A 72,089-nucleotide genomic window follows, 5' to 3' on the forward strand; every position below is an offset into this window, starting at 1 on the left:
CTGGCCATAGGCAAGTGTTGTTACTTGATAACGGGATCACATCATTAGGAGAATCATGTGACGACCCAAACTAATAGACGTAGCATGTTGATCGTGTCATTTTGTTGCTACTGTTTTCTGCGTGTCAAGTATTTGTTCCTATGACCATGAGATCATATAACTCACTGGCACCGGAGGAATGCTTTGTGTGTATCAAACGTGGCAACGTAACTGGGTGACTATAAAGATGCTCTACAGGTATCTCCAAAGGTGTTAGTTGAGTTAGTATGGATCGAGACTGGGATTTGTCACTCCGTGTGACGGAGAGGTATCTCGGGGCCCACTCGGTAATACAACATCACACACAAGCCTTGCAAGCAATGTGACTTAGTGTAAGTTGCGGGATCTTGTATTACAGAACGAGTAAAGAGACTTGCCGGTAAACGAGATTGAAATAGGTATGTGGATACTGACGATCGAATCTCGGGCAAGTAACATACCGAAGGACAAAGGGAATGACATACGGGATTATATGAATCCTTGGCACTGAGGTTCAAACGATAAGATCTTCGTAGAATATGTAGAATCCAATATGGGCATCCAGGTCCCGCTATTGGATATTGACCGAGGAGTCTCTCGGGTCATGTCTACATAGTTCTCGAACCCGCAGGGTTTGCACACTTAAGGTTCGATGTTGTTTTATGTGTATTTGAGTTATATGGTTGGTTACTGAATGTTGTTCGGAGTCCCGGATGAGATCACGGACATAACCAGGGTTTCCGGAATGGTCCGGAAACGAAGATTGATATATAGGATGACCTCATTTGATTACCGGAAGGTTTTCGGAGTTACCGGGAATGACGAATGGGTTCCGGGTGTTCACCGGGGGGGGCAACCCACCCCGGGGAAGACAATAGGCCTTGGGGGTGGCGCACCAGCCCTTAGTGGACTGGTGGGACAGCCCAAAAAGGCCCTATGCGCCATAGGAAGAAAATCAAAGAGAAAAAAAAGGAGGAGGTGGGAAAGGGAAGAAGGACTCCACCTTCCAAACCAAGTTGGATTCGGTTTGGAAGGGGAGACCTTCCCCCCTTTGGCTCGGCCGACCCCCTTGGGGCTCCTTGAGCCCCAAGGCAAGCCCCCCCTCTCCCACCTATATATACGGAGGTTTTAGGGCTGATTTGAGACAACTTTTGCCACGGCAGCCCGACCACATATCTCCACGGTTTTACCTCTAGATCGCGTTTCTGCGGAGCTCGGGTGGAGCCCTGCTGAGATAAGATCACCACCAACCTCCGGAGCGCTGTCATGCTGCCGGAGAACTCATCTACCTCTCCGTCTCTCTTGCTGGATCAAGAAGGCCGAGATCATCGTCGAGCTGTACGTGTGCTGAACGCGGAGGTGCCATCCGTTCGGCACTAGATCATGGGACTGATCGCGGGACGGTTCGCGGGGCGGATCGAGGGACGTGAGGACGTTCCACTACATCAAACGCGTTCACTAACGCTTCTGCTGTACGGTCTACAAGGGTACGTAGATCACACATCCCCTCTCGTAGATGGACATCACCATGATAGGTCTTCGTGCGCGTAGGAAATTTTTTGTTTCCCATGCGACGTTCCCCAACAGTGGCATCATGAGCTAGGTTCATGCGTAGATGTCTTATCGAGTAGAACACAAAAGTTTTTGTGGGCGGTGATGTGCGTTTTGCTTCCCTCCTTAGTCTTTTCTTGATTCCGCGGTATTGTTGGATCGAAGCGGCTCGGACCGACATTACTCGTACGCTTACGAGAGACTGGTTTCATCGCTACGAGTAACTCCGTTGCTCAAAGATGACTGGTGGGTGTCAGTTTCTCCAACTTTAGTTGAATCAAAATTGACCGAGGAGGTCCTTGGATGAGGTTAAATAGCAATTCATATATCTCCGTTGTGGTGTTTACGTAAGTAAGATGCGATCCTACTAGATACCCATGGTCACCACGTAAAACATGCAACAACAAAATTAGAGGACGTCTAACTTGTTTTTGCAGGGTATGCTTGTGATGTGATATGGCCAACGATGTGATGTGATATATTGGATGTATGAGATGATCATGTTGTAATAGTTAATATCGACTTGCACGTCGATGGTATGGCAACCGGCAGGAGCCATAGGGTTGTCTTTAAACTAACGTTTGTGCTTGCGGATGCGTTTACTATATTGCTAGGACGTAGCTTTAGTAGTAATAGCATGAGTAGCACGACAACCCCGATGGCAACACGTTGATGGAGATCATGATGATGGAGATCATGGTGTGACGCCGGTGATAAGAAGATCGTGCCAGTGCTTTGGTGATGGAGATCAAGAAGCGCATGATGATGGCCATATCATGTCACTTATGAATTGCATGTGATGTTAATCCTTTTTGCACCTTATCTTGCTTAGAACGACGGTAGCATTATGAGGTGATCTCTCACTAAAATTTCAAGACGAAATTGTGTTCTCCCGGACTGTGCACCGTTGCGACAGTTCTTCGTTTCGAGACACCACGTGATGATCGGGTGTGATAGACTCAACGTTCACATACAACGGGTGCAAAACAGTTGCACACGCAGAACACTCGGGTTAAGCTTGACGAGCCTAGCATGTGCAGACATGGCCTCGGAACACATGAGACCGAAAGGCCGAGCATGAATTGTATAGTTGATATGATTAGCATAGAGATGCTTACCACTGAAACTATTCTCGACTCACGTGATGATCGGACTTGAGATAGTGGATTTGGATCATGTACCACTCAAATGACTAGAGAGATATACTTTTTGAGTGGGAGTTCTTAAGTAATATGATTAATTGAACTAATTGTCATGAACATAGTCTAATGGTCTTTGCGAATTACGATGTAGCTTGCGCTATAGCTCTACTGTCTTTATATGTTCCTAGAGAAAATTTAGTTGAAAGTTGATAGTAGCAAATTTGAAGAGGATTGTCCTCGTTGCTGCGCAGAAGGCTTATGTCCTTAATGCACCACTCGGTGTGCTGCACCTCGAGCCTCATCTGTGGATGCTGTGAACATCCGACATACACGTTTCTGATGACTACACGATAGTTCAGTGCAAAATACTTAATGGCTTAGAAACAAGGCACCGAAGACGTTTTGAAACGTCACGGAACATAAGTGATGTTCTAAAGAGATGAAATTGTGATTTCATGCTCGTGCCCTTGTTGAGAGGTACGAGACCTCCGACAAGATTCTTTGTCCACAAAGTAAAGGAGAAAAGCTCAATCGTTGAGCGTGTGCTCAAATTGTGTGAGTACGACAATCACTTGAATCAAGTGGGAGTTAATCTTCCAGATGAGATAGTGATGGTTCTCCAAAGTCACTGCCACCAAGCTGTGAGAGCTTCGTGATGAACTATAACATATCAAGGATAGATACAATGATCCTTGAGCGATTCGCGATGTTTGACACTGCGAAAGTAGAAATCAAGAAGGAGCATCAATAGTTGATGGTTTGTAAAACCACTAAGTTTCAAGAAAGGCAAGGGCTAGAAGGGATACTTCGTGAAACGGCAAACAGTTGCTGCACTAATGAAGAGACCCAAGATTAAACCCAAACCCGAGACTAGGTGCTTCTGTAATGAGGGGAATAGTCACTAAGGCGGAGCAACTCTAGATACTTGGTAGATAAGAAGGCTGGCAAAAGTCGAAAGAAGTATATTTGATATACATGATGTTGATGTGTACTTTACTAGTACTCCTAGTAGCATGAGGGTATTGGATACCGGTTCGGTTGCTAAGTGATTAGTAACACGAAATGAAAGCTACGGAATAAATGGAGACTAGCTAAAGGCGAGGTGACGATACGTGTTGGAAGTGTTTCCAAGGTTGATATGATCAAACGTCGCACGCTCCCTCTACCATCGGGATTGGTGTTAAACCTAAATAATTGTTATTTGGTGCTTGCGTTAAGCATGAACATGATTGGATCGTGTTTGTTGCAGTACAATTATTCATTTAAATAGAATAATGGTTACTCTATTTTCTTGAATAATCACCTTCAATGGTTTATTGAATCTCGATCGTAGTGTTACACATGTTCATGATATTGGTGCCAAAAGATACGAGGTAATGATGATAGTACCACTTACTTGTGGCACTGCCGCTTGAGTCATGTTGGTATAAATTGCATGAAGAGGCTCCATGCTGATGGATCTTTATACTCACTTGATTTTGAATCACTAGTGACATGTAAATCATACCACATGAGCAAGGCCTTGTTTTCATTGAGATGAAATAAGATAGTAACTTGTTGGAAGTGATACATTTTGATGTATGCAGTCCAATGGGTGCTGAGGCACGCAGTGGATATCATTATGTTCTTGCTTCAATGATGATTTGAGTAGATACTAGAGTATTTGCTTAATGAATCACAAGTCTGAAATATTGAAAAGTTCAATTCTGTTTCGGAGTGAAGTTCGTCGTAACAAGAGGATAAACTGTCTACGATATGATCATAGAAATGAATGTCTGAGTTACGAGTTTTGGTACGCAGTTAAGACAATGTGGAAATTGTTTCGCAGTTCATGCCACCTAGAACATCATAGTGTGATGATGTGTCTGAACGTCATAGCCACACACTATTTGGTATGGTGCATGCTATGATGTCTCTTATCGAATTACAACTATCGTTAATGGGTTAAGCATTAGAGACAACCGCATTCACTTTAAATAGGGCACCACGTATTTCCGTTGAGATGACACAGTATAGACTGAGGTTTAGAGAAATCTAAACTGTCATTTCTTGAAAGTTTGGGGTTTCGACACTTATGTGAAAAAGATTCAGTCTGATAAGCTCAAACCCAAAGCGGATAAATGCATCTTCATAGGATATCCAAAACAGTTGGGTACATCTCCTATCTCAGATCCGAAAGCAAAGTGTTTGTTTCTAGAAACGGATCCTTTCTCGAGGAAAGGTTTCTCTCGAAAGAATTGAGTGGGAGGGTGGTAGAACTTGATGAGGTTATTGAACCATCACTTCGACCAGTGTGTAGCAGGGCGCAGGAAGTTGTTCCTGTGGCGCCTACACCAATTGAAGTGAAAGCTGATGATGGTGATCATCGAGCATCGGATCAAGTTACTACAAGCCTCGTAGGTTGACAAGGTCGCGTACTACTGCAGAGTGGTACGGTAACCCTGTCTTGGAAGTCATGTTGTTGAGCAACAGTGAACCTACGAGTTATGGAGAAAGCAATGGTGGGCCTGGATTCCGACAAATGGCTGGAGGCCATGAAATCCGAGAGAGGATCCATGTATGAAAACAAAGTGTAGACTTTGGAAGAACTACTTGATGGTCGTAGGACTATTGAGTAAAGATGGATCTTTAAAAGGAAGACAGACGACGATGGTGATAAGTCACTATTAAAAGCTCGACTTGTCGCAAAGATGTTTCCGACAATATCAAACAGTTGACTATGATGAGACTTTCTCACTCGTAGCGATGCTAAAAGTCTGTTAGAATTATGTTAGTAGTTGATGCATTCTTTATGAAATATTGCATGTAGGATGTCAAAACATTGTTTCCTCGACGGTTTCCTTGAGCAAACATTGTATGAGATACAACCATGAGGTTTTGTCGATCCTAAAGATACTAGCAAGTATGCAAGCCCCAGCGATCCTTAAATGGACTAGTGCAAGCATCTCGGAGTTGGAATATACACTTTGATGAGATGATCAAAGATTTTGGGTTTGTACAAGGTTTATGAGAAACTTGTATTTCCAAAGAAGTGAGTGGGAGCACTATAGAATTTCTGATAAGTATATGTGGTTGACATATTGTGGATTAGAAGTAATGTAGAATTTATGTAAAGCATACAAGGTTGTTTGAAAGGAGTTTTCAAAGGAATACCTGGATTGCTCTACTTGAACGTTGAGCATCAAAGATCTATGGAGATAGATCGAAAGCGCTTAATAGAAGTTTCAACAAGATGCATGCCTTGACAAGTTTTTGAAGGAGTTCAAAATAGATCAACAAAGAAGGAGTTCTTGGTTGCGTTGTAAGGTGTGAATTTGAGTAAGACTTAGAACCCGACCCCGGCAGAATAAAGAGAATAGACGAAGGTCATCTTCTATGCCTTGGCCGTAGAATCTGAAGTATGCCATGCTGGGTACCGCACCTGATGTGTGCCTTGACTCAAAGTCTATTGAGAGGTACAGAGAGTGATCCATGATTAATCACTAGCAGCGGTCAAAATTTATCCTTAGTAACTGATGGACTAAGGAATTTTTCTCGATTATGGAGGTGGTTAAAGAGTTCGTCGTAAAGGGTTACGTCGATGTAAGCTTTGACACTAATCCGAATAACTATGGGTAGTGAAACGGATTCGTATAGTAGAGTAGATATTTGGAGTATTTCCGAATAGCACATAGTAGCAGCATCTATAAGATGACATAAAGATTTGTAAAGAACACACGGATCTGAAAATTTCAGAACCGTTGACTAAAACCTCTCTCATGAGCAAGACGTGATCAGACCCCATAACTATATGGGTGTTGGATTCGTTGGAATCACATGGTGATGTGAACTAGATTATTGACTCTAGTGCAAGTGGGAGACTGTTGGAAATATGCCCTAGAGGCAATAATAAATTAGTTATTATTATATTTCTTTGTTCATGATAATCGTTTATTATCCATGCTATAATTGTATTGATTGGAAACACAATACTTGTGTGGATACATAGACAAAACACTGTCCCTAGTAAGCCTCTAGTTGACTAGCTCGTTGATCAAAGATGGCCAAGGTTTCCTGGCCACAGGCAAGTGTTGTTACTTGATAACGGGATCACATCATTAGGAGAATCATGTGACGGACTAGACCCAAACTAATAGACGTAGCATGTTGATCGTGTCATTTTGTTGCTACTGTCTTCTGCGTGTCAAGTATTTGTTCCTATGACCATGAGATCATATAACTCACTGACACCGGAGGAATGCTTTGTGTGTATCAAACGTGGCAACGTAACTGGGTGACTATAAAGATGCTCTACAGGTATCTCCGAAGGTGTTAGTTGAGTTAGTATGGATCGAGACTGGGATTTGTCACTCCGTGTGACGGAGAGGTATCTCGGGGCCCACTCGGTAATACAACATCACACACAAGCCTTGCAAGCAATGTGACTTAGTGTAAGTTGCGGGATCTTGTATTACAGAACGAGTAAAGAGACTTGCCGGTAAACGAGATTGAAATAGGTATGTGGATACTGACGATCGAATCTCGGGCAAGTAACATACCGAAGGACAAAGGGAATGACATACGGGATTATATGAATCCTTGGCACTGAGGTTCAAACGATAAGATCTTCGTAGAATATGTAGAATCCAATATGGGCATCCAGGTCCCGCTATTGGATATTGACCGAGGAGTCTCTCGGGTCATGTCTACATAGTTCTCGAACCCGCAGGGTCTGCACACTTAAGGTTCGACGTTGTTTTATGCGTATTTGAGTTATATGGTTGGTTATCGAATGTTGTTCGGAGTCCCGGATGAGATCACGGACGTCACGAGGGTTTCCGGAATGGTCCGGAAACGAAGATTGATATATAGGACGACCTCATTTGATTACCGGAAGGTTTTCGGAGTTACCGGGAATGTACCGGGAATGACGAATGGGTTCCGGGTGTTCACCGGGGGGGGGGGGGCAACCTACCCCGGGGAAGCCCATAGGCCTTGGGGGTGGCGCACCAGCCCTTAGTGGGCTGGTGGGACAGCCCAAGAAGGCCCTATGCGCCATAGGAAGAAAATCAAAGAGAAAAAAAGGAGGAGGTGGGAAAGGGAAGAAGAACTCCACCTTCCAAACCAAGTTGGATTCGGTTTGGAAGGGGAGACCTTCCCCCCTTTGGCTCGGCCGACCCCCTTGGGGCTCCTTGAGCCCCAAGGCAAGGCCCCCCCTCTCCCACCTATATATACGGAGGTTTTAGGGCTGATTTGAGACAACTTTTGCCACGGCAGCCCGACCACATATTTCCACGGTTTTACCTCTAGATCGCGTTTCTGCAGAGCTCGGGCGGAGCCCTGCTGAGATAAGATCACCACCAACCTCCGGAGCACCGTCACGCTGCCGGAGAACTCATCTACCTCTCCGTCTCTCTTGCTGGATCAAGAAGGCCGAGATCATCGTCGAGCTGTACGTGTGCTGAAGCGGAGGTGCCGTCCGTTCGGCACTAGATCGTGGGACTGATCGCGGGACGGTTCGCGGGGCGGATCGAGGGACGTGAGGACGTTCCACTACATCAACCGCGTTCACTAACGCTTCTGCTGTACGGTCTACAAGGGTACGTAGATCACACATCCCCTCTCGTAGATGGACATCACCATGATAGGTCTTCGTGCGCGTAGGAAATTTTTTGTTTCCCATGCGACGTTCCCCAACACTAGACACCCATACCAGATTTAGAGTGATGGATTTGATAGTAGAGACTATCTGGAGAACTGTTGTGGATTAGAAGAGATACTATGGATATGCACCTTTGCATTTAGATGCTCATCAATTTCAAGCTAGGGAAGCATGCATATCTACCTGATCGTCCACATCTACCTCTTCAGCCTGAATTTGAAGATAATGAGGTTGTGATGGATGACAATGATCCCAACTCAGCTGCAGCAAGAATGACAACAGAGGCAGCAGAAGCCGAGGCTGCTAGAAATAGGCCACCTCCAGTTCCACAGCTCAGAACTCAAGCTGAGCAAATGGCATTTCTAGTGAGAACTGTCCAAGGCATGGAGAAGAACATCCAAGAGATCATGCAAAATCAGAAGAGTCTTGAGAGAGTTGTGGAGACAAAATTCCACAACATGGATGTGAAGGTAACTGAGTTGACCACCATTGTCAGACAACTTCAACATGAAGTTGACTCGGTAGAGATTCCACGCTCAGAAGATGAAGATGATGATGATGACGAGGATGAGTCTCCTCCTCCCACGGTCAGTTGTTGTTCCAGCTCAGGAGACACGCGAGACATCTTCAGCACAAGCTTCAGCACCTTCAGCACCAGCTCCAGCTCAAGCTCCTTCAGTATCAAATCCTCCAGCTCCAGGACATTCAGCAGAAGCCTTCGCAGATGTTGTTCTATCGACTGCATCATCAGCTGCCCAGAGAGACAAGTAGTTCTATATTTTTGAACTTTTTGGTAACTTGTTGTGGAAGGGGGAGAAATGTATAGATCATAGACTTCGTGTGAGAGAGAGAGCTTTTGACTTTATTTGCTCTCATTTGGTTTTGAAAACTTTGGTTGTTGCATGACTTTATCCTATCTGTGTGATTGATCATACGCTTTATCCTGTGTGATGCTACGATATCATCTCTTAGCTATCCTTGTGATGATCACTCACTTATCTTGTTCGTGTCATGTGCATTGCTATTATTTTTATGCACCACCAAGATGTATGTGACATGGAAGAGTAATCCATGATCCTAACCGATTGTGCATTTGCATTCAAACGCAAATATTAAATAATGCACAAATTTAGGGGGAGCTCTTGTTTTTCACATACTTCTCAAATCGTTGATCTAATCATTAATTATATCTTTTGTCGAAGCTTTGATCTATATGTTGTCATCAATTACCAAAAAGGGGGAGATTTAAAGCACAATTGCTCCCTAGGGTGGTTTTGATAATTGATCACAACATATGCATCACTGGACTAATGTGTTTTCCAAGTATATTTCAGAAAAGTTCAAAAGATGCTATGGCTTAAGGTTTATGTGGAGATACCCCTCGATGCAAGAAAGGAATAATATTGGCTCAAGCTTCAAGCTAGAAGACTCTTCCTTTTATATTTGTGAGAAATCACTTTTGAGTCCATAGGAAAGCCAATACTATTAAAAGGGGGTGAGGTAGTAAAATGAACTGATTGCTCAAATGCTCAAAGTTAGCCACCAAAACACTCAGTCATTTTTCCCACATATCCACTCTGTCAAGTTCCACATTCACAAATTCGGTGTCACCAACATTTCCACATCGGACCCACCAAGTTTGAACCTCATACAAAACCCTAGCCATTCCCACCAAATTGGTGCAACCGAAACTGCGTCGGTGCTACCGAGTTCAGTGTGACCAACATTCTGTTGCCAAGATACGAAAAATCGGAATTTCCGAGTTTGAGTATCGGTGCTACCAAGTTTGGCCATATAACCGCTAGTCACCTTTTCGGTGCCACCGAGTTGTACAGCTTCAGTGTCACCGAGTTTGCTCTTTTGTGTGTAACGGTTGGATTTTGGCTGCTGCCTATATATACCCCTTCACCCACCTCTCATTCGTGGGATTAGCACTCAGAACGCACACTTCATTTCCAGATCCATTTTAGAGAGCTTACCTTAGCTCATATGTGCATCCGTTACATGGAAATCCCTACTCCTCACATCATATCTATCATTTGGCTTTCTCTCGCCTATGGTTGTCCTCATTGATGTGAGCCTATCTTACCTTTTTGTCTTCCTTCCCCATCATTATTCTGTTTGCCATCCTAAGTGCCAACATATCTTGCTTACACTCACCCATTGCATGAGTGCTCAAAGTCGAAAGGGAGAGGATCATTTTGACTTGTGCCTGACTAGTGGTCTGGGGTGAGTCAAAATAAGATTCCAAAGGAGACCAAGTGTGAAATTATAGTAGATTGAGTTCTCAATTAAAAAATATTTTATGAACTCAACCCATCTCCCACTTTTTGCACGCAAACACCATTTCGAGACATTCGGGTCACGGATAGCGAGAGCTCTTGCACCTTTATTATCTTACTTTGCTAAACTCGATACTAAATATAGACTCTTGCTTGTTATTATCTTGTTTTCAGTCATGGTGACTTCAGCAAGCAGACAAGCACACAAGCGAACAGAAAGCAAGCGGAAGAAAAGGGCAAACGAAAAAGGAAAATATTTTTGTAAATTTTTGTTTTTCAGAAGTGGGGGAGAGGAAAACGAGAGGAAAAAGAGTAAATGCAAGAGATGAGTTTGCGACAGTTACTTGGATAAGCTTCACTTAGAACAGTCCCCGGTGCCAGAAATCGACACGTTGGAGGAAGACTATTCTTGACTTGATGCTCCCCAGCAACGGCGCCAGAAATTCTTCTTGCTACCTCTTGAGCTTGCGTTGGTTTTTCCCTTGAAGAGGAAAGGGTGATGCGGCACAGTAGCAGTAAGTATTTCCCTCAGTTTGAGAACCAAGGTATCAATCCAGTAGGAGTATCAAGCCAAGTCTCCAAAGTACCTGCGCAAAAACAGCAAACTTGCACCCAACGCTACAAAGGGGTCGTCAATCCCTTCACGATTGATTGCAAGTTGAGATCTGAAGGTGGAAAGTGCAACAAAGTAAAAGTGTAGGGATGAAAATATGATGTGAAGTAGACCCAGGGGCCATAGTGTTCACTAGAGGCTTCTCTCATGATAGCAAATATTACGGTGGGTGAATGAATTACTATCGAGCAATTGATAGAACCGCGCAAAGTCATGACGATATCTAAGGCAATGATCATACATATAGGCATCACGTCCGAGACAAGTAGACCGATACTTTCTGCATCTACTACTATTACTCCACACATCGACCGCTATCCAGCATCCATCTAGTGTATTAAGTTCATAACAAACAGAGTTACGCCTTAAGCAAGATGACATGATGTAGAGGGATAAATTCATGCAATAGATATAAACCCCATCTTTTTAGCCTTGATGGCAACAACATGATGCGTGCCTCGCTACCCCTTCTGTCACTGGGTGAGGTCACCGCACGGTATGATCCCAAAACCAAGCACTTCTCCCATTGAAAGAATTATAGATCAAGTTGGCCAAATGAAACCCACAACTCGAAGAGAATTACAAGGATATGAAATCATGCATATAAGAGATCAGAAGAAACTCAAATAAGATGCATAGATAATCTGATCATAAACCCACAATTCATCGGATCTTTACAAACACACCGCAAAAGAGGATTACATCGGATAGATCTCCATGAAGATCATGGAGAACTTTGTATTGAAGAACCAAGAGAGAGAAGAAGCCATCTAGCTACTAGCTATGGACCCGAAGGTCTATGGTGAACTACTCACACATCATCGGAGAGGCAATGGTGTTCATGAAGAAGCCCTTCGTGTACAATCCCCCCTCCGACAGGGCACCAGAACGTGCCCTAGATGGGATCTTGCGGAGAAAGAAGTTTGCGGCGGCGGAAAAGTATTTTCGTGGCTCTCTCCCGTGATTTCAGATTTTTCGGGGATTTATAGGCGGAAGAAGTAGGGCAAAGGAGCCACGAGGGGCCCACAAGCCTGCTAGGCGCCCCCCAGGCCGCGGCTAGGGGGCTTGTGGCCTCCCCCGACACCCTTTGCCTTCGTTCTCAAGCTCCGTGCGTATCTTCTGTTCCGGAAAAAAATCTTTTCGGAGGTTTTATTCCGTTTGGACTCCGTTTGATATTCTCCTGTGAAAAAGGTCAAAAACATGGAAAAAACAGGAACTGGCACTTGGCACTGAGTTAATAAGTTAGTCCCAAAAAAGATATAAAAATGCATACAAAGCATCCAAAGTTGACAAGATAATAGCATGGAACCATTAAAAATTATAGATACGTTGGAGATGTATCAAGCATCCCCAAGCTTAACTCCTGCTCGTCCTCGAGTAGGGAAGTGATAAAGACTGAAATTTTGATGTGGAATGCTACCTAGAATATTTGTCCTTTGTAACTTCCTTCATGTGACATGAATATTCAGATCCGTAAGATTCAAAACAATAGTTTGCTATTGACATGAAAACAAAAATACTTCAAGCAAACTAGCAAGGTAATCATGAACTTTCAAAATAACGAGGCCAAAGAAAGTTATCCCTACAAAATCATATAGTCTGGCTATGCTCCATCATCCCCACACAATGAATTTAAATCATGCACAACCCCGGTATTGGCCAAGTAATTGTTTTCGCACTCTTACTTTCTCAAACCTTTTCAACTCTCACGCAATACATGAGTGTGAGCCATGGATATAGCACTATCGGTGGAATAGAGTGTGGTGGAGGTTGTGAGGCAAAAATGAGGAGATGGTCACATAGACTAGGTGTATCAAAGGGCTATGGAGATGCCCATCAATCGATATCAATGTGAATGAGTAGGGATTACCATGGAACGAAGGCACTTAGAGCTATAAGTGTGTGAAAGCTCAAAAGGAGAACTAGTGGGTGTGCATCCAACTTGCTTGCTCACGAAGACCTAGGGCAATTTTGAGGAAGCCCATCATTGGAATATAAAAGCCAAGTTACATAATGAAGATTCCCACTAGTATATGGTGATGGCAAAACAAGAGACTCTCAATCATGAAGAACATGGTGCTATTATGAAGCACAAGTGTGGAAAAAGATAGTAGCATTGTCTCTTCTCTCTTTTTCTCTCTTTTTTTGTTTGGGCTCTTTGGCCTGTTTCCATATTATTTTTTTGTGGGCAACTTTGGCCTCTTTTTTTTATTTCCTCGCATGGGACAATGCTCTAATAATGATGATCATCACACTTTTATTTACTCACAGCTCAATGATTAGAACAATGATGACTCTTATAGGAAATGCCTCCGGCAGTGTACCGGGATGTGCAACGATCTAGCTTGGCATATGACGTTGAAACATCTCGCTAGCTATCTTACCATCATGCAATGGCAATATGTAAGTGACAGCACAAGTCATGAGACGGAACGGTGGGAGTTGCATGGCAATATATCTCAGAATGGCTATAAAAAGGCCATGATAGGTAGGTATGGTGGCTGTTTTGAGGAAGGTCTATGGTGGTTTTGTGTACCGGTGAAAGTTGCGTAGCACTAGAGAGGCTAGCAATGGTGGAAGGTGAAAGTGCATCTATACCATGGACTCACATTAGTCATGAAGAACTCACATACTTATTGCGAAAGTTTTTATTAGTAATCGAAACAAAGTGCTAAACACATACTCCTAGGGGAAGGGTTGGTAGGTGTTAACCATCACGCGATCCCGACCGCAACACAAAGGATGACAACCAATAATTCAATTATGCTCGGACTTCCTAACATAGCGGTTCACCATACATGCATGTTACGGGAATCACTAACTTCAACACAAGTATTTCTAGATTCACAACACCCTACTAACATAACTCTAATATTACCATATCCATGTCTCAAAACTAATTGAGAGGAATCAAACTTCTCTTTACTAATCAATGCACATGAATATGGAAGTTTTATTATATCCTCTTTGGATGCCTATCATCTTTAGGACTACTTTCATAGCACAAGCCAATTACCAAGTTACTCAGAGAGAGCACTCTCAAAAAGATATAAGTGAAGATTGAGAGTTCTTATTTCTCCAAAATATGACATTGCCGTGCTCTAAAAAGATCTAAGTGAAGCACTTAGAGCAAAGTTATCTAGCTCAAAAGATATAAGTGAAGCACATGTGAGCTAAATTGCCTAACTCAAAAGATATAAGCGAAGCTCAGTGAGTATTCTAGCAAATTCACGATAAGTGCATGTATCTCTCAAAAGGTGTGCAGCAAGGATGATTGTGACACAACAAAAAGAAAAGACTCCTATAATACATGACGCTCCAAGCAAAACACATATCATGTGGTGAATAAAAATATAGCTCCAAGTAATGTTACCGATGGATTGAAGACGAAAGAGGGGATGACTTCCAAGGGCATCCCCAAGCTTAGGCTTTTTGGTGTCCTTGTATTTGGCTTGGGATGCCTTGGGCATCCCCAAGCTTGAGCTCTTTCCACTCTTTATCCCATTGTCCATGAGAACATCACCCAAAACTTGAAAACTTCACAACACAAAACTTAAACAGAAACTCGTGATATCATGAGCACAAGAAAACAAACTACCACCTCTTTAGGTACTGTACCAAACTTGATTTATATTTATATTGGTGTTATATTACTGTATTCTCACTTTTACATGGGTAGTACCCCCGATACTATCCATAGTTTTATCAAAATAAGCAATCAACACAAAAAAACAGAATCTGTCAAAAACAGACCAGTCTGTAGCAATCTGTATACTTTGTATACTTCTGGTATCTCAAAAATTCTGAAAAATTACGAAATTTTTGGAAATTGGCATATCAACCAACATCAAAAAGAATCAACTCAAAAGCTCTTTCTGGATAAAAATTACAAATAATTTCGTGAGCGAAAAGTTTTTGTCTTTTTCAGTAAGATCAAACAACCATCACCAAAACTAGTCACAAAGGTTTTACTTGGCACAAACACAAAAAGAAACACAAAAAACACAATCATAACAGAATTATGATGGTGTGAACGCAAAAAAACAAAAAGCAAAAAGCAAAGATAAATTCATTGGGTTGCCTCCCAACAAGTGCTATTGTTTAACGCCCTTAGCTAGGCATAAGGCGATAGAATCACGTATCGTCGTCTTTGGTAGTCAAACCATAAGTAGCCCTCATCATGGATTCATAAGGCAATCTTATTTTATTTCTAGGAAAATGTTCCATGCCCTTCTTTAATGGAAATTGAAATCTAATATTCCCTTCCTTCATATCGATGACAACACCAATAGTCCTTAGGAGAAGTCTACCAAGAATGATAGGACACATCGGATTGCAATCAATATCAAGCACAATGAAATCCACGGGTACATAGTTCCTATTTGCAATAATAAGAACATCATTGATCCTTCCCATAGGTTTCTTAACAGTAGAATCCGCAAGATGCAAATTAAGAGAGCACTCATCAATCTCATTGAAGCCTAGAACATCACATAAAGACTTTGGAATCGCGGAAACACTAGCACCCAAATCACACAAGGCATTGCATTGATAGTTTTTGATCTTGATTTTGATAGTAGGTTCCCACTCATCATGAAGTTTTCTAGGGATAGAAACTTCCAACACAAGTTTCTCTTCAAGAGATTTCATCATAGCATCGACGATATGATTGGTAAAGGCCTTGTTTTGGCTATAATCGTGTGGAGAGTTTAGCATGGATTGCATCAAGGAAATACATTCAATCAAAGAGCAACTATCATAATTGAATTCCTTGAAATCCAAAGTAGTAGTTTCATTACTACTCAAAGTTTTGATATCCTCTACTCCACTTTCAATGCTTTTAGCATCAAGATAGATAGACTCCGAATCATTGGGGCGTTTTTCAACCAAAGTGGATTCATATCCAGCCCCATCATCATTAGTTTTGACACTAGAAAACAAGGATTCAATGGCAGTCACACTAAGCACTTTAAGATCTTCGTGATTCTCATCACGAGAACACGCCTTTTAAGCCATTCATATCTAGCACGAATTTGGGCGGTTCTTTCTTTACTTTCATTCATGGAAACACGCATAGCTTTCAAAGTTTCATCCATATTGATCTTGGGAGGAGCACATCTCACTTTCAAAGCATCAATATCAAGAGACATTCTATCAACGGTCCTAGCCAAGTCATCAATTTTGAGCAGTTTTTCTTCTATGGACGCATTGAAAATCTTTTGCAAGTTGATAAACTCTTTAATATTACTCTCTAAATCAGAGGGTAATTTATTTTAATTTCCATGAGCATTGTTGTAGAAATTGCCAAAGTTATTAGAGGGATTACTAGGGAAAGGCCTAGGAATATAGTTTCCTCTAAAAGCATTGTTGTTGCCAAAATTATTCGTACCAACAAAATTAACATCCAAGCTCTCATTGCTACTCTCAATCAAGGAAGACAAGGGCATATCATTAGGATCTAAAGGAGCACCTTTACTAGCAAACAATTTCATTAACTCATCCATCTTAGCACTCAAAGAGTTAATTTCTTCTATAGTGCACTTTTTTACTAGTAGGTGACCTTTCAGTGTGCCATTGAGAATAGTTTGTCATGATATTGTCTAAGAGTTTTGTGGCTTCTCCTAATGTGATTTCCATGAAAGTTCCACCGGAGGCGGAATCAAGGATATTTCTAGAAGCAAAATTCAAACCAGCATAGAAGATTTGTATAATCATCCAAAGACTCAAGCCATGAGCGGGACAATTTCTAATCATCAATTTCATTCTCTACCAAGATTGTGCAACATGTTCATGATCTAGTTGCTTAAAATTCATGATATCATTACGGATAGAGATAATCTTAGCCGGTGGAAAATACTTGGATATATAAGCATCTTTGCACTTGTTCCAAGAATCAATACTATTTTTGGGCAAAGATGAAAACCAAGTTTTTGCTCGATCTCGTAATGTGAATGGAAATGGCTTCAATTTAATCACATCATTTTCCAAATCTTTCTTCTTTTGCATATCGCATAACTCAATGAAGGTATTAAGATGGGATGCGACATCTTTGCTAGGAAGGCCAAAAAATTGCTCTTTCATAACAAGATTCAACAATGCAGCATTGATTTCATATGATTCCGCACTAGTGGCGGGAGCAATCGGAGTACTAATAAAATCATTATTATTATTCGAGAGGTCACAAAGTTTGGTGCCTTCAATCATGGTGACTTAAGCAAGCACACAAGCACACAAGCGAATGGAAAGCAAGCGAAAGAAAAGGGCAAACGAAAAATGCAAATATTTTTGTAAATTTTTGTTTTTCAGAAGTGGGGGAGAGGAAAACGAGAGGCAAACAGGTAAGTGCAAGAGATGAGTCTGCGATAGTTACTTGGATAAGCTTCACTTAGAACAGTCCCCGGTGCCAGAAATTGACACGTTGGAGGAAGACTATTCTTGACTTGATGCTCCCCGGCAACGGCGCCAGAAATTCTTCTTGCTACCTCTTGAGCTTGCGTTGTTTTTTCCCTTGAAGAGGAAAGGGTGATGCAGCATAGTAGCAGTAAGTATTTCCCTCAGTTTGAGAACCAAGGTATCAATCCAGTAGGAGTATCAAGCCAAGTCTCCAAAGTACCTGCGCAAAAACAGCAAACTTGCACCCAACGCTACAAAGGGGTTGTCAATACCTTCACGATTGATTGCAAGGTGAGATCTGAAGGTGGAAAGTGCAACAAAGTAAAAGGGTAGGGCTGAAAATATGATGTGAAGTAGACTCGAGGGCCATAGTGTTCACTAGAGGCTTCTCTCATGATAGCAAATATTACGGTGGGTGAACGAATTACTGTCGAGCAATTGATAGGACCGCGCAATGTCATGACGATATCTAAGGCAATGATCATACATATAGGCATCACGTCCGAGACAAGTAGACCAATACTTTCTGCATCTACTACTATTACTCCACACATCGACCGCTATCCAGCATGCATCTAGTGTATCGAGTTCATAACAAACAGAGTAACACCTTAAGCAAGATGACATGATGTAGAGGGATAAATTCATGCAATAGATATAAACCCCATCTTTTTACCCTTGATGGCAACAACATGATGCGTGCCTCGCTACCCCTTCTGTCACTGGGTGAGGTCACCGCACAGTATGAACCCAAAATCAAGCACTTCTCCCATTGCAAGAATTATAGATCAAGTTGGCCAAATGAAACCCACAACTCGAAGAGAATTACAAGGATATGAAATCATGCATATAAGAGATCAGAAGAAACTCAAATAAGATGCATAGATAATCTGATCATAAACCCACAATTCATCGGATCTTGACAAACACACCGCAAAAGAGGATTACATCGGATAGATCTCCATGAAGATCATGGAGAACTTTGTATTGAAGAACCAAGAGAGAGAAGAAGCCATCTAGCTACTAGCTATGGACCCGAAGGTCTATGGTGAACTACTCACACATCATCGGAGAGGCAATGGTGTTCATGAAGAAGCCCTTCGTGTACAATCCCCCCTCCGACAGGGCACCAGAACGTGCCCTAGATGGGATCTTGCGGAGAAAGAAGTTTGCGGCGGCGGAAAAGTATTTTCGTGGCTCTCTCCCGTGATTTCAGATTTTTCGGGGATTTATAGGCGGAAGAAGTAGGGCAAAGGAGCCACGAGGGGCCCACAAGCCTGCTAGGCGCCCCCCAGGCCGCGGCTAGGGGGATTGTGGCCTCCCCCGACACCCTTTGCCTTCGTTCTCAAGCTCCGTGCGTATCTTCTGTTCCGGAAAAAAATCTTTTCGGAGGTTTAATTTCGTTTGGAGTCCGTTTGATATTCTCCTCTGAAAAAGGTCAAAATGACGGAAAAAAATAGGAACTGGCACTTGGCACTGAGTTAATAAGTTAGTCCCAAAAAGATATAAAAATGCATACAAAGCATCCAAAGTTGACAAGATAATAGCATGGAACCATCCAAAATTATAGATACAATGGAGACGTATCACCCTACATGATCAATGCATCTATGTAATTCTCTTGCTATTGCTATGCTCGGTTTGTTGGGATCCAACGGATTATGAGATTATGCTTAGATTGTTATGAGTTATATATTTATTTATCCTTTTATATTATGGTCCTTAGTGATTCATGCATGTTCTCCGTTGCTATTTATTGCTTTGGCCGAGTAGTAGATTGTAACTCCAAGAGGGAGCGTTATGCATGATTGTGGGTTCATGCCCCTCGATGTATAACTTGAGTGACAGAAACATGAGACTAGGGGATGTGCTGTTGCCACCAGCGAGAAAACAACGGTGCTTGTGACCACGGTTGCAAGGATTGTTTACCTTACGCATAGTTCGTTAATGCAGTTGTCCGTTGCTTTGAGTTTACACTTTGGGTGGGGCTCGCAACTTAATACCAGCGAGATGTTGTGGATAGATATCTCAAGGTGGATGATTAGTAAGTAGATGATAATGAATAAACGGTCTACTTGTCTTGGCGTACTGCCCATTATATTGAACCTCTAACTATCAAGTAGCATAATTAGCATTGGGGTGCGTTCATAATTCTGTCAATTTCCCAACTGTGATTTGTTTACCAAAGCATAGTTTTTTATCATATTTTGGGAGAGAGACATCACTAGTGAACATCATCTGACTCCGGTCCATATCGCCATCATTGGTTACACCTCCATCATTTACCGTTTTCATTTACTTTTCCGTTGCTGTCACTATTAATTTCCGCTTGTGTTTTGATCCTTTGCAAACTACAAGGCTGGAGAGATTGACAACCTCTTTGTACTCGTTGGGAGCAAAGGTATTTGTTGTGTGTGCATGTCCATGTCTTCTGCTGACCAGGACAGGAGACACCTACTTGTTAATCCTAGGAGTCCTCCTGGTTCGATAAACCTTACAGTCTCCGTGTAAGGGAAAACTTGCTGCTAACTACATCTCAACCTTCCACTTGGGGTAACCAACGAGGTGCGAGAAGTATATACATCATCTCGTCATCAAGCAAAGTTTTCTCGCGCCATTGCCGGGGACTCCAGTCTTCAAGATAGGGGAGTTGCACACTATCTTTTACGTTTGCTTTTTAGTCTTGTTAGTTTTCTTTTTAGTTTTTGCCTTAAAGTCTTATACAAAAAACCACACAAAAATTAGTTACTTTGATTTTAGTTGTCAAGCATGTTAAGGTTTGATGCTTGGAAGGAATCTGAGGTCCTAGATTTCCATCAAAGGAATGGAGAAAATATGGAGGAAGCATGGGATAGAATTTCTGAAGCACACGAAAGAATTATGCCTTGGATTCCTATCAAAATTGTACGTAGAATTTTTTATCATGGTCTCTTTATATGGTGCAAACACTCTCTTGATATTATAGCTAAAGGAGATTTTTTAGAGTGTGATGAGGCAAGAGCTCTTGATATTATACATGGTCTATCTGATAATCTTGTTTATAATCATGGTTATGACACTATTATAGATAAACTTGCTACTATTGAAAGGAAAATAGATGCTCTAGACTTAAGAGAAAGAGAGAAACCCATGGTTGATAAGGAACATATCTTGAAAATAGATGATGACTGGGAACCTTTTGTTAGAATTAGCATCTCTAACCAAGACTTCCTTGCTTATTGTGATATTGGATCCATGGTTTCTACAATGCCAAAAGTTGTTTATGATTCTCTCTGGTTAGACATGGAATTTTTTCATCTTATCATGAACATTGTAATGGTGATATTTCTGAAATCCAAGGAATGGTAAAAGATGTCCAGGTTACATTCTCTTAAAAAGGAATGCAACGGTTGATTTCTTCATCATGGAGCCCAACAAAGGGAATATAGTGCTTGGAAGGGACTTCCTCCGAGCCATGAGAGGCTTCATTGATATAGGTAAAGGACACATACGCTTATGTGGGAAAGCGAAAGGTACGTACCCGTTCCCTAGGAAAAATAAGGATGAACTTGTTGAGGATCCGTTTGAAGGTTTTTATAATTCTGAGGACCTCGGAGAATCTTGATCCCCCTTCTTGCATTATGCCTAGCTCAAAGGCATAAAAGAAAGCGCTTGTTGGGAGGCAACCCAATTTATTTTTACTTTCAGTTTTAGCGGTCTTAATGTTTGTTACTACTGTAGCAACATTATTGTATCTTTACTTTTAATCTTTGTGCCAAGTTATAGCCTCCAATTGCAAGAAAGTTCAAATATTGTGACATGCTGTCCAGAAACAGATTCTGTCTGCTTGACGGAAAAATTCGCCAAAAATCACCAGATCATCTTTTTGGTCTGAATTGTTTTTACAGGATGCTCTATATAATTGCGTTTCTGGCATATGTTCTGAGTTTTTTGATTTGATTTGCATAAGTGCCCCGAATAAATTATTTACTACCTGCTGTTGTGTTTTTCATAGATTCTGCCATGTTTTGCGTTTTCATTGTTTTGCAAATCTTAAGCTTATTTTTATTTGCAAAAACCTTTTGGCAATCATGAGAAGCAGTAGCTTTTCATGAAAATATTTACTTCCAGCAGGTAATGAATTATTTTATTAAGGATACTAACCACTCTAATTAGCTTATGATGAGTTTCGTATGAAGGGAGTTTTCAAGTATGCGATGGGAGATGATGAAAGAGGATGCAAGAGTGTCAAGCGCTCAAGCTTGGGGATGCCCCCATGCACCCCAAGAAATATTCAAGAAGACTCAAGCGTCTAATCTTGGGTATGCCCCCGTGCATCCACGTCTCTATCAACAATCATCAGTTCGTCCATCTCCATGCTATATTGTTATCACTTCATATGTTATGTGTTATGCTTGAAGCGTCCCGCTATTTTATTTTTAGTTTGTTTTAGTTTTGATTTCTGTTCATAACAAGTAGGAACCTAGCCTACCTTGTTTTGGAGAGAAACACACTCCATTCCACTCTAGAACACAACATAGGTTTTCATGCTTATCTTTTTTGTGTGTTCTTCATCTTTCGTAGCTATTGTCATGCTTAGCCCTTAGTTTTCATGCTTATCTTTTTAAGAGATTTTATTTATGTTGCTTTTGGAACTCTCTTGAGTTATCATGCTTATCTTGTTTAGAGAGTTGGCTCGTTGCACCGAGTTGTGTGTCTTGCATGAGTAGGTAACTGAGGTTGCTATTTAAGTATAGTAGTAACTTGCAATACTTTTGAGGTATTGATTTGAGTAATGTTTGGACTATTGGTGCCAAGAGCTAGATCCTATTAGTGATAGGTGTCGTATTTTGGGAAATCCATGTGTTATTTAAAAACTAAAATTAGTTGAGAACTCTAGCTACTAAATTGATCGCTAACCTCTGGAGGGGTTGGAATATATAGAGTACCCTCACATTACCATGAGTCAAGGATGCGCATGGATAACCAAACCCCCAAACACTCCTCCTCAGGGTACTTGTCTCTTTGTGAATTTCCTAACTAGATAGAGAGTTACCGATAATAAGTGTATGATTTCTTCGGACTAATGTGAGTATTCGATTGTTGGCACTTCCACCATCCATATTTTGCTAGCCTCTTCGGTACCGTGCATAGCCCTTTCTCACATTGAGAGTTGGTGCAAACTCCACCGGTGCATCCAAACCCATGACATGATACGCTCTGTCATACATAAGCCTCATTATATCTTTCCTCAAAACAACCACCATACCTACCTATTAAGGCATATCCATAGCCTTTCCGAGATACATTGCCATGCAACATCCACTGTAACATCTTATAAATTTTGGAATGTTAATATAATTATTAGATTGATTGTTTGTTGGTTGCCTGAGTGATTGAAACTTGTGTGAAATTTGAGAACTTTTCAAAAACTTTTGAATGAGAGGGAATAAAATGACTTTCCCCTTCTCCGGTGAATTCAAATTCAATCTTTTAAAAGCAAAGAGAGAAGATGACATGACTTCTTCAACTATAAAGAATTTGAACGGAGATATTTGCATTGAATTCTTTTGCATTTCCATTCGTTTTCTTCGTGCAAGAAATGCCGGGAAATACATTCTAAAGAGCGGAGGAACATGATCCTCAAATACCCGGGCATTTTGAATGTTATTTGCACCCTAAAACTTAGAGGGGGCATTTGAAAATTATTTGCAAAAGAAAATAAACCTTTTAGGCAATTTTGTGAAAATAATTTTTTCTGAAGTTTTTATTTTTGCCGTGGAAAAATGCCCATCATCTATATTTTATTTTTCTGATAATTTTAGTATATAAAAACTCTTTATTCCGAATTGATTTGATTTCCTTTTTAATGTTTTAGTTTCCTAGTTTTGAAAATAGGAATAGAATCACTTTTATTAGGAAATAGGAGCTGGCCCATTAAACACTTTCCTTTTCTCTGGCCCAGGAAGATCATCTTCTTCCTCTATCTCTTCTCCACGTGACACAACCTTTCCTTCCATGGAGAGGAGATCCCCACCTCCGGGATTCGCGAAGCCCTTTCCCTCCTAGCCTCTCCCGTCGCCTCTATAAGAAGCCCCACGTCCTCCTCGTTCCATTCCCGTTGAAATCTTCCCCTCTCCTCGCCTCTAGCTCGCGCACCCCTCGCCGGAGTTGTCACCGGAGAACGTCACCAGAAACTCGCTCCACCTCGCTGCACCTCGCCAGGAACCTCTCCACCTCGAGGCACCCCCTCCTCCACTTCGGCCACCACCTCACTGCACCCCTCCACCCCCTCCACCGCCTCCTGCTGCCCCTTCTCCACCTCCCCGTCGCCATTGCCACGAGCAGCAGCAACACGAGCAGTTTTTCCCCTCACCTCTCCCCCTACAACCCCCTCCACCTCGCCTCCCTCCCCTCCCTGGAGCCACCCCTTCCCCCTTCGCCCCCCTTCCCCACTACTCGCCGGCCCCTCCCACCCCACCGGCACCCCACACCACCATCGGCCATTGCCAGCCACGGGCGCAACTTCCCAGCCGAGGTAACTCCCTCCTCTTCTCTGTTTTTTTTCTTTTGTTTTGTAGCCCTTAGATCTCTAGTAGATGGTGTAGATTAGATCTTAGGATAACCCTTCGGTTTAGAGTAGAAAAGCAGCGGTTTTTTGTTCACTTATGTTTTAGCCAGCAGTTTTTATTAGCCTCCGGCCGTTTGCTCCATACATTGCAACAAACAGCACCCGCAGCCTATAGCAACATGCCACGTGTACCTCTCTGTTAGTTACTAGTTAGCTTCAGTTTTTCTGTCTAAATTGCAAAAACAGAAAGTTTCTGTTTTGTTTTGGCCACAACTTTTGATCGCCAAGTCCAATGATAGTGATTCTTTTTTTCAGTAGCTCACAAATTTCCTGTAGTTTTTAAAAACATATAATTTGTCTATGTTTGAAGTTTTCAAATATAAGTTAGATCAGATTTGGTTTAAACCTTGTTTTGCATATTCCAGGAGTTTAAAAATAGCTTTTAAATTGATTTCTTTTGGTACTGATCACTAGTGATCTTATATATCAGTGGTAAAAATTTCAGATTTGTTTGAGTATTTTAGCTCACAGTTTCTTGTGAAACAATTTCTGTTTCACCTCATTTAGGATTTCGGCTAGTTCCTTTTCTAGAATTGTTTTTAAAATATTTTATTTATTATTTCAGAAATATTACGTTTTGTTTCTGTTAGTTAAACAGTAGTTTTGCAACAAGTTTTTATTTTAGTTTTATTTGTTTTCATGAAATCAATTCTAGTCCCGTAGTAACGTGCAATCGTTTTCACCACTATTTCAAATCCCGTTTGGGAATACTTTCAAAAAGTTTTGTGAAAAATACTTTATTTTATCTTAGTTCCTTGTTATTATTTTTTGTTAGAAAAAAAAACTATTTAGTGTTTGACGTAGTAGAAGACTCCCTAGTCTTATTTGAAGTTTCTTTCGGAATTCCTATCCGCTCTCTCTTTTGTTTTGATTGCTAGAATGATTGCTAGTATGAATGCTTATGTGAATGATATGTTTGTTATATAGATTTCATCGGAGAGTGACGAGTAGTCTATGAAGTTATTTTCTCAAGGAATTCTTCTTCGTCAACATCACTGGCAAGTCACTTTGATCATACTATCACCTATGTTTTATGCATCGTAGTTCTACCATCCTATGCCCAATTGCATGCTGCTTAGGTACTTGGAAATTTTAGTATAGATTGTAGTATCATGTGGTAGGCACACAACAACCCCGATACTTGGCCCCGGGACGACAAAGTTCATATCGCTATGCTTGAGTAGACGGGATTTCGGTTGAGTGTATACCATGAGTGATGCGAGGTTGATATAATAATCAAGACCGGTTAAGACAAGATTTTCAAGACCTCGGACGCAATGCAACTCTGGGTGAAGGACGGTTGATCGGCTCCCTCGAGAACCCAGTGGATGACCCAGGATGCTGGACAGGCCATGACATCCTGCGGAAAGCTTCACCCAGGCTCAAAGAGACGGACGGATATTTTCAAGACCCAAGGCTTACCTGCACAGCCACAAGTCATTATGGGCTCTGGCTTGGTTGGACAACGCGGCGACTCTGGACAGGCGGTGCTAGCAGATGTAGAAGAACGGTAGGATTGGATGGGCACCGACAGGGATTCAGAGGGACCCGTTGAAAGACCATGTTTTGATCATCCGGTCTTCAAACACCCTGAAGTGCGAGGACACACATGGAGGCGATCAAATCTTGTGGGGAACGTGTGCAAAACTCTGCAGAGTACTCAAACCTAATCGATTAGCCGTGTCCACGGTCATGGACAACTTGAGCCAAAGGAACTAAAGTTATCTGGATTTCTCAACACCATTAAATATATTTGATGAGGGTAATTATTGACAACTCGGGTACGAGAATTGGTTGGCGGAACCATCTCGTTAACAACCAACTATGTAGTAACATTTTGCTTTTAGCCCTCTCTTGATGTAGGAGAAAACTTGCTTTTCGCTAAAAACTTATAGCCCCACCTGCCATATATGCATATAGTATAGATGATTGCTTTTCACCCCTCTCTTATGTGACTTGCCGGCATATTCAATATGCTGACCTACACGGCTGCAACGTCTTATGTTGCAGATATTTTTCTTCGACGAGTAAGAGTACGATTCAGGGTTACGGTCTACACTCAACTTGCCGTTGGTGTTTATTGGGACTCCACTCCCTTGACTGCTTCCGCTGAAATAATTAAGGTATATATCAGTTTTACGCTATTTACATGTGATTGCACTTTGATATATACATTGATGTACTGTGTGTGCCAGCATACTGATCCAGGGATGGCACAGAAACACAGAGGCTTGACTCGTCTTGAGTCGGGTCGCTACAGAGATGGTATCAGAGCACATGTTGACTGTAGGACGTGACCCTAGAAACTGGAAATTTCTTGGGATAGGATCTCTCAAAATTTCTATTTTTCAAGAACACCTTTTACTTCTCATCTCTTCTAATTTCATCGACTGTTCCCTCTCACCTCCAATAGTTAGACAATCCCCTTACCCCTTCGACCTCATGAAGAATCAACGGAGTTCTACTTCAAAGTAAAGAGGATTTCACCATGCATTTGAAGAATTGAAGCTACACCCATTGAAGACTCTCAAGACCCGAAGAATTCAAAGACCCTGAAGCGTTCGAATATTTATATGACCATTAGAAGTCCAAACCCCTGTTATATACCCACGTTAGTTACGATGATTTGTGAGCCGTCATTGGTGTGTGTTTTACGACGGCAACAAATAAAACCTATCTCAAAAAAATATTGTTGTATTGTGTGTATCTCCCTCCCTCTCTTACCCGTCTCATCCCCAAAACCTCAACCCTACCAGATGGAGTATGAAGCTGGACTTGTAGTCTCTGGACCAATGACCCAGCTGGAGGCTGAAATATGGATTCAGAACATGGAGAACCACTTCGGGAGCAACTTGGTCTCAAGGAAGCATGAAGTGGAACACGCTCTTCAGTACTTTACACAAGGTGCTGCAATCTGGTGGAAAATGCACCATGCCATACAAGGATTTAGTGGAGCAGAAAGTTGGGACGAATTCAAGAACACTCTGTTAAGATCCCGACTTATTCAGAAGTGCTATGATAATTCGAAGGAGAGGACTTGTGCATGCAAGATCTGTGGAGAAATAGGACACACCCAGGAAGAACACAAGGATGGATGCACTCATTGTGAAGAAAATCACCTAGCTGAGGAGTGCCCAAGTAGTCAGGTGACTTGTTTCCTTTGTGAAGGAACCACCCACTACCCAGCTCAGTGTCACATTTACCCCAAGGTGCAACAAGTTGTCAAGCAGTAGAAAGATGTAGTGAAGGAAACCCTCAAGAAGAAGATTCTAGAAGAGCCGGTGATGAACGAAAATATTGAAGACCCTGATGGACAAGGTCTGACCAGATTCTTCTCCAATGCATGCTAGTCATGTGGAGAAGAAGGACATTATTCACAGAATTGCACGAAGGAAAGCCAAGAGTATCTGGGAAACTTCCCGACGGAAGAAGTGGAGTTTGATCCACTTGAAATAGAAGAACTGGCCAAAATAAAGGAGTCCGAAAAGAAGAAAAAGTACCCTCGGAAGAGCCAAATCTGTGCAGACATAGACCTGAGTCATGTGAGATGTTACAAGTGTATGGAATTTGGCCACCACAAATACATGTGCTCAGGAAGGAAGCCGGAAACCCAAGGAGCAAAAGCAAACACTAAGACGCCTCGAGACTTGTCAGAACTCGTTTGCTTTCGTTGCAAGGAAGCAGAACATTTTGCTAACGATTGTCCGCAAAGGAAGAAAGCTAGAATGGAGTAGTTAAGTTTTTACCATGGCAATAAGTGTAATCTGAAGCACTCTTGTTTTTCATGAGATCATGGAGTGAAATATTTGTAACAGAAGTCCCTGAGATTGTAATAACATCATGAATTAATGGAATTTATTGTCTCATGATTGTCTATGTTGAAACTGTATGCGTTGTTTCTCTTCGAGCAAAGATCTCTGAACAATTATGAGGATATGAGAAAATATGGTTTATGCAGGCATGAGTATAATTCATTTCTAGTGTGGTAGTAATCGGTAAACCCACAGGATCCATTGAGTAGGAATGTACCATGATTACCAAGGAGACACATACATTCCTCTGAGTACCTATTTACTGACACCTGCAGATGACAACTCTCTACGTGTCATTCCTCAAGGGCCCAAAAACGATCATGACCCTGACCAGTGATCACGATTACCCGAAAATCCTGAAGGACATGATGAAGCACATTCATCTTGAAGGAGATGCAGTCTACAAAGGCTACCCATTCATGGAGAATGGAGTGGAACTTTGGTACGTGGAAGTACACCTCCACCAGGTGAAAGGAGTTTGTCCTAAGACTATGGGGCAATACTTTTTCATTTCACGTGTACCACGAGCAGCCTTCTTTGATGCTGTTCGTGAAGCTACCATGGAAGCCATACGTCAGATCGGAGAAATACTTGAAGCAAGACTCCGTCATACCCAAGAATACCTGAGTGAAGTACGTGCGGAGATGATGGAGATGAAGCTCATGACCACCATGATGAAGAAAAAGATGGATGATTTCAAGGAGCACATCGGAAAATTCGAGTGGAACTAAAGTACCTCCAAGAGAGACTGAGGAATAATGTTGGCATAAATGCTTGACCATACTGAACAATGTGGATGGCAGCATTTGTAATAAATTACTTTTGAGTTAGAATATTGAAGAACGCAAGGATGTAATAAAGGTTTGATTATGAAATGAATACGATTTATGGAAGAAGCTATGATGGATCAGCAAACGTTTTCTTAGGAGCATACGAAAACCTGAGAGTTGTGAAGATATGATAGATGTTTCGTTCAGCTTGCAGAACCAATGGATTATCCGAACTTCGTTCGTGGACAAGAGAAATTCTGCAACGTTTGTGAGGATGCCCAAGTATTAGAATGCGAGATTCGCTAAACCTTATACAGAGAAATGATTTGGGTGCGGAATGGATTGATCACCATGACGACTTACTCTTATCATTTATCTTGCTATTCGGAATGGTAAATCGGAGAGACTTACCCATAGTGAGAGACGACGTTCTTTGAAGCTTTTGTTTAAGCCTTAGAATGGTATGATGAAAGCCCCATGTACATGACATTTGTTGTCACGCGTAGTAAATTTTACGGTGAGGATGAAGACAAGACCTCTCTCTCTGCAGGATAACCACAAATGGTAGACCACCATGAGAACCATCGATATGTTATTTAGAATTGGCCACGAGACTGTCAGTTAAGAAGACCAAGTGATGGAAGAAGCTTATATCAACGGGAGAGCATCATCAAAGGATTTAATATGAAGACTGTGCGATGTCAGTTGCCAAAACCCCAGAGGATCGTAAAAGCATTTTGAGGGACCAGTATCTCTCGTTTTAAGTGTGGTAGCATCCCACCTTGCCGGAGATTGGAATTGTTAGAAGACCCCCAAACCCTAACCTTTCTTTCTAGCCTCTTCGAATCTCGAGGACGAGATTCATTTTAACTGTGGTAGTTTGTAACATCCCAAAATTATAAATTTTGGAATGTTAATATAATTATTAGATTGATTGTTTGTTGGTTGCCTGAGTGATTGAAACTTGTGTGAAATTTGAAAACTTTTCAAAAAGTTTTGAATGAGAGGGAAATAAATGACTTTCCCCTTCTCCGATGAATTCAACTTCAATCTTTTAAAAGCAAAGAGAGAAGATGACATGACTTCTTCAACTATAAAGAATTTGAACGGAGATATTTGCATTGAATTCTTTTGCATTTCCATTCGTTTTCTTCGTGCAAGAAATGCCGGGAAATACATTCTAAAAAGCGGAGGAACATAACCCTCAAATACCCAGGCATTTTGAATGTTATTTGCACCCTAAAACTTAGAGGGGGCATTTGAAAATTATTTGCAAAAGAAAATAAACCTTTTAGGCAATTTTGTGAAAATAATTTTTTCTGAAGTTTTTATTTTTTCTGTGGAAAAATGCCCATCATCTATATTTTATTTTTCTGATAATTTTAGTATATAAAAACTCTTTATTCTGAATTGATTTGATTTCCTTTTTAACGTTTTAGTTTCCTAGTTTTGAAAATAGGAATAGAATCACTTTTATTAGGAAATAGGAGCTGGCCCATTAAACACTTTCCTTTTCTGTGGCCCAGGAAGATCATCTTCTTCCTCTATCTCTTCTCCACGTGACACAACCTTTCCTTCCATGGAGAGGAGATCCCCACCTCCGGGATTCGCGAAGCCCTTTCCCTCCTAGCCTCTCCCGTCGCCTCTATAAGAAGCCCCACGTCCTCCTCGTTCCATTCCCGTTGAAATCTTCCCCTCTCCTCGCCTCTAGCTCGCGCACCCCTCGCCGGAGTTGTCACCGGAGAACGTCACCAGAAACTCGCTCCACCTCGCTGCACCTCGCCAGGAACCTCTCCACCTCGCGGCACCCCCTCCTCCACTTCGGCCACCACCTCGCTGCACCCCTCCACCCCCTCCACCGCCTCCTGCTGCCCCTTCTCCACCTCCCCATCGCCATTGCCACGAGCAGCAGCAACACGAGCAGTTTTTCCCCTCACCTCTCCCCCTACAACCCCCCTCCACCTCGCCTCCCTCCCCTCCCTGGAGCCACCCCTTCCCCCTTCGCCCCCCCTTCCCCACTACTCGCCGGCCCCTCCCCACCCCACCCGCACCCCACACCACCATCGGCCATTGCCAGCCACGGGCGCAACTTCCCAGCCGAGGTAACTCCCTCCTCTTCTCTGTTTTTTCTTTTGTTTTGTTCTGTTAGACAAAAAAACTATTTAGTGTTTGACGTAGTAGAAGACTCCCTAGTCTTATTTGAAGTTTCTTTCGGAATTCCTATTCGCTGTCTCTTTTGTTTTGATTGCTAGAATGATTGCTAGTATGAGTGCTTATGTGAATGATATGTTTGTTATATAGATTTCATCGGAGAGTGACGAGTAGTCTATCAAGTTATTTTCTCAAGGAATTCTTCTTCGTCAACATCACAGGCAAGTCACTTTGATCATACTATCACCTATGTTTTATGCATCGTAGTTCTACCATCCTATGCCCAATTGCATGCTGCTTAGGTACTTGGAAATTTTAGTATAGATTGTAGTATCATGTGGTAGGCACACAACAACCCCGATACTTGGCCCCGGGACGACAAAGTTCATATCGCTATACTTGAGTAGACGGGATTTCGGTTGAGTGTATACCATGAGTGATGGGAGGTTGATATAATAATCAAGACCGGTTAAGACAAGATTTTCAAGACCTCGGACGCAATGCAACTCTGGGTGAAGGACGGTTGATCGGCTCCCTCGAGAACCCAGTGGATGACCCGGGATGCTGGAGACGCCATGACATCCTGCGGAAAGCTTCACCCAGGCTCAAAGAGACGGACCGATATTTTCAAGACCCAAGGCTTACCTGCACAGCCACAAGTCATTATGGGCTCTGGCTTGGTTGGACAACGCGGCGACTCTGGACAGGCGGTGCTAGCAGATGTAGAAGAACGGTAGGATTGGATGGGCACCGACAGGGATTCAGAGGGACCCGTTGAAAGACCATGTTTTGATCATCCGGTCTTCAAACACCTTGAAGTGCGAGGACATACACGGAGGCGATCAAATCTTGTGGGGAACGTGTGCAAAACTCTGCAGAGTACTCAAACCTAATCGATTAGCCGTGTCCACGGTCATGGACAACTTGAGCCAAAGGAACTGAAGTTATCTGGATTTCTCAACACCATTAAATATATTTGATGAGGGTAATTATTGACAACTCGGGTACGAGAATTGGTTGGCGGAACCATCTCGTTAACAACCAACTATGTAGTAACATTTTGCTTTTAGCCCTCTCTTGATGTAGGAGAAAACTTGCTTTTCGCTAAAAACTTATAGCCCCACCTGCCATATATGCATATAGTATAGATGATTGCTTTTCACCCCTCTCTTATGTGACTTGCCGGCATATTCAATATGCTGACCTACACGGCTGCAACGTCTTATGTTGCAGATATTTTTCTTCGACGAGTAAGAGTACGATTCAGGGTTACGGTCTACACTCAACTTGTCGTTGGTGTTTATTAGGACTCCACTCCCTTGACTGCTTTCGCTGAAATAATTAAGGTATATATCAGTTTTACGCTATTTACATGTGATTGCACTTTGATATATACATTGATGTACTGTGTGTGCCAGCATACTGATCCAGGGATGGCACAGAAACACAGAGGCTTGACTCGTCTTGAGTCGGGTCGCTACATCCACCATCTCATGACTTGATCTTCATGTTATACATGCTTTTGCTTGATCATATAGCCGCATGATAGTTCGGCCTTGCCCCAATTATTGCTACATGGCGCGCTAGTATCATTGCATATCGTGCTACACTGGTAGAGGCATACATTTACATATATCATGATAGTTTTCACTTGTCTTTATGTTGAGTACTTGTTATAAAGTGTGATGATCTTCTTTTTAGTCATGTAAAACATAGAGTGTTGCCCTTAAGTGAGTAAAAGTTCCTAAAGAGAACAAACAAAAGATCCACAAGAGGAAAAATGAGAGATAAACAGAAAGAGCCAAAGAGGCCACACAAAAATAAAAAAGAGAGACAAAGAAAAAGAAAAGGAAATAAAAAGAGAGAAGGGGGCAACACTACTATTCCTTTTGAAGATCCACACTCGTACTCCATTGCTATATTGGTACTACATAGAGATTATCATTCATGCATAACTATGTGGGGACCCTGACACTATAGAACTTGGTTTGCATATTCCAATGATGAGCCTCCTCAAATGAGCTTGATACGTCTCCAACGTATCTATAATTTTTGATGGTTTCATGCTATTATCTTGTCAAACTTTGGATGTTTTGTATGCCTTTTATATATTTTTCTGGGACTAACTTATTAACTCAGTGCCAAGTGCCAGTTCCTATTTTTCCATGTTTTTGACCCCTTTCAGAAGAGATTTTGAAACGGAGTCCAAACGGAAGAAAATCCCTGAAAAGATTTTTTTGGAACGGAAGAAGATCGGAGAACTTGGGAGCCAAGGCAGGAGAGCCCCAGGGGCCCCACAAGCCCCCACCCCGTAGCCAGGGGGCCGCGCCATCGAGGCTTGTGGGCCCCCTGGAGGTCCGCTGACCTAGGTCTTTCGCCTATATAATCCCATAAATTCCAGAAAAAAATCAGGAGGTCATCGCATCGCTTTTCCGCCGCCGCAAGCTTTTGTCTCCGGAAGATCCCATCTGGGGCACGTCCCAGTGCCCTACCAGAGGGGGGATTCAGACACGGAGGGCTTCTCCATGAACACCATGACCTCTCCGATGATGCGTGAGTAGTTCACCATAGACCTACGGGTCCATAGCTAGTAACTAGATGGCTTCTTCTCACTCTTGGATCTTCAATACAAAGTTCTCCATGATCTTCATGGAGATCTATCCGATGTAATCTTCTTTTGCGGTGTGTTTGTCGAGATCCGATGAATTGTGGATTTATGATCAGATTATCTATGAATCTTATTTGAGTTTCTTCTGATCTCTCTTATGCATGATTTCATATCCTTGTAATTCTCTTCAAGTTGTGGGTTTTGTCTGGCCAACTAGATCTATGATTCTTGTAATGGGAGAAGTGCTTGGTTATGGGTTCATACCGTGCGGTGACCTCACCCAGTGACAGAAGGGGTAGCGAGGCACGCATCGTGTTGTTGCCATCAAGGGTAAAAAGATGGGGTTTTCATCATTGGTTTGAGATTATCCCTCTACATCATGTCATCTTTCTTAAAGCGTTACTCTGTTCGTCATGAACTCAATACACTAGAGGTATGCTGGATAGCGGTCAATGTGTGGAGTAATAGTAGTAGATGCAGAAAGTATCGGTCTACTTGTCTCGGACGTGATGGCTATATGCATGATCATTGCCTTAGATATCGTCATGACTTTGCACGGTTCTATCAATTGCTCGACAGTAATTTGTTCACCCACCATAATACTTGCTATTTTGAGAGAAGCCTCTAGAGAACACTATGGCCCCCAGGGTCTACTCCACACCATATTTTCAGCCTTACACTTTTTACTTCGTTGCACTTTCGGCGTTCAGATCTCACTTTGCAAACAATCTTGAAGGGATTGACAACCCCTTTGAAGCGTTGGGTGCAAGCTTGTTTGTGTTTGCGCAGGTACTCTGGACTTGACGAGACCCTCCTTATGGATCGATACCTTGGTTCTCAAACTAAGGGAAATACTTACTGCTCCTGTGCTGCATCACCCTCTCCTCTTCAAGGGAAGAACCAACGCAAGCCCAGCCTTTGTCAACGTGTCAACTTCTGGCGCTGTTGTTTGTGGGATAGCAGAGCTCTAGGTCTTCATGAGCAAACAAGTTGGATGCACCCCCACTAGTTCCATTGGAGAGCTTACCTTAGCTCATATGTGCATCCGTTACATGGCAATCCATACTCCTCACATCATATCTATCATTTGGCTTTCTCTCGCCTATGGTTGTCCTCATTGATGTGAGCCTATCTCACCTTTTTGTCTTCCTTCCCCATCATTATTCTATTTGCCATCCTAAGTGCCAACATATATTGCTTACGCTCACCCATTGCATGAGTGCTCAAAGTCGAAAGGAAGATGATCATTTTAACTTGTGCCTCACTAGTGGTCTGGGGATGAGTCAAAATAAGATTCCGAAGAAGACCAAGTGTGAAATTTTAGTAGATTGAGTTCTCAATTAAAAAATATTTTATGATCTCAAACCATCTCCCACTTCTTGCACGCAAACACCATTCGGAGACATTCGAGTCACGAACAGCGAGAGCTCTTGCACCTTTATGTTCTTACTTTGCTAAACTCAATACTAAATACAGACTCTTGCTTTTTATTATCTTGACTTGAATTGCATATCTTACTTGCTTTACTTTGAAGTTCTTATATGTGTGTTAGAATGTCACCATAGAAATTAATTTGTTATCATTTATCTACTCGAGGACGAGCAAAAATTAAGCTTGGGGATGTTGATACGTCCCAAACATATCTATAATTTCTGCTTGTTCCATGATCTTTTGGGTGACATTGTTATATGTTTTGCTACACTTTTATATCATTTTACACATATTTGGACTAACCTATTAACGCAGTGCACCCAATGCCGGTTTCTATCTGCTGATGTCTATTTTGCAGGGGCTTTTACCCAATTTTCCGAAGCCCAAAAAATTCTAGGAAAAATAGAAAAAAATCAGCGAAACGGAAACTTCCAAATCACCGAAGATGGGCCAGAGGGGGGCGAGGGGCTACCCAGGCGACCTGCTGGCACGACCAGGCCCTAGGCCACGCCATGAGGACGCCTGGGTGGGCCCACCTCCTCCGGTGCCCTCCTTTGGCCTATATTTAGAGTCCCGAGATGAAACCCTTCCACAACTTCCAGAATCACGAATTTCTCCATCATTGCAAGGATTGTTTACCTTACACATAGTTCGTTAATGCGGTTGTCCGTTGCTTTGAGTTTACACTTTGGGTGGGGCTCGCAACTTAATACCGGCGATATGTTTTGGATAGATATATCAAGGTGGATGATTAGTAAGTAGATGCTAATGAATAAACGATCTACTTGTCTTGGCGTACTGCCCATTACTATTGAACCTCTAACTATCAAGTAGCATAATTAGCATTGCGGTGCGTTCATAATTCTGTTAATTGCCCCACTGTGATTTGTTTACCCAAGCATAGTTGTTTATCGTCTTTTGGAAGAGAGACATCACTAGTGAACATCATTTGACTCCGGTCCATATCACCATCATTGTTTACACATCCATCATTTACCGCTTTCATTTACTTTTCCGTTGCTGTCACTATTACTTTCCTGCTTGTGTTTTGATCCTTTGCAAATTACAAGGTTGGAGAGATTGACACCTCTCTGTACTAGTTGGGAGCAAAGTTATTTGTTGTGTGTGCAGGTCCACGTCTTCTGCTAATGAGGACATGAGACACCTACTTGTTGATCCTAGGAGTCCTCCTGGTTCGATAAACCTTACAGTCTCCGTGTAAGGGAATACTTGCTGCTGACTACATCTCAACCTTCAACTTGGGGTAACCAACAAGTTGCGAGAAGTGTATACATCATCTCGTCATCACCATACTATTAGAACTGCATGTGTAGGGTGTACTTGACTTGTTATAACGGTCGTAGCTGCCTCTCAAGTAAAATTGGGAAAAGGCCAAATTTTTATCTTGTCAAGTAGTCTAATCACCCCCCTCTAGGCATACTTTCGATCCTACAACATAGAGTATCTTATGCTAGAGTAACAATTCATTCACAAGGTAAAATATGAATTAAGAACTCTATTTAGAACTAACAAACTATGATTTCAGTCATTGAAGCAATTCCAATTTATCGCAACGTAGGAAAGAGTCAATATAAGAGCTTTTAAAGAAAATCCACATACTCAATCATCTTATAGTCTTTCATAATTAATAACACTCACGCGGTATCTATGAGGTCAAAGCTTCAATCGGGCACAGAGGAAGATAAGGGCTTATAGTTTTGCCTCCCAACTATTTACCTCAAGGGTAATGTCAACAATAATAACTCATGATCACCCACATCCGAGTGGATATATTTGTCTAGATCATTCCCCAATACATGACGCTTGCCAAAAGATAAAGGCGAAATAAAGGAAATGGTGAAGATCACCATGACTCTTACATAAAGGTAAGTACTAGAAATTAAAGGTAATAGATAGGCCCTTCGCAGAGGCAAGCAGAGGCTGTCAAGCGCTTTTATAGTTGGATGTGCAATCCCTTAATGCAAACGAACTTCACTCTATATTGCCCCTTGTGATAAAGAACTTTATTATGAAGTCTGCCGCTTTTATTTCTTCCATATCACAAGTTCATATAAAGTTTATATTCCTCACACTAATAGATCACACATATTTAGAGAGCATTTTTTATTGCTTGCACTGATGACAACATACTTGAAGGATCTTACTCAATCCATAGGTAGGTATGGTGGACTCTCAAGGCAAAACTGGGTTAAAGGTGTTTGGATGCACAAGTAGTATCTCTACTTGGTGCGGAAGTTTTTGGCTAATATGGGGTGGAAGCGAGCGACACATGTTGAAGGATCTATAACCATATAACTTCTATTTGGAAATAAGCAAACGTAACTCATTATGTTGTCTTCCTTGTCCAATATGAACTTCTTAACATATAATAATTTAATGAGTGTTCACAATCACAAAATATGTCTAAGATAATATATTTATATGTGTACCTCTCTTTATTTATTACCTCCTTTTCATTGCAACAATGACCAATAACTTTGTTTGTCAACTCACAACAAATTTCAATCGACATACCTTTTATATGTGAAATCATCACTCCCCATAAGATCATTATATATACCCTTATTCTATATTTCTTTCTATTTATATTTCTTAAGATCATAGCAAGTGATGACGAGATGATGTATATACTTCTCTCACCTCGTTGGTTGCCCCAAGTGGAAGGTTGAGATGTAGTCAGCAGCAAGTTTTCCCTTACTCGGAGACTATAAGGTTTATCGAACCAAGAGGACTCCTAGGATCAACAAGTAGGTGTCTCATGTCCTGTCAGCAAAACAAGTGGACCTACACACACAAAAAATAATTTTTCTCACAATGAGTATAGAAAGGTTGTCAATCTCTCTGGCCTTGTAATTTGCGAAGGATCAAAACACAAGCGGGAAAATTAATAGTGATTGCAACGGAAAAGTAAATGAAAACGGTAAATAGTGGAGGTGTAAACAATGATGGTGATATGGACCGGAGTCACATGATGTTCACTAGTGATGTCTCTCTCCCAAAATACGATAAACAACTATGCTTGGGTGAACAAATTACAGTTGGGCAATTGACAGAATTATGAATGCACCGCAATGCTAATTATGCTACTTGATAGTTAGAGGTTCAATAGTAATGGGCAGTACACCAAGACAAGTAGACCTTTTATTCATCAACATCTACTTACTAATTATTGATGACCCACAAGTATAGGGGATCAATCATAGTCCTTTCAATAAGTAAGAGTGTCGAACCAAACGAGGAGCAGAAGGATCTGACAAGTGGTTTTCAGCAAGGTAAAATCTGCACGCACTGAAATTGTCGGTAACAAGTGATTGTGTGGTGAGATGATTCGTAGCAAGCAACAAGTAGCAAAAGTAGAAACGGTGCAGCAAAGTGGCCCAATCCCTTCTGTAGCAAGGGACAAGCCTGGACAAAGTCTTATAGGAGGAAAAACGCTCCCGAGGACACACAGGAATTTCTGTCATGCTAGTTTTCATCATGTTCATATGATTCGCGTTCGTTACTTTGATAGTTTGATATGTGGGTGGACCGGCGCTTGGGTACTACCCTTACTTGGAAAAGCATCCCACTTATGATTAACCCCTCTCGCAAGCATCCGCAACTATGAAAGAAGAATTAAGACAAAGTCTAACCATAACATTAAACTAGTGGATCCAAATCAGCCTCTTACGAAGCAACGCATAAACTAGGGTTTAAGTACCAATCGGAGTCGCAAGACGGAGATTGGTTACAAGTGATGAACTAGGGTTTGGAGATGTGATGGTGCTGATGAAGATGTTGATGGTGACGAGTCCCCTCCGATGAGAGGAGTGTTGGTGATGACGGTGGCGACGATTTCCCCCTCCGGGAAGGACGTTTCCCCGGTAGGATCGTCCTGCCGGAGCTCTAGATTGGTTCTGCTCATGTTCCACCTCGTGGCGGCAGCGAAACCACGAAAAAGCTCCTCCTTGATTTTTTTCCTGGACGAAACCCTCCATATAGCAAAAGAGGGGGGCAAGTGGGCCAATGGGCTGCCCACAAGCCCCCATGGCGCGGCCTGGGGGGTGGCCGCGCCGTGCAGGCTTGTGGGCACCCCCTGGTGCCCCTCTGGCACTTCTTCAGCCCAGTATTTTTGATAAATCGGGAAAAAAATTCCTCATTCATTTTTACGGCGTTTGGAGTTGCGCAGAATTGGTATCTCAACTTTGCTCCACTTTCAGGCCAGAATGCCAGTTGCCGGCATTCTCCCTCGTCATGTAAACCTTGCAAAATAAGAGAGAAAAGGCATAAGAATAGTACCGTGAAGTGAAATAACAGCCAAAGAAGCGATAAATAACAACATGAAAATATGATGCAAAATGGACGTATCAACTCCCCCAAGCTTAGACCTCGCTTGTGCTCAAGCGAAAGTCAAGCTCAATAAATATGTCCACATGTTTAGGGAGAGAGGTGTCGACAAAACAAGATACGAACATGCATGCATCATGATCATGATCAGAACAGCAATACCAACATATAATCTCTCATGCTAAAGTGATAATTCCTTCACAAAGTAAAGCATGGATCAAGAACCTTACCGAGAAGTAACAACCGATAGGCTTTAGTCATTGAAGCAATTGCAATTTATCACAACATGAGAAAGAGTCAAATAAGAGCTTGTAAAGCAAATCCACATACTTAATCATTCTTTCGTTCTCTACAATTGCTACAACTCACGTGGTAATCATGAGATCAAAGTTTCAGCTGGACACAGAGAATGATAGGGGCTTACAGTATTGCCTCCCAAGTGCTTACCTCAAGGGTAATGTCAACAATAATAATTCATGAATGCTTACCTCCAAGTTGACATATGAATATAGATCTTTCCCAAGCATGTGACGGTAGCCAAGACAAAGGCAAAATAAGGAATTGGTGAAGATCACCATGACTCTTTCAGGGGCAAAAAGTAAAGGTACAAGATAGGCCCTTCGCAGAGGGAAGTAGAGGTTGTCATGCGCTTTTGAGGTTTGGATGCGTGTCCTCTTAGTGCAGAGGAACGTCACTATATATTGCCCCCTGTGATAAAGAACTTTATTATGCAGTCCGTCGCTTTTATATCTTCCTCATCACAGGTTCGTATAAAGCTTATTTTCCACACACTAATAGATCATACATATTAGAGAGCAATTTTTATTGCTTGCACCGATGACAACTTACTTGAGGGATCTTATTCAATCCATAGGTAGGTATGGTGGACACTCATGGCAAAACTGGGTTGAAGGTTTATGGATGCACAAGTAGTACCTCTACTTAGTGCAGAAGGTTTTGGCTAATATGAGGTGGAAGCAATCGTCACATGCTAAGGGATCTCTAATCATATAACATTATTCAGAGCCAAGCAAACACAATTCATTATGTTGTCTTCCTTGTCCAACATCTACTTCTAGGCATGTAATAGTTTAGTGAGTGTTCACAATCATAGATGGTGTCAGAGATGATATATTTATATGTGAACCTCTCCTTCTTTATCACTTCCTAATAATTGAAACAATGACCAAGGTCTACGTTTGCCTACCCTCAACAAGTTTCAATCATCATTCTTTTTATATGTGAAGCCATCACTTCCCATAAGATCATTACATGATCTTTCATGCTTTTGTTCTATTCTCACTCTTTTGATCATGGCAAGAGGCAAAGCCCTTCAACTAAGACACTCTTTATTATATGGCTCACGAGCAAGAATACATCGGGGGTGACACAAAGAAAAACTCAAGACTAAAACACTAGGACATTTAAACTACTAGAGAAAGAGAAAACTGAAAAGGAAAACTAAAACAAAGGTAAAGGCAAAAGACGTGATGGTGATACGATACCGGGGCAACTACCCCAAGCTTGGCACAAGCCAAGGGGATTTCCCATACCAATGCTCAGTTGTCTTCCTTTGGTGGTGATGGTGGTGGAGTTGTTGCAATCTTTGACTACAAGAGGGTCATCAGTCTTTGATTTATACCTTGGAGATATGTGATATGTTTCTCCAGCAAAACAACTTCACGAGTGAGATAAGTATTATGAGCACGAGTTGTTTCACAAAACCTCAAGAGTTCAATCAAAGACGAGGACACTAGGTGGAGGTAAGGTTGGAGGAAATTCACTTCTTCAACTTCTTCCTTGTTGAGCACATATTGCACTTCGTCCCATGCCTGATCCTTCTCCTTAGCTTTGCCCTTGGTTTCTTTAGGTAGCCTCTCCTTAGCCTCCATGACCTCCATCCTTTTCAAATCAACATGAAATTCTCCATAGATTTGACGGATGTTGTTCTCCCCGACAGATTCCTGGGACGACATCTTGACCTAGATCTGCGGCAAAAAACAGGCTCGATACGAAAAACACAGGAAATCTACGTGATGCAGGGGTCAGACCAAACGGAAGTATATATAATGATTTTTTTCAGACCAGAAGGAGTACCCCGCATGAAAACGGAGTCCGGGAGGCGCACGAGGTGGCCACAAGCCCTCACGGCGCGGCCAGGGGGTGGGCCCGCGCCATGCAGGCTTGTCGCCTCCTTGCGCACTTTCCAGACTACTTCCAATTTTTGTATTTTTTTCAAATATTCCATAACGGAGAAAATTTCCTACTGGAAAAGTTTTGGACTCTGTTTTCTTACCGAATCACATACCTCTTCGTTTTCGGAGTCTGAAACAGGCTGATAAATATCCCTTAGGTATTCTTCCGGAGTTATGGTATTGATAATATTGCTTTCAACATTTATGGGTGTACCTGAGATATAATGCTTGATTCTCTGCCCATTTACCACTCTCGGACAATTACCTTCCGTGTTGTTGATCTTGATAGCACTCGAACGATATACTTCCTCAACAACATAGGGACCTTCCCATTTAGAGAGAAGCTTTCCTGCAAAGGATCTTAAATGAGAGTTATATAGCAAGACATAATCACCTACATTGAACTCACGCTTTTGTATCCTCTTATCATGCCACCTCTTAACCTTCTCTTTGAACAGCTTGGCATTCTCATATGCCTGAGTTCTCCACTCATCAAGTGAGCTAATATCAAATAACCTCTTCTCACCGGCAAGTTTGAAATCAAAGTTGAGCTCTTTCATTGCCCAATAAGCTTTATGCTCTAGCTCAAGAGGTAAGTGACATGCGTTCCCATACACCATTTTGTACAGAGACATGCCCATGGGATTCTTATAGGCAGTCCTATAAGCCCACAGTGCATCATCGAGCTTCTTAGACCAATTCTTTCTAGACCTATTGACAGTCTTTTGCAGAATCAGTTTAATCTCTCTATTACTTAGCTCTACTTGACCACTGGACTGAGGGTGATAGGGAGACACAATTCTATGGTTGACATCGTACTTAGCAAGCGTTTTACGGAAAGCACCATGAATGAAGTGTGAACCACCGTCAGTCATTAGATATCCAGGGACTCCAAATCTAGGGAAGATAACTTCTTTCAGCATCTTGATAGAGGTGTTGTCATCAGCACTACTAGTGGGGATAGCTTCTACCCACTTAGTGACATAATCAACAGCAACTAGGATGTGAGTATACCCATTGGATTTTGGAAAAGGTCCCATATAATCAAAGCCCCAAACATCAAATGGTTCAATGACAAGTGAATAGTTCATAGGCATTTCTTGACGTTTGCTAATATTACCTATTCTTTCACATTCGTCACAAGACAAGACAAACTTGCGGGCATCCTTGAAGAGAGTGGGCCAATAGAAACTTGATTGCAAAACCTTGTGTGCAGTTCTATCTCCCGCATGGTGTCCTCCGTAGGCCTCGGAGTGACACTTCTGTAGGATCTGTCCCTGTTCATGTTCAGGTACACAATGTATAATAACACAATCTACTCCTTCCTTATAAAGGTGAGGATCATCCCAAAAGTAATGTCACAAGTCAAATAAGAATTTCTTCTTTTGCTGGTATGTGAAACTAGGTGGTATATATTTGGCAACGATATAGTTTGCATAATCAGCATACCACATTGCACTACGTGAGGTATTGATGACATTCAATTGCTCTTCAGGAAAGCTATCATCAATAGGTTGTGGGTCATCAAGAACGTTTTCCAACCTAGACAAGTTATCTGCTACTGGGTTATCAGCACCCTTTCCTCGACAACGTGCAAATCAAATTCTTGTAGCAAGAGAACCCATCTGATAAGTCTAGGTTTAGTGTCCTTCTTCTCCATGAGGTACTTAATAGCAGCATGATCAGTGTGAATAGTGACTTTGGAATCAACTATGTAAGACCTGAACTTTTCACATGCAAACAAGACTGCTATGAACTCCTTCTCCGTAGTGGCATAGTTTCTTTGGGCACTGTCTAGAGTTTTACTAGTGTAGTGAATAACATTCAACTTCTTATCAACTCTTTGCCCTAGAACAACACCAACAGCATAATCACTAGCATCACACATGATTTCAGAAGGTAAGTTCCAGTTAGGTGGTTGAACAATAGGTGTAGTTATCAAAGCCCTCTTAAGTATTTCGAAGGCTTCCTCACAATCATCGTTAAAGACAAAAGGAATATCCTTTTGCAAGGGATTGGTAAGAGGCCTAGAAATCTTAAAGAAGTCTTTAATGAACCTTCTATAGAAACCAACATGACCAAGGAAACTTCTTATACCTTTGATATCTGTGGGGTATGGCATTTTATCGATTGCATCAACCTTATCCTTATTGACTTCAATACCTCTTTCAGAAATTTTATATCCTAAGACGATGCCTTCATTAACCATAAAGTGGCACTTCTCCCAATTCAAGACAAGATTGGTGTCTTTACGTCTCTGCAAGACTCGATCAAGGTTCTTAAGCAATCATCAAAGATAGACCCATAAACGGAAAAGTCATCCATGAAAACCTCGACAATCTTTTCACAAAAGTCAGGGAATATAGCCATCATACATCTTTGAAAGGTGGTAGGTGCATTACATAAGCCAAAAGGCATACGTCTATAAGCAAAGGTACCAAAAGGACAGGTGAAAGTGGTTTTCTCCTGATCAGATTGTGCAACTGGTATTTGGAAGAAACCAGAATAACCGTCTGGAAAGCAGAAGTGTGTGTGTGTTTGGACAGTCTTTCTAGAATTTGGTCGATAAAAGGCAAAGGGTAATGATCTTTCCTAGTGGCTTTATTCAATTTCCTAAAATCGACCACCATCCTATAGCCAGTAATAATCCTCCGCGGGATCAATTCATCCTTATCATTAGGGACAACGGTAATACCTCCCTTCTTAGGGACGCAGTGCACCGGACTCACCCAATCGCTATGAGCAAGAGGATAGATAATACCCCTTCCAGGAGCTTTAGTATTTCTTTTGTTACTACTTCTTTCATCTTAGGATTCAATCTCCTTTGATGGTCAGCAACTGGTTTGAAATCAGGATCGGTTTTAATCTTGTGCTGGCACAGAGTGGGACTAATGCCCTTAAGATCATCAAGAGTATATCCAATAGCAGCATGATGCTTCCTCAGAGTTTTTAGTAACTTCTTTTCTTCATGCTCTGAGAGGCTAGCACTAATAATGACAGGATATATCTCCTTTTCATCAAGATAGGCATACTTAAGAGTATCAGGCAACTGTTTAAGCTCGAACACAGGATCACCCTTTGGTGGGGGTGGATCCCCAAGCAGTTCAACATGCAAGTTATTCTTAAGGATAGGATATTGTTCTAAGACAACTCTATCTATTTCATCCCTTTCATCCATATGCATATCATTTTCATGCTTAAGCAAGTATTGCTCTAAGGGATCAGTTGGAGGCACAACAATAGAGGCTAATGCAATAGTTTCATCCCTACTAGGCAACTCCTTTTCATGAGGTTGTCTACCAAACTTGGAGAAATTGAACTCATGTGACACACCTTCAAAGACAACAGTGACAATTTGCTTCTCACAATCAATATGAGCATTGACAGTATTGAGAAAAGGTCTACCAAATATGATGGGACAAAAGCTATGTTGTGCGGTAGCAAGAACGAGGAAATCAGCAGGATACTTTGTTTTACCACACAAGACTTCAACATCCCTAACAATTCCCACAGGGCACATAGTATCTCTATTGGCAAGCTGAATAGTGACATCTATAGGTTCTATCTCAACAGGTGCAATCTCATCTTTGATTTCATCGTATAAGGATTGGGGTATTGCACTAACAGTAGCACCCACGTCACATAAACCATGATAACAATGATCTCCTATCTTAACAGAAACCACAGGCATGCCAACAACAGGCCTATGTTTGTCTCTAGCGCAAGGTTTCGCAATTCTAGCAGCATCTTCACAGAAGTGAATATCATGGAGATCTTTGATAATAGCAATGCTAGGTTCAACTCTAATTTGCTCAGGGGGTGTAGGTGTTCTAATATAGCCTCTACGTATCACAGTTGAAGCTTTAGAATGATCCTTTATCCTAACAGGGAAAGGTGGTTTCTCAATGTAAGCACTGGGAACAACATGATCATTAGAGGCAATGAATTTCTCTTCAACTGGAGTGGGTTTAACTACATTGACTTCTAAAGAAGGATGATATTTAAAACACTTCTCTTTGGGGAGATCAATATGAGCGGCAAAAGATTCACACAATGAAGCTACTATCTCATAGTCAAGTCCATACTTAGCGCTAAAATCACTAAAGGTATTTGTCTCAACAAAGGATTTAACGCAATCAAAAGTGAAATTCATACCTGACTCCTTACCTTCTTCAAGCTCCCAATATTTAGAGTTGCGTTTAATTCTCTCCAATAAATTCCATTTGAAGTCAATATCTCTCTTCATAAAAGAACCGATAAAAGAAGTGTCAAGCATGGTGCGATCATCATGAGAAAGCCGAGCATAGAAGTTCTGAATGATAATTTCTCTCGAGAGCTCATGATTGGGGCTTGAATATAGCATTGATTTAAGCCTCCCCCAAGCTTGAGCGATGCTTTCTCTGTACGAGGCCAAAAATTGTAAATATAATTCCGATCACGATGTACTAAATGCATAGGATAAAACTTTTGATGAAATTCCAATTTCAACCGATTGTAGTCCCATGATCCAGTATCATCACATAGCCTATAACATGTCAACGCCTTATCCTTCAAAGATAAAGGAAATACCTTCTTCTTGACCTCATCCTCGGGCAAACCTGCAAGCTTAAATAAACCACGAACTTCATCTACATAGATCAGATGCAAGGCTGGATGTGATGTTCCATCTCGTGTGAAAGGATTAGCCAGCAGTTTCTCAAGTATGCCCAAAGGAAATTCAAAGCAAATAGTTTCAGTAGGTGCAGCAACTTGAGGATCAACTATTTGTGCTTCCGTTCGAGGTGAAGATACCCCAAACAAGCCCCTCAAAGGATTAGTATTCATAGTGACAAGTGACAACAAATTTCAGCACACTATATGAATGTTTCCTTACCAAGTTCCACTTACCAAAGGCGCTACACTCCCTCGCAACGGTGTCAGAAAAGAGTCTTGATGACCCACAAGTATAGGGGATCAATCGTAGTCCTTTCGATAAGTAAGAGTGTCGAACCCAACGGGGAGCAGAAGGATCTGACAAGTGGTTTTCAGCAAGGTAAAATCTGCACGCACTGAAATTGTCGGTAACAAGTGATTGTGTGGTGAGATGATTCGTAGCAAGCAACAAGTAGCAAAAGTATCAGCGGTGCAGAAAAGTGGCCCAATCCCTTTTGTAGCAAGGGAATAGCCTGGGCAAAGTCTTATAGGAGGAAAAATGCTCCCGAGGACACACGGGAATTTCTGTCATGCTAGTTTTCATCATGTTCATATGATTCGCGTTCGTAACTTTGATAGTTTGATATGTGGGCAGACTGGTGCTTGGGTACTACCCTTACTTGGACAAGCATCCCACTTATGATTAACCCCTCTCGCAAGCATCCGCAACTACGAAAGAAGAATTAAGACAAACTCTAACCATAACATTAAACTAGTGGATCCAAATCAGCCCCTTACGAAGTAACACATAAACTAGGGTTTAAGCTTCTGTCACTCTAGCAGCCCATCATCTACTTACTACTTCCCAATGCCTTCCTCTAGGCCCAAATAATGGTGAAAAAGTGTTATGTAGTCGACGTTCACATAACACCACTAGAGGAAAAACAACATACAACACATCAAATTACCGAACGAATACCAAATTCACATGACCACTATTAGCATGACTTATCCCATGTCCTTAGGAACAAAAGTAACTACTCACAAAGCATAATCATATTCATGACCAGAGAGGTAATGAGTAGCATCAAGGATCTGAACATAAACTCTTCCACCAAGTAATCCAACTAGCATCAACTACAAAGAGTAATCAACACAACTCTTCCACCAAGTAATCCTCTCATCGGAGTCACGAGACGGAGATTGGTTACAAGTGATGAACTAGGGTTTGGAGATGAGATGGTGCTGATGAAGATGTTGATGGTGATGAGTCCCCTCCGATGAGAGGAGTGTTGGTTATGGCGATGGCGACGATTTCCCCCTCCGAGAGGGAAGTTTCCCCGGCAGGATCGTCCTGCCAGAGCTCTAGATTGGTTCTGCTCAAGTTCCGCCTTGTGGCGGCGGTGAAACCACGAAAAAGCTCCTCCTTGATTTTTTCCTGGATAAAACCCTCCATATAGCAAAAGAGGGGGGCCAGTGGGCCAGTGGGCTGGCCAGAAGCCCCCATGGCGCGACCTGGGGGGGTGGCCGCACCGTGCAGGCTTGTGGGCACCCCTTGGTCCCCCTCTGGCACTTCTTCGGCCCAGTATTTTTGATAAATCGGGAAAAAAATTCCTCGTTGATTTTTACGGCGTTTGGAGTTGCGCAGAATAGGTATCTCAACTTTGCTCCACTTTCAGGCCAGAATTCCAGTTGTCGACATTCTCCCTCTTCATGTAAACCTTGCAAAATAAGAGAGAAAAGGCATAAGAATAGTACTGTGAAGTGAAATAATAGCCAAATAAGCGATAAATAACAACATGAAAACATGGTGCAAAATGGACGTATCAACTCCCCCAAGCTTAGACCTCGCTTGTCCTCAAGCGAAAGCCAAGCTCAATAAATATGTCCACGTGTTTAGGGAGAGAGGTGTCAACAAAACAAGATACGAACATGCATGCATCAGGATCATGATCAGAACAACAATACCAACATATAATCTGTCATGCTAAAGTGATAATTCCTTCACAAAGTAAAGCATGGATCAAGAACCTTACCAAGAAGTAACAACCGATAGCCTTTAGCCATTGAAGCAATTGCAATTTATCACAACATCAGAAAGAGTCAGATAAGAGCTTGTAAAGCAATAAATAGCAACGGAGAACATACATGAATCACTAAGGAACATAATATAAAAGGATAATCAAATATATAACTCATAACAATCTGAACATAATCTCATAATCCATTGGATCCCAACAAACAAAGCATAGCAATAGCAAGAGAATTACATAGATGCCTTGATCATGTAGGGAAGCTCACAAGGACTAACCGTTGAAGCACAAGATTATAGAGAAGACATCACATAACTACTGGTCATGGACCCATGGTCCAAGGAGGACTACTCACGACACGTCCGAGAAGCGTCGATGGCGGTGGAGAAGCTCCCTGAGGTCAATCCTCCTTCCAGCACGGTGCCGGGAAGATGTCTCCTCACGCTCCCAATCTCGGAAGCGCTGCGGCGGCGGAACGATGGAGAAATTCGCTATTTTGGATGTGACGGAAGGGTTTTCTTGCGGAGGAGTAAATATAGGCCAAAGGAGGGCACCGAAGGAGGTGGGACCCACCGAGGCGGACTCTTGGCGCGGCCAAGGGGTAGGCCGTGCCCACAGGTCGCCTGGGCGGCCCCTGGCCCCCCTCTGGCCCATCTTCGATGATCTGGAAGCTTCCGGTACGCTGATTTTTTATATATTTTTCTCGGGATTTTTTGGGCTTCAGAAAATTGGGTAAAAGCCCGTGCAAAATAGACATCAGCTGACAGAAACTGGCACTAGGTGCACTGAGTTAGTAGGTTAGTCCAAATATGTGTAAAATGATATAAAAGTGTAGCAAAACATATAACGATGTCACCCAAAAGATCATGGAACAAGCAGAAATTATAGATACGTTTGGGACGTATCAACATCCCCAAGCTTAATTTCTTCTCGTCCTCGAGTAGATAAATGATAACACAATAATTTCTGTGGTGACATGCTAACACACATATAAGAACCTCAAAGTAAAGCAAGTAAGATATGCAATTCAAGTTAAGAGAATAACAAGCAAGAGTCTATATCTAGTATTGAAATTAGCAAAGTGAGAACATAAAGGTGCAATAGCTCTCGCTGCCCATGACTCGAATGTCTCCAAATAGTAATTGCGTGCAAGAAGTGGGAGATGGGTTGAGATCATAAAATATATTTTAAATTCAGAATTCAATCTACTAAACTTCACACTTGGTCTCCTTTGGATTCTTATTTTGACTCATCCCCAGACCACTAGTCAGGAACAAGTCAAAATGATCCTCTCCCTTTCGACTTTGAGCACTCATGCAATGGATGTGATTAAGCAAGATATGTTGGAACTTAGGATGGAAAATAGAATAATGATGGGGAAGGAAGACAAAAAGGGTGTGAAAGGCTCACATCAATGAGGACAACCATAGGCGAGAGAAAGCCAAATGATAGATATGATGTGAGGAGTAGGGATTCCATGTAACGGATGCACATGTGAGATAAGGTAAGCTCTCCAATGGAACTAGTGGGGGTGCATCCAACTTGTTTGATCATGAAGACCTAGAGCTCATTTGAGGAGGATCATCATTGGAATATGCAAACCAAGTTCTATAGTCTAAGGGTCCCGACATGGTTATGCATGAATGATAATCTCTATGTAGTACAAATATAGCAATGGAGTACGAGTGTGGATCTTCAAATGGAATAGTAGTGTTGCCCCCTTATCTTTTTTTCTCTTTATTTTTTATTTTGTGTGGCCTCTTTGGATCTTTCATTTTATCTCTCATTTGTCCTCTTTGGGATCTTTTCAGTTGCCCTCTTTGGGATCTTTTCCTCACTTAAGGGCAACACTCTATATTTTACATGAATAAAAAGAAGATCATCACACTTTATAAGAAGTACTCAACATAAAGACAAGTAAAAACTATCATGGTGTATGCAAATGTATGCCTCTGTCAGTGTAGCAGGATATGCAATGATACTAGCGCATCATGTAGCAATAATTTGGGCAAGGCCCAACTATTATGAGGCTTTACGATCAAGCAAAAGCATGTATGATATGAAGATCAAGTCATGAGATTGTGGATGTTGCATGGCAATGTATCTCGGAAAGGCTATGGAAATGCCTTAATAGGTAGGTATGGTGGCTGTTTTGAGGAAAGATATAATGAGGCTTATGTATGACAGAGCGTATCATGTCATGGGTTTGGATGCACCGGCGAAGTTTGCACCAACTCTCAATGTGACAAAGGGCAATGCACGGTACCGAAGAGGCTAGCAAAATATGGATGGTGGAAGAGCCAACAATCAAATATTCACATTAGTCCGAAGAACTCATACACTTATTATCGGTAACTCTCTATCTAGTTAGGAAATTCACAAAGAGACAAGTACCCCGAGGAGGAGTGTTTGGGGGTTTGGTTATCCTTGCGCATCCTCGACTCATGGTAACGTGAGGGTACTCTATATATTCCAACCCCTTGAGAGGTTAGCGATCAATTTAGTAGCTAGAGTTCTCAACTAATTTTTAGTTTTTGAAAAACACACGGATTTCCCAAAATACGACACCTATCACTAATAGGCTTAAGCTCTTGGCACCAATAGTCCAAACATTACTCAAATCAATACCTCAAAACTATTGCAAGTTACTACTATACTTAAATAGCAACCTCAATTACCTACTCATGCAAGATACACAACTCAGTGTAATGAGCCAACTCTCTAAAGAAGATAAGAATGATAACTCAAGAGAGTTCCAAAAGAAACCTAAATAATATATCTTAAAAGATAAGCATGAAAACTAAGAGCTAAGCATGACAATAGCTATGGAAAGATAAAGAGCACACAAAAAAGATAAGCATGAAAACCTATGTTGTGTTCTAGAGTGTAATGGAGCGTATCTCTCTCCCAAACAAGGTAGGCTAGATTCTCACTTATTATGAACAACAAGAAAAACTAAAACAAACTAAAAATTAAAGAGCGGGACTCTCCAAGCATAGCACATAACATATGAAGTGATAAAAATATAGCATGAAGATGGACGAACTAATGATTGTCGATAGAGAAGGGGATGCATGGGGGCATCCCCAAGCTTAGACGCTTGAGTCTAGTTGAATATTTCTTGGGGTGCATGAGGGCATCCCCAAGCTTGAGTGCTTGACACTCCCGTATCTTCTTTCATCATCTCCCATTGCATACTTGAAAACTCCCTTCATACGAAACTCATCATAAGCTGATTAGAGTGGTTAGTATCCTCAATAAAATAATTCAATACCTGTTGGAAATAAAAAATTCATGAATAGCTACGGTTTCTAATGATTTCCAAAAGGTTTTTGCAAATAAAAAGTAAGTTTAGGATTTGCAAAACTATGAAAACGCAAAACATGGCAGAATCTATGAAAACAGAACAACATGTAGTAAATAATTTATTCGGGTTACTTATTCCACCTAAATCGAAAAACTCAGAACATATGCAAAAAGGAAATTATATGGAGCATGCTGTCAAAGCAATTCAGATAAAAAATATGATCTGGTTATTTGTGGCGAATTTTTCCGTCAAGCAAACAAAATCTGTTTCTGGACAACATGTCACAAATTTTGAACTTTCTTGCAATCGGAGGCTAAAACTTGGCACAAAACTTAAACATAAAGATACAATGGTGTTGCTACAGTAGTAAAAATAATCAAGACCACTAAACTGAAAGTAAAAAACTCAAGTAAAGATAACAAGGGTTGTCTCGCTAGAGCTCTTTCTTTATAGCCGTAAAGATATGCTTAAGATTTTAATGATGCTCTCGTAGGAATAACAGTTGTAGAACAAAAGAAAGCATCAAGAAGCAAATACCAAACAAATTTAAGTCTAAAATGCTTCCTATGCATAGGAATATTGCAATAGAAAAATTCTATGAAGCACAAAGCAATAAGCATAGGAAGGCAAAACAAGTGCAGCTTCAAAACCTTCAACATAAAGAGAGGGAACTTGATATTATTGAAATGTCTATAAGCATATGTTCCCTTATCATAATAATTTTCAGTGGGATCATGAATAAACTCAACAATATAAGTATTAGATAAAGCATTGTTACCATGATCCACATGCAAAATATTTTTGGGGAGCCCATGGTTAGGACATTTTAGCATTAAATTTTCCAGTCTCCCCCAGGCTTGAGCTATGCTCTCTCCGTCATGAGGATAGAAATTATAAACATAATTCTTATTATCATGGACTTCATGAAGAGGATAAAACTTGGAGTAAAAGAGAGACTGAATCTCTTCCCAATCCCGTAGGTGAGAATCATCTAGTAGCCTATACCATTCTAATGCTTTTCCTTTCAGTGACAAGGCAAATAATTTCCTCATGACTCCATCTCTTCTCAAACCTGAAATCTTAAACAACTCACAAAGTTCTGTAAGTTTCAACAAATGAATACCAAGATTGACTGTTCCATCTCCTGCATAACAATCATTCCTAATTATTTCAATTATCCCAAGCTGTATTTTGAATGGGATACATTCTGTAGGTGGAGGATACTTCTCTACCACGGGTGTGGTAAAGCGGCCTTCCCCAAGCAACGAACTAAGCGTGTAGTTTTCCATATGCCTAACTAGTGAAGTCACACAACTTGGTGTTCTTAGTAGAACCCATAGCAACAGCAACAAGCAAGAACAAAGAAACTATTTTTTTGTGGTTTTTGGTATAAGACTCTAAAGCAAAAACTAGAAAGCAAACTAGCAAGACTAAAAAGCAAAGGTAAAGGATAGCGTGCAACTCCCCTATCTTGAAGACCGGATTCCCCGACAACGGCGCCAGAAAACTTTGCTTGATGACGAGATGATGTATATACTTCTCACACCTCGTTGGTTACCCCAAGTGGAAGGTTGATATGTAGTCAGCAGCAAGTTTTCCCTTACTTGGAGACTGTAAGGTTTATCGAACCAGGAGGACTCTTAGGATCAACAAGTAGGTGTCTCCTGTCCTGTCAGCAGAAGACATGGACCTGCACACACGACAAATAACTTTGCTCCCAACGAGTACAAAGAGGTTGTCAATCTCTCCGACCTTGTAATTTGCAAATGATCAAAACACAAGCGGAAAAGTAATAGTGATTGCAACAGAAAAGTAAATGAAAACGGTAAATAGTGGAGGTGTAAACAATGATGGTGAAATGGTCCGGAGTCACATGATGTTCACTAGTGACGTCTCTCTCCCAAAAGAATATACACAACTATGCTTGGGTGAACAAATTACAGTTGGGCAATTGACAGAATTATGAACGCACCACAATGCTAATTATGCTACTTGATAGTTAGAGGTTCAATAGTAATGGGCAGTACGCCAAGACAAATAGAACGTTTATTCATCACCATCTACTTACTAATTGTGACACCCGATGCCGACGTTCTAGAAGATTTCCCTTTTATTTCCGTTTTCGTCGTGTGTCTATTTTCTTTTGTCGCATCATCATCGCATCATTCGCATCATCTGCATTGCATCGGCATCTCCGTTGTCGCCAGTTTTCAAAACTTGCCTCCGTTAGTAGTTGCTGGTTCTCGTCATTGTCCGTTCTGAGCCCGACCGCACACGCACGCGCTCGCGACATCGTTCAAATCTTGTTTTCTAATGTGTGTATAAAACTTTCTCCGTTTGGGTTAGAACGTGGCGTGCGGTCTTAATTTATTATAGGTAGACCGCTTGACAAATTTCGTCGCAATCGGAGTCCTCCTGGTACCCGAACGGTCAACCGTAGCGGCACCGTCTTCGTTCAATTGTCGGACATTTCGGTATTTTAAACACTGTCGCCGGGTTGCCTGTTTTCCCTCTCATCTCCACCTAGCCTCTCTCCACAGTGCACCGACCTGCTCGCAACCTAGTCCAGGAACTTCCCGCGGACCCGAACCCGGTGGTCGTAACCATTGGGTCCGGATCAACCCCGTTTTACCACAAACCGTCATCGGTTTGTCCACTGGACTTCCTAACCTATTTTTTTTCAGACCGTCCGATCTAAATCGGAGGTTCCGAACCTAGATTTTTTTTCTATAAATAGACTACGATATACCAATTTAAGACCAAACCCTAACCTACATGTCCCATCCATCAATCACCTCACCGCCGCCACCCACTAGAATTCCCCTCGGGATAGTCCCAGATATTTATTTCCTCCAACGAGCATCGCTCCCCCGATTCTCCCCTCGATCCGCCGCCACCAGCCCATGGACGCGTCCACCCCGACCGCATCAAGAGCCTCCTCTAGTCCGCAACCCCGCTTGGGATCGAAGGAGCCCGACCTCGAGCTGGCTCATGTGCCCCGTTCTGTAGCCGTGCGCGGCCGTGCGGCAAGGCCCCGAGCTCGCCGAGCCTCTGGCAGCAGCCTCGCGTGTCGCTGCCGCGCCCCTGGTCCATTGGAGCGCCGCCTCGCCCCTGGTCCGTTGGAGCGCCGCCTCGCCGAATCCCCATGCCAGGTCCTCGTTCCACTCTCCTTTCTTCTTCCTCCTGCTCTTTCTCCCCTCCTTCCTCCTCTAATCTCTCTCTCTCTCTCGTTTTATTTTTCTTCTTCTCTGTCAGGGAACGATCAAGCTTGCAGAGCACGAGCAACATGGCGAGTGTGGCCGGCTTCCACTGCTGTAGGCTCGCCCCATCCGCCCCCAAGGACCTCCTCGTCGGATCAGGATACCCCGGGTCCTCTCTCCTCCATCCATGTGCTCTTCTCTCTCCCTCCTTCTACTTCCCTCTTCCTGGATCTCTCACTCTCCCATTTTATTCTCTGAACAGCAGCTACAGGAGCCCCATGGCTATCGTCTCGTCGCCGTGAATCTCACCATCGGAGGCCTCCCAGCGGGATCCGGTCGGCCTTGGTAGATCAGCCCATTCCCAGCCTCCGTCAGCCCCACCGAAACCCCCAAGTCCCACCGCATCAGCGTCATCCTCGCTTGGAATCGCCATGGACACGGTCTCTGTTTTCCCTGCTGTGAGCATCCCCCGTAACTGAACTCTAATGGTAGTGTTCTGTCTCGTTCTGGCACTATTATAGATTTCCCCTTTGTTTTAGCACGAACACACATAGTAGCATAGTGGTTGGAACCTGTCACCTGCTTCCAGGAGGTACTGGGTTCAATTCCCAGGAACCCCAATTTTTCCATGAGTTCCCTTTATTTATTTGTTTTTCACATATGATTATATTATCCGCAACTGGTACTTACCACGGTCACACATCTAGTCTGCTGGTCATGCATGCATGCATGCCCCATCCTAGAGGTTCTAGGATAAAATCCTAGAATGCTCAATTCTTTTGCTTATGTTAGTTAGTTTTTTTTCTTTTCTTTACCATTCGGGCACACACTCAGCCCTTCGGCTTGATCCAATTCTGGACCGCTGCAAGCTGTTGCAATTCGGCCCATGTTTATTTTTTCCCTCCTGCGATTTTGCTAGATTTCAGAAAAATAGCATGTTTTAAAAAAACGGCTGTAACTTTTAAACCGTGAGATGGACCGGAACGAGTTATATATGTAGTGCATGTAGAATTTTGCATAGATTAATATTTTCCAACTCTCTTGCATGATAAAAATACTTAAACATGTTGTTTGCATCGGTTTACGTGTCGATGCGATAAAAACGGTTTAGGTCGTAACTAATTATTCGTAGCTCCGTTGGATATGTTCCATATATGTAAATGGAATAGAACGACGTATAGTTTCACGTGAACCACTTTATTTTGCTGTTCAACAAACCTAAATTGAGATTAGGACAAATCTGGACAGAATTAGTATTTAACACATGGGGTCAGTTCGGAGATGATATATGTCGTTTCCGACCTCATTTAAAATGCCTAGATAGGTAGTTATATTTGTGCTTCACCCCTTGCCATGTTAACAACATCTTAATATCGCCGCGTTCCTAAACGAGAGTGAACTAAACAATTAAACGTGGAGTTTCGTCGATATGCAACTCGTTGCATATCGAGCTTCGCTTAATGTGTAGTGTTTGCGTGAGGTGAATTGCCATGCCATGTCTTGCATTATTGAGCCGTTCATGCATCATCTGTGTTGTGCATCGTGTGGTGAATATCGTGTGTTGATTCTTGTTTCCGGCTTCCTTCGTCTCGATAGAGTTCCGCAAGCGGGTCGAAAAGTGAGGACCCGTTCGACTACGTCGGTTCGTCTACTTCACGGAGTCATTCTTCTTCTCAGCGGGATCTCAGGCAAGATGACCATTTCCCCAGATGCCATTACTATCATTGCCATGCTAGTTTTACCGTTTCTATCGATTATGTCTCATTGCCTACCACCTGTTAAGTATCAGCCTCTCAACAATGCCATGAAAACCTTCAACCTGTTCAACCTAGCAAACCACTGATTGGCTATGTTACTACTTGCTTAACCCTGTGTTAGCGTTGCTAGTTGCAGGTGCAGTTGCTTCCATGTGAAAACATGGGTTCCTTGTTATATCACCATATTGAATGCTATTTAATTTAATGCACCTATATACTTGGTAAAAGGTGGAAGGCTCGGCCTTTCTAGCCTGGTGTTTTGTTCCACCTTTGCCCCCTTAGTTTTCGGCTACCGGTGTTATGTTCCATAAATGAGCGCTCCTAACACGATCGGGGTTGTTATGGGGACCCCCTTGATAATTCGTTTTAGATTAAAGCTGGTCTGGCAAGGCCCAACTTTGGTACTACATTTGCCCAATAACCTAATAATAATGCATAGGGACCCGCCGGCACCCGAGGAAATTTAATCAACCCCCGGGCCAGTGCTCCTCATGAGTGTTGGTCCAAACTGGCAGACTATGGGGCCACCGCGGGGCAACCCGAGGTTTGGTACTCCTAGTGTAACCCATCCATCGTGTCCTCAGAACGAGATACGCGGCTCCTATCGGGTTCGTCGACACGTCGGGCGGCCTTGCTGGATTAGTTTTACCTTTGACGAAATATCTTGTGCATCGGGATTCTAGTGATGCTTTGGGTATTCTCAGAGTTGAGGTTTTCCACTAGGGAATTCGACGAGATTGCGAGCTTCGTGATTGAGAATTTCTATGCGGCTTGTGGTAATTTGTGATGGACTAGTTGGATCACCCCTGCAGGGTTAAATCTTTTCGAAAAGTCGTGCCCGCGGTTATGTGGCAACGTGGAAGCTTTGTTTAACACTGGTTCTAGATAACTTGAAGTTAACTTAATTAAAATATGCCAACTGTGTGCGTAACCGTGACTGTCTTTATCGCGAGTTCCTTCTCCGACCGAGGACACGGTGGGGTTATGTCTGACGTAGGTAGGTGTTCAAGATCATTCATTTGATCAACAGTAATTCACGTCCGTTATGCGTAGATCTTCCCCTCTTATTTCTTGTACTCGTAAGTTAGCCAACAAATATATGCTTAGCCGCTGCTGCAACCTCACCACTTAACCATACCTCACCCATTAAGCTTTGCTAGTCTTGATACCTTTGGAAATGAGATTGCTGAGTCCCCTGTGGCTCACAGATTACTACAACACCAGTTGCAGGTACAGGTAAAGGTTACTTGACGCGAGCGCGTTGATTGTTCATTTGGAGTTGCTTCTTCTTCTTCTTCTTCATCGATCTAGGATGGGTTCTAGGCCGGCAGCTTGGGATAGCAAGGATGGACATCGTTCTTCTTTTCTCGTTTGTTTTCGTCCGTAGTCGGAACCTGCTCTTACTCTTGATGATTATGTAATGTACTGATGTGACTCTGATGTAGCTTGTGGCGAGTGTAAGCCAATTCTATTATATATCTCTTCTTTTGAGTACATGTACTTGTAACGATATCCATTCTTGCGACACGACGAGATGCGCTTCTATCCCTGACGAGCCCTTCGTGCCAAATTGAGGATAGGGTCGCATCTTGGGCGTGACACTAATCATCCACCTTGAGATATCTATCCAAAACATCTCGCCGGTATTTAGTTGTGAGCCCCACCCAAAGTGTAAACTCAAAGCAACGGACAACTAAATTAATGAAGTATGCGTAAGGTAAACAATCCTTGCGACCGCGGTCACAAGCTCCGTTGTTTTCTCCCTGGTGGAAACTATTGGGGAACATCGCATGGGAAACAAAAAATTTCCTACGCGCACGAAAACCTATCATGGTGATGTCCATCTATGAGAGGGGATTTGGATCTACGTACCCTTGTACATCGCACAACAGGAAGCGTTAAGAAACGCGCTTGATGTAGTGGAACGTCCTCACGTCCCTCGATCCGCCCCGCGAACTGTCCCACGAACCGTCCCGCGATCCGTCCCACGATCCGCTCCGATCTAGTGTCGAACAGACGGCACCTCCGCGTTCAGCACACGTACAGCTCGACGATAATCTCGGCCTTCTTGATCTAGCAAGAGAGACGGAGAGGTAGATGAGTTCTCCGGCAGCATGACGACGCTCCGGAGGTTGGTGATGATCTATCTCAGCAGGGCTCTGCCTGAGCTCCGCAGAAATATGATCTAGAGGAAAACCGTGGAGGTATGTGGTCAGGCTGCCGTGGCAAAGTTGTCTCAAATCAGCCCTAATACCTCAGTATATATAGGAGGGAGGGGAGGGGCCTTGCCTTGAGGCTCAAGAGAGCCCCAAGGGGTCGGCCGAAGGGGGGAGGAGGAATCCTCCTCCAATCCTAGTCCAACTAGGATTGGAAGGTGGAGTCCTTCCCTTCCTTCCCACTTCCCAATAGCGGGACTTGAATGCCCATATTGGATCCTACATATTCTACGAAGATCTTATCGTTTGAACCTCAGTGCCAAGGATTCATATAATCTCGTATGTCATTCCCTTTGTCCTTCGGTATGTTACTTGCCCGAGATTCGATCGTCAGTATCCGCATACCTATTTCAATCTCGTTTATCGGCAAGTCTCTTTACTCGTTCCGTAATACAAGATCCCGTGACTTACACTAAGTCACATTGCTTGCAAGGCTTGTGTGTGATGTTGTATTACCGAGTGGGCCCCGAGATACCTCCCCGTCACATGGAGTGACAAATCCCAGTCTTGATCCATACTAACTCAACGGACACCTTCAGAGATACCTGTAGAGCATATTTATAGTCACCCAGTTACGTTGTGACGTTTGATACACACAAAGCATTCCTTCGGTGCCAGTGAGTCATATGATCTCATGGTCATAGGAATAAATACGTGACACGTAGAAAATAGTAGCAACAAAATGACACGATCAACACGCTACGTCCATTAGTTTGGGTCTAGTCCATCACATGATTCACCCAATGATGTGATCTAGTTATCAAGCAACAACACCTTGTACATAGTCAGAAGACCCTGACTATCCTTGATCAACTGGCTAGCCAACTAGAGGCTTGCTAGGGACAGTGTTTTGTCTATGTATCCACACATGTATCTAAGTCTTCATTCAATACAATTATAGCATGGATAATAAACGATTATCTTGATAGAGGAATTATAATAACAACTTATTTATCATTGCCTCTAGGGCATAATTCCAACAGTCTCCCACTTGCACTAGAGTCAATAATCTAGTCCTCACATCGCCATGCGAATTACATTGTAATAAATTTAACACCCATACAGTTCTGGTGTTCATCATGCTTTGCCCATGGAAGAGGCTTAGTCAGCGGGTCTGCCACATTCAGATTCGTGTGCACTTTGCATATATTCACGTCCTCCTCCTCGACGTAGCCGCAGATGAGGTTGAAGCGTTGTTTGATGTGTCTGGTCTTCTTGTGAAACTGTGGTTCCTTTGCTAAGGCAATGGCACCCGTGTTGTCACAAAACAGGGTTATTGGATTCAGTGCGCTCAGCACCACTCCAAGATCCATCATGAACTGCTTCATCCAGACACCCTCCTTAGCTGCCTCCGAGGCAGCCATGTACTCCGCTTCACATGTAGAATAATCTATGACGCTTTGCTTGGGACTGCACCAGCTTACCGCACCCCCATTAAGAATAAATACGTATCCGGTCTGTGACTTAGAGTCGTCCGGATCTGTGTCAAAGCTTGCATCGACGTAACCTTTTACGGCGGGCTCTTCATCACCTCCATATACGAGAAACATCTCCTTAGTCCTTTTCAGGTACTTCAGGATATTCTTGACCGCCGTCCAGTGATTCACTCCTGGATTACTATGGAACCCGCCTGCCATACTTATGGCCAGGCTAACGTTTGGTCTAGTGCACAACATTGCATACATGATAGAACCTATGGCTGAAGCATAGGGGACGGAACTCATTGTCTTTCTATCTTCCTCAGTTGCTGGGCACTGAGTCTTACTCAATTTTATACCTTGTAATACTGGCAAGAACCCTTTCTTAGACTGATCCATTTTGAACTTCTTCAAAACTTTATCAAGGTATGTGCTTTGTGAAAGTCCTATCAGGAGTTTCGATCTATCCCTATAGATCTTAATGCCTAGAATGTAAGCAGCTTCTCCTAGGTCCTTCATAGAGAAACTTTTATTCAAGTAACCTTTTATGCTCTCCAAAAGCTCCACGTTGTTTCCAATTAGCAATATGTCATCCACATATAATATTAGAAACGCCACAGAGCTCCCACTCACTTTCTTGTAAATACATGATTCTCCAACCACCTGTATAAACCCAAATGCTTTGATCACCTTATCAAAGCGTTTATTCCAACTCTGAGATGCTTGCACCAGTCCATAAATGAATCGCTGGAGCTTTCACACTTTGTTAGCATTTTTAGGATCGACAAAACCTTCGGGTTGCATCATATACAACTCTTCCTTAAGGAAACCGTTAAGGAACGCCGTTTTGACATCCATCTGCCAGATTTCATAATTGAAAAACGCAGCTATTGCTAACATGATTCTGACGGACTTAAGCATCGCTACGGGTGAGAATGTCTCATCATAGTCAATTCCTTGAACTTGTGAAAAACCCTTTGCTACAAGTCGAGCTTTATAAACGGTCACATTACCGTCAGCGTCCGTCTTCTTCTTAAAGATCCATTTGTTCTGAATAGGCTTGCGGCCTTCAGGTAGTACTTCCAAAGTCCACACTTTGTTCTCATACATAGATCCTATCTCGGATTTCATGGCCTCCAGCCATTTGTTGGAATCCGGGCCCACCATTGCTTCTTCATAATTCGCAGGGTCATTGTTGTCCAACAACATGATTGATAAGACGGGATTACCGTACCACTCTGGAGCAGTACGCGATCTCGTCGACCTGCGAGGTCCGATAGGAACTTGATCTGGAGTTTCATGATCATCATCATTAACTTCCTCCTCAACCGGCGTTGCAACGAAAGGGGTTTCCCATTGCCCTACGCCACCATCCAGAGGGATGAGAGGTTCGACAACCTCATCAAGTTCTATCTTCCTCCCACTCAATTCTCTCGAGAGAAACTCTGTGACAGCCCGAGACCGACGTTCCAGAAGCTTCCCCTTTTCTTTCCGTTTTCGTCGTGTGGGTATTTTCAGTTGCCGCATCATCATCGCATCATGCGCATCATCTGCATTGCATCGGCATCTCCGTTGCCGCCAGTTTTCAAAACCTGCATTCGTTAGGAGTTGCCGGATCTCGTCGTCGTCCGTTCTGAGTCCGACCGCACACGCACGCGCCCGCGGCATCGTCGAAACCCTGTTTTCATGTGCGTTTATAAACTCTCTCTGATCGAGGTGAAACTTGGCGTGCGGTCGTGATTAGTTATAGCGAGGCCGCCCGTCGAATTTCGTCGCGATCGGAGACCGTCTGGTACCCGAACGGTCGCCCGTAGCGGCAACGTCTTCGGTTATTCGTCGGACGTCTGTCGGTGTTTTTAAATTCGTGCCGTGTCGCCCGTTCTCCGTATCGTCTCCGGATACCCCTCTACACGGCCGCGTATCCGTTCCCGCGTTCGGAATCGTCCGAATCCGACCCCGCGGTTGGATCCGGAACGAAATTCCGGTTAACCGAGCCCCCATTTGTCTATAAAACCCCCCTCCTCCTTAATTTTTTAGACAGCCTTCCTCAAAATCCTCCTCCATTTCCGCACCCCACCAAACCCTAGCCCCTCTCCTCCCACCTGCCTCCCTCCTCCCGCCGCCGGCCCGCTAGGCCCGCGCGCGGCCCGCCCGGGCCCGAGCCGCCGCCGCGCAAGCCCGAGCCGCCGCCGCCCCGACCTGCAGTGGATCTCCCCGCGCGTCCCCGGCCACCGCCGCCGGCCAGCAGCCGCCGCTGCCGGACCGCGCCGCCCACGGCCGCCGCGCGCAGCCCCGCCGTCGCCACCGGAGTCCTCCCGCCGCTCGCCGCCTCCCCGCTCCTCCACGCCGGCCGCCGCCGTTCCGAAGCTCGCCGGCCGCCCCGGGAGCCCCCGCGTCGGATCCCGTCGCCCCGCCGCCCTGCAGCTGCCGCCGGTGCCGCGTGCACCGCCGCCCGCCGCCGGCCCGATCCAGGCCGGGCTGGGGTCCCCTGGCCCCCGCGACCCGAGCCTACGCCGGCCGCCGTCGCTAGCAACCGGCGCCGCCGCCACCCTCGGCTCCCGCTCGGGAGGAGCCCGACGGGAGAGCCCCGTCCCCTCGCAGGCGCCAGTTGGGCCTCGGCCCAACTCTCCCCCAGGCCGGCTCGGCCTCGCCCCAGCCGCGTGGGCCGCAGCAGCGCCGCCTGGCCCAGCTCCACCAGCGGCCCGAGAGCCCCAAGGTTTTAGAATTTAAACCTATTTCAGAGAATTAGACGTTTTTCAAACGCCTGTAACTTTTGTTTCGTAAGTCGGATCGAGGTGATTTTTATATCGTTTTGGGGTAGCTTCGCGAGTAGAACACGATTATCCAACATGCATATTTGTTTAACGCTGTTTAGGGTGCCTAATGCTTTGTTTTGCGTGCTGTTACAATAGGTTTCGATCCGTAGTTATTTTTCGCGCGTGTACGGATTGCCCGTATGCCATAGATTTAATGTCCATGTTTTAGGGACCGTATTTCTACGTATTTTAGAACGGTCACTCGTATTTTTCCGTGTGGAGTTTTGCCGGTAGTTTATTTTCCCGTTTAGAGGTATTATCTCGCATTAATGTGTGGCTTTATTTTGCGTTGCAAACCCCACATATTATATATGTTTTCGGGGTAGAAAAATCCCGTGGATTTTTCTGTGCAATTAGTTTTAGCTTTCGAGGAAGTTAGTTCGCGAGATATTTTGCTATGTTGCCCTTTTGATTAATTCGTAGGATTTAATCCGTGCGTCGTTTGACGGAGTTGTCAACTAGAGAGTTGATCTTGGATGTTTTGTTTAGTCCCTGGTATTTTTGGTTGCAATAGAAATGCATGTTTAGGTGTTGTTTGACTGCCCTCAAGTTGCTTGAATAGTGCTGTTTCAGAGGAGCTGAAATATTTCTAAGTCTGGAATCTGCTATTATTTTGTTGCTGTTTTGTGTTGCTTCTAGCTTGTGATCTGTAGCTCTTTTGAGGTTGGTCCAATGGAGTTAGTTGTACACCTTATGTTTCTCTAGCATGCTGTTAAGTTTCATGCCATTTGGACTCCTGTAGATATAGGTTTTGCTGCTGTCAATATTGCTTCAGGCTGAAAACTGCACTTTGACGAGGTGTTGTTTTCACTAAGTCTGAAATAGTGCGTGAGATGCCATTTTGTGTCTTCTTTTCCTAGTGCTCCTTGCTGCCATGCTAGTAGTTGTTAGTTGTTTGTAGTAGTGCGTCTTGCCCTCTTTCATGCCGTGCCTTGCTTGAGCTCCTCGGAGTTGTGTAGCCGAAGTTGTGAGGCGTAGAAGTTGCTATGTGGCTGATTTTGGCAGATTGTAGTGAGTTCTTGTTTTGCTCGTAGTTTTCGAACCGTAGCTCCGTTTTGATCGTGTCCTACATGAAACTTGCTTAGAATCTTGTGTAGTATCATTTTCTCTTGCTGGTTGTTTGTTTTGATGTGCTCGTAGACGTCGTTGCACGCATTTTGCATTCATGCCATCATGACTTGCGGTGCTTGTAACTTTTGTTCCGTAGCTCCGTTGGAGATGTTCTTTACGTGTAGATTGCTTGCCTTGTCGCGTAGAATCACGTGAACCTATTTGTTTTGCTGTTTAACAACAAATTAAATGTGTTAATTCAGATCTGGACAGGATTGTAAATTAACTTGTGAGGTCGTCTCGGAGATGCTATATGTCATTTCCGACCTCATTTAAAATGCCTAGATAGGTAGTTTAATTTCCGCTTCACCTCTGGCATGTTTAACCACATTTAATATTGCCGCCTAAATAACCGGGAGTGAACTAAATAATTAACGTGAAGTTTCGTCAATATGCAACTCGTTGCATATTGAACTTCACTTAATGTGTAGTGTTTGATTGCGTGAATTGTCATGCCGTGACTTGCATGTATTCGGTAGCTCATGCATCATATGTTGTGCATCATGTGGTGAATTCCGTGTGATGATTTGTGTTTCCGGTTTTCCCCGTCTCGATAGAGTTCCGCAAGCGTGTCGGATGTGAGGACCCGTTCGACTACGTCGGTTCGTCTGCTTCACGGAGGCATTCTTCTTCCAAGCGGGATCTCAGGCAAGATGATCATTTCCCCAGATACCATTACTATCATTGCCATGCTAGTTATGTCGGTGCTATCGTTTATGTCTCGTTGCCTACCACATGTTAAATATCAGCCTCTCAACAATGCCATGTTAACCCACAACCTGTTCAACCTAGCAAACCACGGATTGGCTCTGTTACTGCTTGCTTAACCCTGTTGATAGCGTTGCTAGTTGCAGGTGCGGTTGCTTCCATGTCAAACATGGGTTCCTTGTTATATCACCATATTAAATGCTATTTAATTTAATGCACCTATATACTTGGTAAAAGGTGGATGGCTCGGCCTTTCTAGCCTGGTGTTTTGTTCCACCTTTGCCCCCTTTAGTTACCGGCTACCGGTGTTATGTTCCATAATTTAGCGCTCCTAACACGATCGGGGTCGTTATGGGGACCCCCTTGATAATTCGTTTTAGATTAAAGCTGGTCTGGCAAGGCCCAACATTGGTACTACATTTGCCTAATCACCTAATAAAATTGCATAGGGACTTCCCGGGCCCCGAGGATAATTTAATCAACCCCCGGGCCAGTGCTCCTCATGAGTGTTGGTCCAAAACAGAGCAGCTTATTAACGCTACCCGGGGCAACTCGGCGTTTGGCGTGGTAACCATCGCTCATCCGTCGTGTCCTGAGAACGAGGTACGCGACTCCTATCGGGATCGTCAACACGTCGGGCGGCCTTGCTGGATTAGTTTTACCTTTGACGAGATATCTTGTGCATCGGGATTCCGGTGATGCTCTGGGTAATCTCAGAGTTGAGGTTTTCCACTAGGGAATCCGACGAGATCACGAGCTTCGTGATTGAGGATTTCTATGCGGCTTGTGGTAATTTGTGATGGACTAGTTGGAGCACCCCTGCAGGGTTAAATCTTTCGGAAAGCCGTGCCCGCGGTTATGTGGCAACGTGGAAGCTTTGTTTAACACTGGTTCTAGATAACTTGAAGTTAACTTAATTAAAACATGCCAACTGTGTGCGTAACCGTGACTGTCTCTTTCGTGAGTTCCTTCTCCGATCGAGGACACGGTGGGGTTATGTCTGACGTAGGTAGGTGTTCAGGATCATCCTTTTGATCATCTGTAGTGACGTCCGTTATGCGTAGATCTTTCCCCTCTTACTTCTTGTACTCGTAAGTTAGCCACCAAATAAATGCTTAGGCGCTGCTGCAACCTCACCACTTAACCATACCTTACCCAATAAGCTTTGCTAGTCTTGATACCTTTGGAAATGAGATTGCTGAGTCCCCTGTGGCTCACAGATTACTACAACACCAGTTGCAGGTACAGGTAAAGGTTACTCGACGTGAGCGCGTTGATTGTTCATTTGGAGTTGCTTCTTCTTCTTCTTCTTCTTCATCGATCTAGGATGGGTTCCAGGCCGACAGCCTGGGATAGCAAGGATGGACGTCGTACTTCTTTTGTCGTTTATTTTCGTCCGTAGTCGGACCCTGCTCTTACTCTTGATGTTTATGTAATGTACTGATGTGACTCTGATGTAGCTTGTGGCGAGTGTAAGCCAATTCTATATATCTCTTCTTTTCAGTACATGTACTTGTAACGATATCCATTCTTGCGACACGACGAGATGCGCTTCTATCCCTGACGAGGCCCTCGTGCCAAATTGAGGATAGGGTCGCATCTTGGGCGTGACAAACTCCTTCTCGAGAAAAGCTCCGTACTTAGCAACAAACACTTTGCCCTCGGATTTGAGATAGAAGGTATACCCAGCTTTTCAGGTAACCTATGAAGACGCACTTTTCCGCTTTGGGTTCCAGCTTTTCAGGCTGAAGCTTTTTGACATAAGCATCACATCCCCAAACTTTAAGAAACAACAACTTTGGTCTTTTGCCATACCACAGTTCGTATGGTGTCGTCTCAACGGATTTTGATGGTGCCCTATTTAAAGTGAATGCAGCTGTTTCTAATGCATAACCCCAAAACGATAACGGCAAATCGGTAAGAGACATCATAGATCGCACCATCTCTAATAAAGTACGATTACAACGTTCGGACACACCATTACGCTGTGGTGTTCCAGGCGGTGTCAACTGTGAAACAATTCCACATTGTCTTAAGTGAGCACCAAACTCGAAACTCAGATATTCACCCCCACGATCAGACCGTAGGAACTTCATCTTCTTGTTATGTTGATTTTCAACTTCTCTCTGAAATTGCTTGAACTTTTCAAATGTTTCAGACTTGTGCTTCATCAAGTAGACATAACCATATCTACTCAAATCGTCAGTGAAGGTGAGAAAATAATGATATCCGCCGCGTGCCTCCACACTCATCCGACCACACACATCGGTATGTATGATTTCCAACAAGTCACTTGCACGCTCCATTGTTCCGGAGAACGGAGTTTTAGTCATCTTGCCCATGAGGCATCGTTCGCACGTGTCAAGTGAATCAAAGTCAAGTGACTCCAAAAGTCCATCGGTATGGAGTTTATTCATGCGCTTTACACCAATATGACCTAAATGGCAGTGCCATAAAAACATGGTGCTATCATTGTTAACTCTAACTCTTTTGGTCTCAATGTTATGTATATGTGTATTATCACTATCAAGATTCAATATGAACAATCCTCTCACATTGGGTGCATGACCATAAAATATATTACTCATAGAAATAGAACAATCATTATTCTTTGACTTAAAGGAGTAACCGTCTCCCAATAAACAAGATCCAGATATAATGTTCATGCTTAACGCAGGCACTAAATAACATTTATTCAAGTTCATAACTAATCTTGATGGTAACTGAAGTGAAACTGTGCCGACGGCGATTGCATCAACCTTGGAACCATTTCCCACGCGCATCATCACTGCATCCTTCGCCAGCCTTCGCTTATGCCGCAGTTCCTGTTTTGAGTTGCAAATATGAGCAATAGAACCGATATCGAATACCCATGCACTACTACGAGAGCTGGTTAAGTACACATCAATAACATGTATATCGAATATACCTGATTTTTCTTTGGCCGCCTTCTTATCAGCCAGATACTTGGGGCAGTTGCGCTTCGAGTGACCCATACCCTTGCAATAATAGCACTCCGTTTCAGGCTTAGGTCCAGCTTTGAGCTTCTTCGTCGGATTGGCAATAGGCTTGCCGCTCTTCTTAGAATTACCCTTCTTTCCTTTGCCGTTTCTCTTGAAACTAGTGGTCTTATTCACCATCAACACTTGATGCTTTTTACGGAGTTCTGACTCTGCGACTTTCAGCATCGCGAATAACTCGCCGGGTGACTTGTTCATCCCTTGCATGTTATAGTTCAACACAAAGCCCTTATAGCTTGGTGGCAGTGATTGAAGAATTCTGTCAGTGATAGCCTCTTGCGGGAGTTCAATCCCCAGCTCAGCTAGACTGTTTGAGTACCCAGACATTTTGTGCACATGTTCACTGACAGACAAAGTCTCCTCCATCTTGCAAGCATGGAATTTATCGGAGGTCTCATACCTCTTGATCCGGGCGTTCTGCTGAAAGATAAACTTCAACTCCTGGAACATCTCATATGCTCCATGACGCTCAAAGAGACGTTGAAGTCCCGACTCTAAGCCATACAAGACTGCACATTGAACTACTGAGTAGTCCTCCTTGTGTGTTAACCAAGCGTTCTTAACATCTTGGTCAGCCGCGGCGGGTGGGTCATCTCCTAGCGCAGCATTAAGGACATAATCCTTCTTCCTAGCTTGCAGGAGCAACTTAAGATTACGAGCCCATTCCCGGCCTCCGTCAGCCCCACCGAAACCCCCAAGTCCCACCGCATCACCGTCATCCTCGCTTGGAATCGCCATGGACACGGTCTCTGTTTTCCCCGCTATGAGCATCCCCCGTAACTGAACACTAATGGTAGTCTTCTGCCTCGTTCTGGCACTATTATAGATTTCCCCTTTGTTTTAGCACGAACACAGATAGTAGCGTAGTGGTTGGAACCTGTCACCTGCTTCCAGGAGGTACTGGGTTCAATTCCCAGGAACCCCAATTTTTCCATGAGTTCCCTTTATTTATTTGTTTTGCACATACGATTATATTATCCGCAGCTGGTACTTACCACGGTCACACATCTAGTCTGGTGGTCATGCATGCATGCATGCCCCATCCTAGAGGTTCTAGGATCAAATCCTAGAATGCTCAATTCTTTTGCTTATGTTAGTTAGTATGCACATGCTAGGCTCGTCAAGCTTAACCCGAGTGTTCCGCGAGTGCAACTGTTTTGCACCCGTTGTATGTGAACGTTGAGTCTATCACACCCGATCATCACGTGGTGTCTCGAAATGACGAACTGTAGGAACGGTGCACAGTCGGGGAGAACGCAATTTTGTCTTTAAATTTTAGTGAGAGATCACCTCATAATGCTACCGTCGTTCTAAGCAAAATAAGGTGCATAAAAGGATTAACATCACATGCAATTCATAAGTGACATGATATGGCCATGATCATGTGCTTCTTGATCTTCATCAGCAAAGCACCGACACGATCTTCTTGTCACCGGCGCCGCACCATGATCTCCATCAACGTGACTCCATCGGGGTTGTCGTGCTACTCATGCTATTACTATTAAAGCTACGTCCTAGCAGTATAGTAAACGCATCTGCAAGCACACACATTAGTTTAAAGACAACCCTATGGCTCCTGCCGGTTGCCGTACCATCGACGTGCAAGTCGATATTAACTCTTACAACATGATCATCTCATACATCCAATATATCACATCACGTCGTTGGCCATATTACATCACAAGCATACCCTGCAAAACAAGTTAGACGTCCTCTAATTGTTGTTGCATGTTTTACGTGGTTGCCATGGGTATCTAGTAGGATCGCATCTTACTTACGCAAACACCACAATGGAGATGTATGAATTGCTATTTAACCTATCTCCAAGGACCTCCTCGGTCAAATCCGATTCAACTAAAGTTTGAGAAACCGACACTCGCCAGTCATCTTTGAACAACAGGGTTGCTCGTAGCGATGAAACCAGTCTCTCATAAGCGTACGAGTAATGTCGGTCCGAGCCGCTTCGATCCAACAATACCGCGGAATCAAGAAAATACTAAGGAGGGCAGAAAATCGCACATCGCCGCCCACAAAAACTTTTGTGTTCTACTCGAGATGATATCTACGCATGAACCTAGCTCATGATGCCACTGTTGGGGAACGTCGCATGGGAAACAAAAAATTTCCTACGCGCACGAAAACCTATCATAGTGATGTCCATCTACGAGCGGGGATTTGGATCTACGTACCCTTGTAGAGCACACAGCAGGAAGCGTTAAGAAACGCGGTTGATGTAGTGGAACGTCCTCACGTCCCTCGATCCGCCCCACGATCCGTCCCACGATCTGCTCCGATCTAGTGCAGAACGGACGGCACCTCCGCGTTCAACACACGTACAGCTCGACGATGATCTCGGCCTTCTTGATCCAGCAAGAGAGACGGAGAGGTAGTTGATTTCTCCGATAGCATGACGGCGCTCCGGAGGTTGGTGATGATCTATCTCAGCAGGGCTCCGCCCGAGCTCCGTAGAAATACGATCTAGCGAAAAAACCGTGGAGGTATGTGGTCGGGCTGCCGTGGCAAAGTTGTCGCAACTCAGCCCTAATACCTCAGTATATATAGGAGGGAGGGGCGGGGCCTTGCCTTGAGGCTCAAGAGAGCCCCAAGGGGTCGGCTGAAGGGGGGGGGAGGAGGAATCCTCTTCCAATCCTAGTCCAACTAGGATTGGAAGGTGGAGTCCTTCCCTTCATTCCCACTTCCCCTTTTTTCTCTTTGATATTCTTTATCTCCTGTGAAAGGGCCCTCTTGGGCTTGCCCACCAGCCCACTAAGGGCTGGTGCGGCACCCCTAAGGCCTATGGGCTTCTCCCGGGTGGGCTGCCCCCCCGGTGAACATCCGGAACCCATTCGTCACTCCCGGTACATTCCCGGTAATGCCGAAAACTTTATGGTAATCAAATGAGGTCATCCTATATATCAATCTTTGTCTCCGGACCATTCCGGAAACCCTCGTGACATCTGTGATCTCATCCGGGACTCCGAACAACATTCGATTACCAACCATATAACTCAAATACGCATAAAACAACGTCGAACCTGAAGTGTGCAGACCCTGTGGGTTCGAGAACTATGTAGACATGACCCGAGGGACTCCTCGGTCAATATACATTAGCGGGACCTGGATGCCCACATTGGATCCTACATATTCTACGAAGATCTTATCGTTTGAACCTCAGTGCCAAGGATTCATATAATCCTGTATGTCATTCCCTTTGTCCTTCGGTATGTTACTTGCCCGAGATTCGATCGTCAGTATCCGCATACCTATTTCAATCTCGTTTACCGGCAAGTCTCTTTACTCGTTCCATAATACAAGATCCCGTGATTTACACTAAGTCACATTGCTTGCAAGGCATGTGTGTGATGTTATATTACGGAGTGGGCCCCGAGATACCTCTTCGTCACACGGAGTGACAAATCCCAGTCTTGATCCGTACTAACTCAACGGACACCTTCGGAGATACCTGTAGAGCATCTTTATAGTCACCCAGTTACGTTGTGATGTTTGATAGACACAAAGCATTCCTCCGGTGCCAGTGAGTTATATGATCTCATGGTCATAGGAATAAATACTTGACACGCAGAAAACAGTAGCAACAAAATGACACGATCAGCATGCTACATCCATTAGTTTGGGTCTGCTCCATCACATGATTCACCCAATGATGTGATCCAGTTATCAAGCAACACCACCTTGTACATAGTCAGAAGACCCTGACTATCCTTGATCAACTGGATAGCCAACTAGAGGCTTGCTAGGGACAGTGTTTTGTCTATGTATCCACACATGTATCTAAGTCTTCATTCAATACATTTATAGCATGGATAATAAAGGATTATCTTGATACAGGAATTATAATAACAACTTATTTATCCTTGCCTCTAGGGCATAATTCCAACAGAAACAACACATCCCCTAGTCTCATGTTTCTGTCACTCAAGCTAGACATTGAGGGGCATGAACCCACAATCATGCATAACGCTCCCTCTTGGAGTTACAATCTTCTACTCGACCAAAGCAATAAATAGCAATGGAGAACATGCATGAATCACTAAGGAACGTAATATAAAAGGATAATCAAATTTATAACTCATAACAATCTGAACATAATCTCATAATCCATCGGATCCCAACAAACCGAGCATAGCAATAGCAAGAGAATTACATTGATGCCTTGATCATGTAGGGCAGCTCACAAGGACTAAACATTGAAGCACAAGATTGGAGAGAAGACATCACATAGCTACTAGTCATGGACCCATGGTCCAAGGAGGACTACTCACGGCACGTCCGGGAAGAATCCATGGC

This window comes from Hordeum vulgare, chromosome 1H, assembly GCF_904849725.1.
Source record: "Hordeum vulgare subsp. vulgare chromosome 1H, MorexV3_pseudomolecules_assembly, whole genome shotgun sequence".
In the NCBI taxonomy this organism is placed as follows: domain Eukaryota; kingdom Viridiplantae; phylum Streptophyta; class Magnoliopsida; order Poales; family Poaceae; genus Hordeum; species Hordeum vulgare.